The sequence below is a fragment of the Pelobates fuscus genome, chromosome 10 (genome assembly GCF_036172605.1).
Source record: "Pelobates fuscus isolate aPelFus1 chromosome 10, aPelFus1.pri, whole genome shotgun sequence".
NCBI lineage: Eukaryota > Metazoa > Chordata > Amphibia > Anura > Pelobatidae > Pelobates > Pelobates fuscus.
This window is the reverse complement of record NC_086326.1, coordinates 29,110,802-29,173,814: the sequence shown is the minus strand read 5'-3', so window position 1 is coordinate 29,173,814 and position 63,013 is coordinate 29,110,802. Positions and strand designations below refer to the sequence as shown.

The 63,013-nt window shown below is 36.8% G+C and overlaps 1 protein-coding gene across 3 annotated transcripts; it reads right to left on the bottom strand.

Annotated features, from left to right (window-relative positions):
- Nucleotides 1-5,090: 5,090 nt before the first annotated feature.
- COL17A1 (collagen type XVII alpha 1 chain) lies at nt 5,091-52,277 on the bottom strand. 3 transcript variants are annotated; one of them, XM_063434942.1, is made up of 57 exons: nt 52,123-52,277; nt 42,867-42,926; nt 42,350-42,400; nt 40,525-40,626; nt 39,885-40,028; nt 38,941-38,988; nt 38,633-38,668; nt 37,898-37,945; nt 36,879-37,019; nt 36,595-36,744; nt 36,300-36,371; nt 35,485-35,595; nt 35,114-35,191; nt 34,399-34,563; nt 33,902-33,982; nt 33,766-33,804; nt 32,899-33,087; nt 31,624-31,848; nt 31,139-31,177; nt 30,726-30,752; nt 30,064-30,090; nt 28,543-28,605; nt 27,810-27,914; nt 27,501-27,563; nt 26,799-26,834; nt 26,149-26,202; nt 25,833-25,868; nt 25,684-25,719; nt 25,202-25,264; nt 22,720-22,755; nt 22,431-22,502; nt 21,506-21,532; nt 19,614-19,649; nt 18,991-19,026; nt 18,023-18,100; nt 17,665-17,700; nt 17,505-17,564; nt 17,118-17,198; nt 15,963-16,067; nt 15,746-15,844; nt 15,607-15,666; nt 15,449-15,484; nt 14,869-14,922; nt 14,680-14,775; nt 14,086-14,133; nt 13,239-13,388; nt 12,851-12,946; nt 12,522-12,638; nt 12,012-12,098; nt 11,493-11,591; nt 10,865-11,038; nt 10,105-10,248; nt 9,572-9,805; nt 8,599-8,733; nt 8,082-8,153; nt 7,812-7,874; nt 5,091-6,992 (listed from the first exon to the last, which is right to left on the bottom strand). In XM_063434942.1, exons 2-57 carry the CDS (start codon nt 42,913-42,915, stop codon nt 6,943-6,945), a joined length of 4,659 nt encoding a protein of 1,552 aa, XP_063291012.1. In that variant the 5' UTR covers nt 42,916-42,926; nt 52,123-52,277; the 3' UTR covers nt 5,091-6,942. The 3 variants fall into 3 exon arrangements, with proteins under 3 accessions (XP_063291012.1, XP_063291013.1, XP_063291014.1); XM_063434943.1 differs by lacking the exon at nt 12,851-12,946 and having other exon boundaries at nt 52,123-52,276; XM_063434944.1 differs by lacking the exons at nt 39,885-40,028; nt 40,525-40,626 and having other exon boundaries at nt 52,123-52,276.
- Between the last annotated feature and the right edge of the window lie 10,736 nt (nt 52,278-63,013).

Below are 63,013 nucleotides of genomic sequence, written 5' to 3'. Positions count from 1 at the left end.
CCAGATGTTGTAGAACTACAACTCCCATGATGCTTTGCATGTCTTTAAAATGACAAAGCATCATGGAAGCTGTAGTTTTAAACCTTTGGGGGAATCTAACTTTTTGGTACCCCTGCTCTAAACATAACATTAGAAAAAATCAATTCCAGGGGGTCACCAGAGGAGATCTGCTCCTCATTTTAGCAGGTGTGTAGAGTATGTGCCATGCATATTTAGAATTGTTAGGAGGTACAGTTTAGTGCCTATCTGGTGGTGCTTTCTGTGTTAGCGTTCAGAGCTACAAGTCATTATGTGTAGAATACTCCCAAACTAACAATGTTACAAATCTTGGTAAATGTGGCTAATATTGGTAACATGCCAATTCATACCCTGTTTAGATAGCATTCATTGTCGTGTGATGGCTCTAAGACAAGTCAACAAATACAGTTTAAATCTAGTATAATGATGCAGAAGTATGAACTTCCATTTTCTCAAAACCAATTCAGGCCAGGTGTTTGGTAGGTGCAGCAAGCCAATAGAAGGCCCAGTGCAAGACTTTTTTTGGACCCATCTGTCAGGTTCCTATCCTGACAAGCAAGACTTTTCCGTTTAATACTGTCCCTTTAAATAGAGTACCTGTTTCTTGCCTCTAGTGGCCTCCCTACGCCAGACAGGAACCCGAAAAAGGGTAACTCACTGGCACAGAGGACAGGGAAACAGTAAGGGAGCAGACACAAACAAGAGGAACAGCCCCAGCGGAAAGGGTAAACCTTCCAGACAGAAAAGGGCATGACAACATTAGATGGCTTAGGGATACAGGGACACAATAAACCCCAGACACACACCCTGAGCACAGGAATGGCGCAAAAATTAGGACACCGATATACACTGCAACAAACAACCCAACATAAACAATGATACACAGCGAGAAGCACATAACGCGGACAGAACAGAAAACACTATATTACACACTTAACCCGCTTATGTGTAAGAAACACATGTAAACAAAAAAAAAGGACACAACACGGAGGGTACAAAGGAAGAGAAATAAACACATCACACCCAGATGAAAATAGACAACATAAACTCGGATTTACAGGGAGATCGATGTTAAAGGAACACTATAGTCACCTAAATTACTTTAGCTAAATAAAGCAGTTTTAGTGTATAGATCATTCCCTTGCAATTTCACTGCTCAATTCACTGTCATTTAGGAGTTAAATCACTTTGTTTCTGTTTATGCAGCCCTAGCCACACCTCCCCTGGCTATGATTGACGGAGCCTGCATGAAAAAAAAAACTGTTTTCACTTTCAAACAGATGTAATTTACCTTAAATAATTGTATATCAATCTCTAAATTGAACTTTAATCACATACAGGAGGCTCTTGTAGGGTCTAGCAAGCTATTAACATAGCAGGGGATAAGAAAATTTTAATTAAACAGAACTTGCAATAAAGAGCCTAAATAGGGTTCTCTTTACAGGAAGTGTTTATGGAAGGCTGTGCAAGTCACATGCAGGGAGGTGTGACTAAGGTTCATAAACAAAGGGATTTAACTCCTAAATGGCAGAGGATTGAGCAGTGAGGCTGCATGGGGCATGTTCTATACACCAAAACTGTTTCATTAAGCTGAAGTTGTTCAGGTGACTATAGTGTCCCTTTAAGATGTCACAAATAGGAGCGAGACACCAACAGACGTGTACCTAGAACATATAGAGCCAGTAACAAACGGACAAAAACGCTAGGAAACACGATAGAACAATTGACAAATAGAGATCAGACACACACGCACGACTACCAATAGGCGACATGAAGGAATTAGGGCAGGTCAACACAGCACCCAGACCCTGAGAATTAGACTCCCCGGACTGTAAAAAGACCTACGGGATAGGACACCAACCCGTGGGACCCGGGATTCCAGCCAGAACACGGGAACCCAGAGATACAATTAAACCACAGAGAGAAAAAGAGGCCTGAGGGCCGACACAATATTCCAATGTTGACGGATGCCTGCACGAATATGCTATTGAAATGTGACCATCGTTCTATGAATATATATCTAAGACCTGCGAGTCTACATGTTAGATACGTTTGGAATGTCGGATTTTTCTTGCAACAACGACAATACAAATCATATTTACAAAAAAAAAAAAACACTGTCAGAAACCGTCTCAGGGAAGCTCATCTGCATGCTTGTTGTCCTAATCGGGGTCTCGACTTGACTGCAGTTCGTCGTAACCCACTTGAGTCACATTTGATGTGGCCCCCCCCCCCACATGCAGAGACACACACACACACACACACACACACACACAGTCTGTGTGATACAGACACACAAAATGTTTGTCACCCTCCTGTTTCCTACCTTTTGCAGGAGGGTGACTTTCTCTGGGGTCCAGTGGGGGCTCAGCCTAATGGGAGTCAGAGTTCCCACTCTGACTCCCTCCTACTTCCTCCCGCGCGGCTCTCTGATAGCTGAGAGAAGTGATCGGGGCAGTCACTTTCTCCCAGCTCTGCCTGATGTCATCACAGGGGGCCCAGTCGTGCTGTTAAAGCGCCCAGTGTGGACTGGGCCCCCTGGAAATCCATACCCATTGGGTGGCCCTAACAGCATGGTGTGGTGACATTCTGTCATCAAACTAATATGGTGACCAGGGGTCATGTGACCAAGCTCATGTATGCCGTTCTCACAGTGGGATAAGCTTTACCTTTGATATGGTAATTGGGTAATTCAATACCTTTACAGGTCAGGAAAGAGAACCACTTCCCCCTATACCCATTCCTTCCTGTTCCTTCTTGGCTGTGCTACTGAGCAGACATGGGCTAATTTTTATCATGGTGAACTGTGAGTGGGATCTGGTGATTTTCTAAGATTTAGTTGTTATTGTGGTATAGTTAGTTAGATTGTGTGTAATTATTTGTATGTTGTTGTTGTTGTTTTGTCTCTGAATAAATATTTGTTAAAGTAGACGGACCAGAGTTTATATGTGTATGCGTACATAATTATTTATAGAGTTTGGTAATACACCACACATGGGCCACCCGATGAACCCCTTCATGTGTGGCCCCAGTCGCAGGGCAGCCGGGCCCCCTGTAGTGACTGGCCTGGTCGCAGCTGCGACCCCTGCGACCGCGGTATGTACGCCAGTGTGTACAGGGCAGATGACAGACAGCGTGTATGGCGTTGTATGGGTGAGCGGTTTGCTGATGTCAACGTTGTGGATAGAGTGGCCCATGGTGGCGGTGGGGTTATGGACAACGAAAACAGGTGCATTTTATTGATGGCATTTTGAATGCATAGAGATACCATGATGAGATCCTGAGGCCCATTGTTGTGCCATTCATCTACAACCATCACCTCATGTTGCAGCATGATAATGCACGGCCCCATGTTGCAAGGATCTGTACACAATTCCTGGAAGCTGAAAACATCCCAGTTCTTGCATGGCCAGCATACTCACCGGACAGGTCACCCATTGAGCATGTTTGGGATGCTATGGATCGGCGGATACGACAGCCAATATCCAGCAACTTTGCACAGCCATTTAAGAGGAGTGGATCAACATTTCACAGGTCACAATCAATAACCTGATCAAGTCTATGCAAAGTAGATGTGTTGCACTGCGTGAGGCAAATGGTGGTCACACCCAGGGCCGGCCTTAGGGGTGTGCGAGCTGTGCGGCCGCACAGGGCGCCATGGACCAGGGGGCGCCATGTGGCCAACACAGCTCACACATGGCTGGGTGACAGGGGTGCAGGGGAGCTAAAACAGGTACCTGGGTGGAGGATTTCATTATTCTCCACCCGGGTCTATTATAATTTTTTTTTAAATCGCTGCAGCGGGGGCGGGGCTTATCGTGAGGCAAAGGCGGAGCCAATACCTACCCGAAGCCCCTGGTAACTTCTGCACAGGAAGAGGGAAGAAGGAAGGAGTCCCTGCTTCCCCAACAACCAACTGCATCCACTCTCCTTTCCAGCCATAATGGAAAGAGGTAAGTGTGTGTGTGTGTGTGTGTGTGTGCCTGCCTGCCTGCCTGCAACTGTTTGCCTGTGTGTGTGTGTATGACTGTCTGTCTCTGTGACTGCTTGCCTGTGTGTCTCTGTGTATGACTGTCTGACTGCCTGCGTGTGTGACTGTCTGCCTGTGTGACTGTCTGTCTGCCTGCGTGTGACTGTTTGCCTCTCTGTGTGTGTGTGTGAGACTGTCTGTGTGCCTGCCTGCCTGCGTGTGTGACTGTCTGCCTGCCTGCGTGTGTGTGTGTGTGTGTGAGAGACTGCCTCCCTGTGTGTGTGACTGTCTGCCTGTGTGTGACTTAACTGTGTGTGACTCCAATTGTGTGTGTCGCTGTAGCTGTGCCGTTGTGTGTGACTATCTGCCTTTAACTGAGTGTGTGTGCCTATCAGCGTGCGTGAGTGTCTGCATGCCTTTAACCAAGTGTATATGACTGTCTGCTTGTAATGGAGTATGTGTGACTGCCTGCTTGTGACTGTGTGTGACTGTATGCCTGTAACTCTGTGTGTGACGGTGTGCCTGTAACTGTTCGTGATTGTCTGCCTTTAACTGTGTGTTTGGCTCTGTGACTGTCTGCCTGTAACTGAGCATATGTGACTGTCAGCCTGTAACTGTGTGTGTGTCTGTATGCCTGTAAATGAGCATGTCTGACTGTCTGCTTGTAACTGTTTGTGTGACTGTCTGCCAGTGCCTGTGTGTGTGACTGGTGGAGGGGGTGGGGGAGGACCTAGGGGGGGCGCCGTGAAGACTTTTCGCACAGGGAGCCTAATGGCCGAAGGCCGGCCCTGGTCACACCAGATACTGAATGGAGGCAAAAACACAGTGTTGCGTTTATAATTTTGTTCAGTGTATATCACCTCTTCAAGGTTACAAAGCAGTAAGAAACACTCAGATTTTTGTTTGATTCAACTGAGTTTATTTCAGAAGCGGTTTGGAGACACCATTCTTTAGGGAGACTGTTTCCACTTGCAGATTTTACTGTGTTTTCCATAGATAAAAAAATATCACATTTCCATTTAAAAATATTTTCTGACATTGGAGTAGGATTTTAGGAGGCAGACATTTTGCTTTTTAATTATTTGTATTATTATTATTATTATTATTTATATATTGTGTCTTATGAGCCTGTGTTTGCATTGCTTGTAACCTGGTTTGAAAATATGAGATTACTGTAATGTAACATCACAACTAAGAACCTCCATTTCAGTTTTTCAGAAAAGCAAAATGGTTGCCTCTGATTACTTATTTTAATGGCGTCTTTGTAAGATCATTGCAAATACACACAAAATGTTGTTTACAAGGACAATACACATGATATAGAAATTGTTCACAGCTCATCCCTTACGGTTTATAGGTTTTTTCGACTTTTATACACATTGAAATAGTGAATTGTCATGAATTGACCAGACAATTGCAAACTTGAGGTTCTGATATCCAAGTTGCAGAATTTGACAGCACTTAGTTATGGCCTTAATTGTGGTATTTTTTTTGTCAAGTATTCGTGTTTCATTGTTCACTAAATAAACCCCTAAGTTGTGTAACGCAGATTCCTTACATCAGTGCTGGCAAACAATCTATGTTCTTTCTATCAGCCATTATGCCTTTATAACTTCTAAAGATTCCAGTGCTATCGGGAGTGAAAACAAATTACAACTTATATCAAGTAAGCAATTCGGCACGAACGACTATAGAATTCAAACACTATTGCTGGAATATTATGTTTAAAAAAAAAACACAAAAAATAAAATAAAAACTAGTACATGGACAACTTTGTTATTTAAAAAATATCTTTACATGTACAAAGTTTATTATAAAAACAATTAGACAAGTGTAACTAATATAAAGAGGAAAATAAAAGCAAAACAATCCCAAAATAATATGTACTTAAGACCAAACACATTACGTGCTATGTGCTTCTGCATTTATCTAGTACAGGGCTGGACAAAAGGTAGACCTCCATTATTTACTTTTTTTAAATTAATTTTTATTTTTTTATTTTTTTAAGAGCTACAGATCCCATGATACTTTGATAGTTTTAAAGCAAACATCATAAGAACTATAATTCTACAAAAGGTGGATGTCTACCTTTTGGCCAGCCCTCTCTATTATTTTCCTGTAGGTCAGGATTTCTCAAACCAGTACTCGATGACCACAAACTGTCCACATTTTGTTTATTGAGATGGCAGTTCAAATAGGATACTGGAATACTGCTTTATACTGCTTTATTGATGGCCCACGATGGTTCATTTTATAACCATCGAGCCCAAGTCAAGAATATATCCTCCTGTTTTCTAAGTGATGTGCAATTCTGAAGACCAGAAGTATCCAGTACTGGGCCCCTAATGCTGTACACATTCCTGGATTCATGGATATCCCTGCTTAAACACAGGTCAGTTAATCAATTTTGGTATTTTTATTCTGGACCAGTTTGATCCACCTGTACTTAAACAGGTATATGTGGTTTCCAGGCCTGTGTGGCCAAATAAGAGCAGGTCACGTTGTTCTACAGTCTAAGATCAACTCGATCAAGTCAACTCCATTCACAGCGTAACATTATTTTAAAATAATCTTTCAACAGTGTAACTTCAGATATTTGATTGGCAAGTCTTTTCAGTTGTAATATATTGATCTACACAATCCAATTTTTTACTAATATTGAAATTCACTTCAATTTCTGATGCTATGGAGTGACACTGAGGGACAAGCAATAGAGCTCATGCGGGCAATCATTGGTCACACAGTGCTCATTTAACAGTACACAGAAGCTCAAAATATGTGATCTGAACAATAACGTCCCAATTACTGACAAATATAAATAATCCCACATCGCTTTGAACTGTATGCTTTTTCTGTATTTACAAGTAGTTTGGTGTGGGGTTGAAAGAGGGACAATCTCTGCCCATGATAATTATTCACGTATCATGCAACGTAATTTTAGGGATCACTGGTCATCAAACACCAATGCTTCTTCTTTTTCTTTTTCCAACAAATGTGTGTTCACCTGTGAATAAGATATAAAAGAATGAAGTATGCTTTTTTTTTTTTTAATGAGAACATATGTGATTTTCTATAGAATACCTATAGAAAACCTCTGTATACAAAGTAACATCTTACTTGTCCATTGTGCTAAGCAGATCATTGCACACTTTGGTAATAGAGCTAACTGTCTACAAATGCTGGGGCACTATAGTCACCAGAACAACTACAGCTACCTTCAGGCTTTTTCTTTTCAGAGAAAATGCTGTGTTTACATTACAGCCTAGTGATATCTTCACTGGTCATTCCTTAGATGGCTGTTAGAGATCCTTCCTGGGTCATGGCTGCCTAAAATGCATCCAAACTTTCAGTGTCTCCTCCCTCTGCATGCAGACACTGAACTTTCCTCATAGAGATTCATTGATTCAATTCATCTCTATGAGGAGATGCTGATTGGCCAGGGCTGTGTTTGAATCATGCTGGCTCTGCCCCTGATCTGCCTCCTTGTCAGTCTCAGCCAATCCTATGGGGAAGCACTGTGATTGGATCAGGCTACCACTTCTGATGATGTCAGCAGACTGCTTTTTTTTAGTCTAACAGTATGCGGATCTACAGCTTCAGGCTTGAATACAGTAAGATTTTTACTATATTTATGGAGGCATGAGGGGCCCCGGGGCTAGATGGTGGTTTTAACACTACAGGGTCAGGAATACATGTTTGTGTTCCTGACCCTATAGTGATCCTTTAAGAATCAGAACAACTGCTTGAGCTTCCATATTGAAGGAAGCAGTCTTTACGTAAATACCTATTTTAAGTTATTTAATTGATAGTGAGTTGAACATACCTTTCTCTCCTTTTTGACCTCTCGGTCCAGGTTGTCCAGTAAAACCTTGTATTCCACGTTCACCTGTAAAAATGACATAAGGTCGCGTTCAATGTCTTTGAAATTACACGGTAGAAGAACTGGAGTAACTTTTGTTTGGTTTTGGTTTTTATATATAAAGTGTATTCCAAGAAAAAGTTCCAGATAGTTTAACACATGACAGTCACTCACAGAAAGGTACAGATTGACCGTTAATGCACTGGGCTTATTAGGACCACTTTTGGTACATACCTTTTGGACCTGTGAATCCTCTTTCCCCTTTCTGTCCTGGGTGCCCTGGTGGACCCTGTATGGTACCATACGCTGTATAGAGAGAAACAGTAATTAGCCATATCTCTTATTTTATCCCAAGCTTTATTGCTTAATTATTGTACATTAAATAAGATGGCGTTAAACTAACACAGGCTGTAGCTTTATAAAACAGGAACTGCTCACTTGTTTGTGAACTACATCGCCCACAATCCAAGGCAAAGATAAACCTTAGTGTAGCTCAAAAACAGCTAATGTTTGCAACTGCTTAGGTGAGTCTCTGGCTTTTTTAAACTCGGGCTGAGCCTTTTAAGACGTTCATTCCATTATACCAGCTGGAGTATATCCAAGAGTATGGGATTGTTTATTTATTTAAAATTAATATAGAATAATAAAACTATATAAACATGGATATACAGACATTGAATTTCTAAAATAATGACATAATAATGACATAGAATCTATCTATCACAGAATTTTACTTCCCCCACAAACTTACTTCTGAAAACTTCCATTAGATCAGTAGTTATGTTGGCATGAGTTGCATACACTTGGCAGATTCCTGGGGGCCCTGGTGGTCCTGGAGGGCCTGATCTCTGGCCATTGAAAGCGAAATCTCCCAATAAGCCTTGACCTAAACAAAAAGAAGGAATTACTGTTACAAGGGTCCTATATCTTCTTATCTACAGGAAATAAGTTATATTTATTTACTGCTCTAGAACCGATTGCATTTATGGCTGTTTGTGGCTATTAGCAAAAATAAAATGATGCACCAAAGTCTCTTTAGATAACGTTTAACAAGTACAATTTTGTCTCTTGTCCTTTAAGGCACTATCGAGTTTTAGATGGGGTTCAGGAGAAAATTATCCCTTCAGCAACTTAAGGATGGAAGGAAGCAGTGATATGATAGGACACCCATCATGTTTACTGGATCCTAGGCAGCTTCCTAGTAGTAGTCAAACTTCAATCGCCTTGACATATAGTTGCAAATGGGTCCCTCTTATGTCTCAGCAGCTCGGTCTCCATATTGTCTTTACCTTGTGGTATATATAAGTGCAGTGGACCCTAGCCTTTTTTGTAAATAAAATTTTGCAAGGCACGTCAACTTTTTTCCCTTTACATTTGCAACTTATAAAAGTGACATTTTGTTGCAATTTTATCAACTTCTAACTAAACAGTCTCACTACTTTGCCAGATGGTAATTGACGTTTTAATGCAGGCACTTATTGAGAAAAATCACATACGTAAGGACTTCAGTCAGCCTATTACAGATCACATCAATGTGATAGTGGCACACATTGAGGTAACTTGAGGCAGATGATTGAAAACCATTGGTCAAAGGGGAAAAATCACTGCACATGTACCTCACCCTACCTGGCAAGTATATGATGACGTGGGGAAGGATTTCCCCTTACATATATATTTACACCATTGACTGATCATGATTATAAAATAACCATCCAAGCACTTACTCTGAATTTGTTCTGTTACACGAGATGCCACTTCATTATAGTCTATTGAATATGAAGAAGCTGATGATGATGATGATCCAGAAGAGAATGATGATCCAGAAGACAATGATGATCCAGAAGATAATGATGATGAAGAAATTTCCCCACTATCTCCCTTTGCTCCTCTCAGACCTGGAGGTCCAGGTGGGCCAGGTGGTCCTGCTGGTCCAGTGATATACCTCCGAATGTTGTCACCTGAGCAGAGTAAAAACATTAATATTTAATCGCAGTCCTCAAAAATTACTTCTTCCCTTTTTTTTTATTTTTTACACGCTAATACAAAATTACAATTGAGAAAAAAATTAGTTAGATTTTCCTTACTTAGCATGTAACATGTAAAAATGTATTTTCTATACATTAGAGGGGATAAAAATATTAAGACATTTTAGCTTTTCTATTTAAACCTTCAGCATTTCATATGAGGTAAATATCTAGTCTATATTTGATAAAGCTTTATGTGAACACATAATGTATCAAAGTGAAAGTGTGTTTACTTGTTAGATATTCCATGAGTTCAGTCCGGAATCGATCACTATGGACGTTCTCGACATAAGAGACCAGACTGCTTCCACCACCAGCGGGTCCCTGTGGTCCAGGAGGCCCTGGTGGTCCTGGAGCTCCTCTAACATATCCCACATCTGAAACAACAAAAAATAGTAATACACTTTAATGAAACCATCCAAAAGTTGTATTTCCTATAAAAGTGCATAACAAGTTTGTGTTCTAAAAATAAAATATTCTAGAGCTCACTGTAAGTTGAAACTGCACTTTCTGTAAGATAATCTGTGTTCTAGATTTTTCCTTAATGTGTTCATGTTCTAGAGCACACACCAAGATGTACATTTCCTATAAAATCACACATGATGTTCATTATCTAGATCACACTGTAAGAGGAACATGTATGTTGTGCAAGATAACCATCTTTTTGACTGCTGCATAATACTTGGCAAATGGAAAATACATTTTAAGTCATGAAATAAACTTCATCATGAACTTATCTCCTATCAAATTAATCATGTCCATGTTTGTGTTCCTAGCCTATTCACATTCTTTATTAAAGCCCACCTTCATGATATATGTTGTACCAGGACTGTCATGATATCACAGAGTATAACAAATCCAATTCTCCACACTACCCCATTTAATAACCCTGATGAGGCTGTATCAATATACATCACAGTAAAAATTCCCACTGACACTATACGTATGACCTAGTGTGGGGGTAGCCATAATAATTTAAATTAAATTTCTTACTTTGTAAATAGGCCGTAATATCCTCGGTATCAAAACTGGTCCTGGTTGTGCCTGGATTTCCAGCTGGTCCCATAGGTCCTTGAGGGCCAGGGGAGCCATGGCGCCCTGGTGTTCCTGGACGGCCTGGTTGTCCTGGTGGTCCTGGGGGTCCAACAACTCCTCTGAACTCAGATGCTGATTTAAGGTAGAGATGTGAAAATTAGTGAGGATAATTTGGATATTAATGTAATGGGACCCATTATCTGGGGGCATTTGCAAATAAAATAAGAACATTGTTTATTACAACTCATTCACCAGATCTTAGGTGGGCTTCTTAGTTTATGTCAAAGAACCCAGTGTATTTGAAGTGTTCTATATTTGATTTTTTTTTTTTTTTCATTTAAAAATGTATATGTCATGTTAAGAGATTTCAATATAGAACAAGTTCCGGCACCAACTGACTCTTCATTCTTTTAATGTAATCTATAAGCCATGATGCAGATGTTACAATAACGTACATTTTACTACTCAACCCTGACACCCAACCAACCTCAACAAATAGTTATTATGTGCACTCAAAACTTTTGTGTGATTCTATAACTTCATATTTACTAAATCTTGGTCAGAGTATCTGAAATGTTATTCTTACCTTGAAGCAAAGCTGTAATATCTCCATAGCCAGACCCAGGCAGTCCTGGAGGCCCTGGTGGGCCTGGAGGTCCCTGAAGGCCAAGTTGCATTCCAGAACCTAGAACAGATAGACATGGACATTGAGTAAGTAAACTCCAAGTGAAATAACAGCATTTGTAGAACCATTCTTGAACTTTTTTTTTAAGAAGCAACGTAATATCTTTTTTGATAAGTGGATGTGTTTTGCTAGTTTTGAGGTTAAAAATTGAATCATTAAATAAATGTGTCTTATTTTTTCTTTGAAAAAAATGTGGCTTCATTTTTAATGGTTGAGGCTAGCCCAAAACTTAGGTTTTATCCAATTTTCTTCAAAGAATAATGTAACTGAAACCTTGATTTTAGATGTTCCTTGAGAAATAGGCAGAAAACCTTTCAGGTAGTCAACTGTAAGAGTGTCCTAACAGAATGGAAAATATAACACACTGACTAATGCCTAATTGTAGTGATGACATGCTTGTTTTCAGTAGCAAAAACTTACTTTTCAACATGGACAGAATTTCATCGTAGGAGACTGCTGGGCCTACAAATCCTGCCTGCCCAAACTCTGCAGAAGTAAATCCAGAACCTACAAAATAGAAATGTTCAATAAATTACTTCATGCTGCCATATTGTGGCAATGTTTGTAAAAACAATAATCACTTAAAGGAACATAAAAAAAATATATATTGTAAAAAATTAAATCTGCAGGATAAATAAATAAAGTTTTGAGTGGCAGTATGACATGAAGATCAGATCCCTAAACGTAGCCTTTTAACCCCTTAAGGACACATGACATGTCTGACACGTCATGATTCCCTTTTATTCCAGAAGCTTGGTCCTTAAGGGGTTAATATAGTTTAAAGGATTGTTTAGCTCCATATGTAATTTAAATCGATATGAATTCTCAGTCTTGTCCGATACCTTTTCAAGTGATCTAATAGTAGTTCAATTTCTTTTTTTGGTTGGCAATAAAAAATAAAAATAAAATAAAAAAAGATTAGCACCATACCTCTTAAGTAGCTCATGACACGACTTGCCAACTCTGCATAATCCAATTCCTGTCCGCTGTCTCCCTTTGGTCCAGGAGGTCCTTGAGGTCCAACCAAATAATTTCTGACATTTTCACCTTAACAACAGATGAAGAAGGTGCGTTAATTAGAGAATACTACTTATGTTACTGATATGAAGCCGTGGCACCCACCATGTTAGTAAGATAGGTCAAAAAGATTGAATCGTTTGGACGGTGTGAAGAATCTATATGTTAAAGACCTCCCATTCTTTCTGGTTAAAGCAGTGGTGTTCCCAGTACTGGGATTACTTCTGTTAATGAGATATTACCCTCATTAGCTGCTCTCGATGCGGAGTAGCTACTCTCATCCCTCGGACTCCAGTGCTTCGTTATGTCTGCATTTTGTGACAGGCCAATAGCAGAGTCTGATCAAAGGGAGATGGGACTATAATAAGCAGCTGTGAAGGGCAACACCTTTTTTAAAGGTGGTACACCCACCATTCATATTCAGAAAGGTAAGTTCTTTAACATATAAACATTTCAGAACGTTCCATTTAGAAAAAGTGTCTGCTAAGAAAACCATGATCTAGTACCAACATACATCAATGAAAAATTTTGTTGTTTAACTAAACCTAAATGCAGTGCTCTGCTGCTTAACCACACTTTAAATATGAGAAACCCAATGTTGAAATAATGTAATACTGATAATGCACTTACTCTGGAGATATTGGGTAATGTACTGTTGGACTTCTTCTGCACCACGTCCAGAGTTTCCAGGTGGTCCAGGAGGCCCGGGAGGTCCTTGTGGTCCAGGAGGTCCAGGTGGACCAGGGCTACCTTGTCCAGGTCTTCCACCTCCTGCTGGGCCTACAGGACAAAAACAATATATTTAGAACCATGTAATTGACTGTATCTGTGCTTGAAATTGTTACACATGCACATGCTGGCACACAAAATATTCAAAGCACGATTGCAAGATAATAATAATAATCATAATATTTAACCAATAAGGTACGTTTATCTTTCACAACGTTGAGAGTATGGTCTGGGTTCTAGGTTATATTACCAATTTAATGATACTCATTTTATTTATTTCCTCAAAGAAAAGACATGAATCTTGCAGTATTATTGGTGTAGAAACATTTGTAAACCTTATTACGAGCATTAGTCTTTGGCACATTAGCCTGGTTAAATAATGTGCATTGTAGGCCAAGATGATAATAACATTAATATGTTATCAAACTATTTAATCATGATGTGTACATTTATTTTCCACTAGTTTTCAAGTACGTCTTCAGGTTTCACTGCTAATATTACGCAGCTTAATATACTCCTTGTATTGACCTTGGAACATTGAAAGTATGGGTTGAGCGAGCCGGGGAACAAACCTGCATCTCTCCAGATACGGAGGTATCTCACTAGCAATTTGTAAGGTGATAGAACTGTATTCTTAACATAAAATGTATACCACAAAACATTACCAAATTGCATTACCAAAGCAAGAACTTTGTTCTGACTTAAGCATTAATATTTTATTAATAAATAAAACGAATGTTCGCCTTACCTCGTGAGCTTCCTGGGATTCCAGGAGCACCTGGGATGCCAGCTTCACCTGCAAGTATCATAATGAAAATTACTGACCATATAAGCCATTATTTCCTTATTGTAAATTATGAAAGAAGGCAAGAAAAAGATCAATGGACCACTCTCCTCCAGTGTACAGTCTAAGAGCACATAGAAAGTGAAAGCCATAGCATATTTTGACATATTTGAGTGTGGAAGCTCAATCAGGGGGGCCAAACTAAATTAGTAGTATTTTTAAACAGTATGAGAGAGATAACACAGGATAAATGATTGACGCTTTCATATTTTATAGTAGATATTTAGCTAGGTATCATTTCCTGTGTCTTTGCTGTATATGAACATAAAAACATATTTTAAATGATATGTTTCGGATTATAGACTGAAGAGTTGGGATTTTTAACTGTAAATTTTCATAACCTGTATTTAGGACCCACCGGTTATCTAGGATTTATGGATTAGCAAATTCTGTTAACTTAGATAGTTTTTTGTCTCTGAAGACAAAAAGCCATGATTTATGAGCCCAGCTTCAACGCTTATCTTTGCCAATTCTTTTCCACATATTACAGTTCCTTACCTCTCTCTCCTGGTGATCCTGGTGATCCTGGTTGTCCTGGTGACCCAGGTGACCCTGGTGAGCCTGGTGAACCTGGAGGTCCAACGGATGCAGGTCCTTTAGGGAAAAGTTAGAAAAAAGTTTTAAAGCCTCTGTTATTTGAGATGTAAGATTTGTGCAGTAAAGGGAATATTTTCTGTTGAAACTGACCATCACGTCCTGGTCCTCCTGGAAGTCCTGGTTGGCCGGGATCACCTGGTTGACCTGTATTAGAAAAACAATATTGGTTACGTTAAAACTGTCCAATCCAAATCTCGAGTCCAAATCCAGATTTCTACCTTGATTTGTTTATACTGGTTGCCTAAATCACATTACGTTAGTAGCTCAAATATGTAATTAGTGTTTTTAATTTGGTAAAAGGACGTCATAAGTAGTGTCATAAAAATAAAGCGTTTTCTAAAACAAAAACTATACTCAAGGTGGGAGTATAATGGTCCTGCACATTCTAGAGAACTTTCAAACTTTAAAGGTAATTTCACTGTCCATAGACATTCAGCTTAATAGGGTAATGTGTAGAACATTGATGAATTTAGAGTTGAGACACTCCATCTACTCTAGATACGCAATGTGTTGTATAGCTATACAGTGAAATTTAATTTAATTTGTTATTATGTCATGCTTCATGTATTTATACTCATATGCCCAGGAAAAATTAATGTACTGGCAAATTGCAGTAAGTTAATAAATGTAAACTGTGTCAAGGATTCTCATGAAATAATTCTGTATTTACCTGGTTGTCCTGGCTGGCCTCTTTGACCTGGATCACCTATTGGAAAATTACAAATATCAATAAGTATTCTGCACAACAGCATACCGAACAGATCTATAGATGATGAGTCTTTCATTTTAGCTTTTTGTTACAGACATTTGTTCGTCAGGATATTTTACCTGGATCTCCTTTAGTTCCTGGGACACCTGGAGGACCTGGTGGTCCAGAAACGATGGTTTCTGTAAAAATGAAACAATATTAAATGGATTGATTTTGGTTGCTATGGGATACTCAGGCTATCAGAAAATTAATATTTACCTGATGCGGCAAGAGAAGATCCTGGTGGACCTGCAGGGCCTGGTGGCCCGGGGGGACCTGCTGTGCCAGGAGTTCCATTGATGCCTGGTTTGGACTCTCCTGATCAACAAAAAGACAAGGGAGATTTTAGCATCTTGTTTTATATGTCTTAATCAGCTTTAATTCTGACCATGCTGATCAGAAAGGAACGTTATTACAACCATCATTTATGCCCCACCTGGTGGGCCTTGTGGACCAGCTGGGCCTGCAGGGCCTGCAGGGCCTGCAGGACCTTGTGGGCCTTGTGGACCGGCTTGTCCTGTTGGTCCTTGAATTGAGTTTCCTGAAAAAAAATAAAAAAAATAGAGAGATGCTAAAGAGAGATACGAGATGCTAAAATGTAAAAACATACACAGTTTGCATACCTTCAGCATTTTCCTTTTCCTTTTAAAATATACACTACAAGATCCTAAACTACCAAAGAATTTCCACGAGGTAAATGTGTGGATGAAGAATGGATGGGTGACGGGAAATTGAGGAATATTGTCACAATGAAATGATTGATGAAACATTGACGGTTCTTGACTAAAGTGTAAATTGCAGTGACTTGAAAACCGAACTGCAAAAACGTAGGCCACAATAACGGATTTGGACAAAAAAAAAAAAAATATCTACTATAGTCACAGCTTGTCTATGTTAACCCAAAGTTGGCAATTCTCAACTTTTTTTGGTTTACTGAATAAACTCCATTGGAAGAAGGCATAGTATCATAAGTTTATTTTAAACAGATTGTTTTACCAATGCTAGTTGATTTTCTTTCCTTTACGTCACTTGCGTAGGATTGTAGGAATATTATTATTGCTCTAGATACAGTGAGAATGGAGAACCAAACTCTACATATTAATTACGTATCCTTGTACAGCAGCTGAAAGACCTGATGCAAAGCATTCAGATGGTACACTTAGGACATCGAGGTATGAAAGCCTTTGGGTTCTATGGGGTGAGACCGGCATTCTTTGGCCATTTAGAGAGTTGAATGCACAAAGCTAAAGTTCTACTAATCTAGAATGGTATGTGGGTTCTTATTTGCCTCTCAATATGGTTTACAGCCTCAGCTCACCTTCTTCAAATTCTCAGGCCAGAAAATTAACATGACACTCAGCAAAAAAGAAGATTTATAACTCAAAATAATAATGACTACGTCAAGATTTAAAAAAATGTGGTCTTTACAAAGTTCTTCTTGGGCTCCATGTCCATCTTTGGAAACCAATTTCCCTATTTACTCTCCATGTGCTCTCTCCTTTGCCTATTGTTTTTAACAAGGTTGGGACATTCATATCAGTTGTGCAACAGTGGTACTTGGTACTTGGATTTTGTGGGTTTTATCACTTACCTGCCACTCCTTGGGGACCTGGTGGTCCAGGTTGTCCAGGTGGGCCAGGGGGTCCAGGTATACTTTGTGCTGCGAAGGTATCTGAAAGGAATGAAAACACATTAATATACACATATACATATACAATAAGTGCATATCATTGCAATTCTGATGAATGTAAAGATTATGAAATGTACTGATTGATAATAAAATTAGTTATTAAAAAGATAAAATAAATTCAATTGATGAAATAGGATGATGAAGTAGTGTACGATGTAAGGAGAGTTTATCATGATCTCAAAATAAAATTACCTAATGAGGTGAGAAAACACACGTGTCTTAAAGCTTTTGAGCATTTAAAATAAATGTTTATTATTGCAAAACCATGTGTGTTAATCAAGGACTTACTTTCTGGTCTGGAATAAGTGATGCCTGGTTCACCAGGATCTCCGCGTGCTCCTTTTGTGCCTAAAAAATCGAAAGCATGAAGTAAGAGATGAGATCATCGAACAAATATTTATCACTATGAAAATTTAGGTTAATTCTTCGTTAAAAAATCATGACTTACCTGGCTGTCCTGGAATTCCAGATGGTCCAACTGGACCTGGATTTAAAACATAATTGATCCAAATGAAACAAAATATTCTCATAAACTATATATCAGAATCCTGAATTGTTAGACAAAGTCAAACGCTTATCAGTTTTACTTTTAAATGTGAATATTCCAATTACTAAATTAATGTTTTAGTTTACAGTCACTGAACCCCAGTGTGAAGAGTTTGAAATCATTTTTGGAGACAGAGATATTTTTTTTGCAGAGAAAATTATCTGTGATGTGACTCGGTGATTGTTTGCCATGAGATGCTTCTCATTTTACCCTATACATTATATAATGCACTGAGATACACACAGACATGTCTACATACCTGGAACACCTGGTGATCCTGATGGGCCAACGGGTCCTGGAGGTCCAGGAGGTCCAGGAAGAGCATAACTACCACCGTCTAAAATAACAAAAAGGAAAATTATCACAACTGCACTGGTTTTATGTAACTACATTAAAGAAAAGTACTATGACTGTGTAGAAATGATAGATGACTGTCCACCTTATATCATAAGCTTAAGTGGCGTAACTGGCACATGGATAAAAAAAAAAAAAAAAGGAAAAGATAACTATTGGGAGAAGACTATAATTAGCAGCAAGATCGAATAACCAGCTTGTAATATGGAGAATTGTGGTTACATTATGCTCTCTTCAATAAGAAGAAGAAGAACACCTAACATTAAAAGATATTTCTATTCCATTTCCCACTTCTGGACTTCAGCTATGTGCTATATCCGTGGCTTCCAAAAACAAATTACACTGTTTGCAGATAGTGAAAAAAATCCAAACTAACTAGGTTTATTTAAAAAGAGACTCAAGACTCATCTCGATGTTAAAGCTTTAGGATAACAGCCAACAGGGCATTTATCAGCTTTAATTTGAACTACTGCTATGAAGAGTATTAAAGTCCACTAGAGGATTGTAGCTAGGGCTGAGTAAGTAGACAGCATCTTGACCAGATATTGACCAATACAAACTGTAAACATGGGTTCAAGAATGCTGTGTTTTCTTTCTATTATCGGTAAAATATAAATAATAAAATAACACTATGCATGGTGACATTAATATTATAAGCCGAACATTGAGAATCCATTTCCGTGTGTTATTTTATTTATACACTTTATTCTTTTACTCTGTAGATATTCCATACCAGACTATTATACAATTATATCTGCATTCGGTTTCACTGTCACCTTTTTGGTGTTGAATGGTGAAAATTTATGGAAGGTATTGTATAGGACAACAAGATCTATGTTTTAACACAACTTACTAAACGAATTTGCTACACACCTTGATTAATGACTCGTCCGGGTTCTCCAGCGTCACCTATAGGAGAGAATCCTTTTATCAATACTTGAGCATCAATGGCCAAAAAAAATATTTTTAAGTATTTGAGAGGGAACTAAAATTATCCAAAACTATAGAAGCACAGGTGGTAATTAAAGCCTCAATAACCTAACTGCATTAGATACATCGGATTCACGTTGACACAATTGTGTTGATACAGAAGCCACCGGGCTTTCTAAACAATGTCAACACCTTTTTATAACAAATAATGGTTTTATGATTGCGATTATGCCTCAGCATCGGTACCTTATAAAATGTGAGTTATATTCCAAATCTTAGAAAAGATCAGAAGAGCCCTATAATATAAGTATCAGTTGAGGGAATTGTGGTTTTATACGTTTTCAAGATAAGCTTAGTCGGTCGTTTTAATAATATATTACGGACTCTAATCGCAAATCAAGAATTGCATACAAACGACTGCATACAAAGTAATGATCTACATTACTGAAAAAACAATATCTTACATGGCGAGCCAACTACATTGATGCTTTACTCTACCAGGTCACAGTTTATATAATAAATAAATATAAAAGCTGTATATTTTATAGCATCCTTTTTAAATGTACCTTTTGTTCCTCCTCTGCCAGGGGTACCAGGTGGTCCTAAAACAACAAATATTGATATCAGTTTTTAGTAACATCTGTGACTGGTGCAAATATGAATTAGAAATATGGCGTAAATTGTATTTAATTACTGATGATTCATTTCCAATTGCCAAGCTATAGGTGAATGGAAACCTGTCTATGCAAGAAGGACAAGACGGCTACAGTATAAGGACCACAATCTAGATTTTCCCAATGGATAAAATGATTTACTGTTGAGTACATTTGTTATTGGCTTATTACAAGTCTTTTTGTATGGTAAATGTATCAGGGCATGCTATCGCATTCACACAGTTATTCCCTTCAAATATCCTGATACTACCTATGCTCAGTGTATTTTCTTTTCTTTTCTTTTAACACATTCGACAAGATTGTTTGACAAACTTAAATACAAGGAATACTACTAATATAATAGTGGATGTCGTTTTTGTATTATTGTTGAGCTCTGGATAACAATATGTTACTCTCATCTGGCATTGGTGTATGCTATGCTAATATATGTAATATATTTAAATCTCAGTTAATTTATGAAAAAAAATAACCTATTTTTTTCATTTGCGTTACTCTGTTCACGAAGTGGAGATAGAAGGCACCAGTTTGAATGAGTACAGACACAACCTATAATATAGGACATATTTATTGCTATTTTGAAGCTTTTTACAAACAATTAAAGGACCACTCTAGGCACCCAGACCACTTCAGCTTAATGAAGTGGTCTGGGTGCCAGGTCCAGCTAGGGTTAACCCATTTTTTTTTTATAAACATAGCAGTTTCAGAGAAACTGCTATGTTTATTAATGGGTTAAGCCTTCCCCCAAATCCTCTAGTGGCTGTCTCATTGACAGCCGCTAGAGGCGCTTGCGTGATTCTCACTGTGAAAATCACAGTGAGAGCACGCAAGCGTCCATAGGAAAGCATTGTAAATGCTTTCCTATGCGACCGGCTGAATGCGCGCGCAGCTCTTGCCGTGCGTGCGCATTCAGCCGACGGGGCAGAACGGAGGAGGATCGGAGGCAGAGATCTCCCTGCCCAGCGCTGAAAAAAGGTACGTTTTACACCTTTTCCCCTTTCCAGAGCCGGGCGGGAGGGGGACACTGAGGGTGGGGGCACCCTCAGGGCACTATAGTGCCAGGAAAACGAGTATGTTTTCCTGGCACTAGAGTGGTCTTTTAACATATGGAATGTGAATGCCTTATTAGTTGTTTGCTCGTTTTTTACACTGAGTATGGAGCATTTACCGTGGTATAACATTGCCAACCCAGCATTTGTTCCTGAGAGTCTGATCTCTTATTAACAAGCTGATTTTACATTGCTGTCAACATTCAGAAGGAAACGTTTTCTTTGCAGTCCTTAGAGAATATGTTTCTACATGTTTTACACTGTACTAGGTGGGGTTAAAGTACTGTGGCCTCCTGCTGAGTTTAACTGCTTAGTGTAGGACGATTTGTCAAAGTTAAATATGGAACAGTAACAGCTAACCTTTGGCATGAAAACGGCATTGAACAACTGGGGGGTTGTTATTAAAGATTTCTTTAAAAAAAAAAATTGATTTCAATTGGTTTTCTATGGTGATTGCCCTAATCTGAGTACTTTAGAGCATTTTTTAGAACAGAACCTGTTGATAAATTTCCCCTTATGTGTCTCATGATGCTCAGCAAGTCATTTCGCTACTTGAGAATCACAGGAAACATGTTGTGGTGACATCTCTGCCTTGGGAAATACCCAATTAGATAATTGATTTTAATCTCAGATTTTCTGGATCTCTTAAATCATTCTGAATAATTACTGTATCTCCTTCCAGGTTCTGTATATATACTTGACATAATGTAAAAACTATAGGCCGACTGGATCTTTTACCTGGTGGTCCTTGAGCTCCAGCAAGGCCTGTAAAAACAGACAAAATAAGTCATTTTTGTAAATTTATGTTGTGGCATAGCAAGGTAAACACCGTGCTAAACAAATGCAGCTTAAACCAAACCATGCAGTGGATCCCCTTTCATAGTATGAATTATTAAACAACTAAACAGAAAGCATTATGTGGAATTGGATACAACGTTCTTTGTGAGATAAAGAAGTAAAATTAATAATGTATACGGTAAACTTTCACCAACTTAATGCGTTTCACATTCTCAACTTTGGACAGACATGGCTTCCTTCAGACAAGTGATGTTAGTGGCAGACTAATATTGATGACAATAACGACTAATATCATAAAATCCATGCTTCAAAAGGAGCCTTTAACTCTGTTTAAACCATTATCACTTAGCAAAGCAATTCTTCGATTTAAACAGTTTGGTAGGAAACGATGCAGAACATTCTAAGATAAATATCACTGTCATCGAGACCAGATCAAAATTCAGTTAAAAGAGCTGAATTCAAATAAATTTGTAATTCTTGTACTCAACGCCGATCTGGCTGAAACTTGATTATTTCAAATGAAAGGGCACAGCTCACTCAGTACCATCTGATGTATCCTTCAAAATCAGTCATTCACGCGTGTGAATCTGATATGAATTATAGAATCAACATGTTTCGTCAGACAACGAATTTCAACCCAATTCACTCTGAACAAATCCGGTAGAAGGCAAATTCACAAAATAAATTTCCCTGCATTGAGCACTGAAGTCTGTAATTGTGGTAATTGCTTAAAATAGATGAGATGAGATTAAAAACAAATCTCAAATACAGATTTTTCTTCTCCAAATTTTGGCCTATATTTTGCAAATCTTTTTATTTTACTAATGGACCCCAAATTCTATATTGGCATAATAAGTCTACATACCTGGGAGGCCAGGATCTCCAGATGATCCTGGTGGCCCTCTTGGTCCTGGCAGTCCCAGAGGTCCTTGCTCACCTTAAATAAAAAGAAAGAAAATAAACAAAAACATTATACACAAATATTTCCAGACAATTTAGATTGTTGATCTTCACTGAACCCCTTAAAAGGGCACCTGATAATTCCAGATTGCATGGTATGTACACATTTTTCAGAAGCAGGTCAATAGCTCATTGTACTCTAAGCACTAAGAAATATTTGGCAACTCTAGGTTTGAACAAATTTGATAACTTACCTCTTGGTCCTTGGTGACCATCTGGGCCAGGAGGACCTAAAATGAAAATAGATAATTAGTCACCAAATATATGAACATAATATGAATATATGCACTGTCCTTAGATACAGAATGGACAACCATATGGGCCTTCACAGCATGTAATGATACAACAGTATAATAGTCAAATACAATGTATCAATCCATCTGATAGGTCCTTAGTGTCATGTTGTTTTAATGTAATAAGAATATCAATTTAATAGAAGAGCATCTTGTTGGTAGTTTTGTAGTATGTTCTAGTGCAGGGTTAGACAACCTTAAGCACTCCAGATGCTATGGACTACATCTCCCCTAATGCTTTGCCAGCATTATGGCTGTAAGACCATTATGGAAGATGCAGTCTACAACATCTGGATTGCCGAAGATTGCCTAACCCTGCAGTAGGGTCTAGATGTTATTCCCAAACTTAATTGTGTTATTTTAATTTATTTGGATGTATGAAATGCTGAATAGACGAGACTCTGATGTAACTACAGCTGGAGCTCTGATCTCTGCACGAATCTCAGTGGCAACATAACGATGGTTATAAAATAAAGGCACTTACGGGAAAAATGATAACAAATAAACCGATGAAATCCAGACCTTAAAAAACTGTCCTCGATCTATTTAATGTTGCTTTATTTTAATTTTATTTTTTTTGCAAGACATTTAAGGAATCATGGAGTCAGAGGGTGTATTTTTGTATTCAAAACAATCCCATGCATTGCCAAGGGCACTATATTTTACGGGCAAAGTCAGAATGTTTGCCTAACTTTGTTTGGCCTCCATACTAATGGAATGTTTGGGGTTCCCATTTAGGTGGAAGTCACAGAATACAGATATTGATTTATACTTCGCGGCTCAGTTTTTGTTGTTGTATTTGTTAAAGTGATTTGTGAATGGAAAAATGTATCCGGTTATTGTTCTGTAAGTCTGGTACAACCGTAAACCGGGTGGACGTCCTTTGCTCAAATACCCAAGGTATCGAGATTAGAGTGAGACTACGACTTTGCGCTTTACAATTCCACCGTGGCTCATTGCTACATTGTACAGAATAGTTCCAACAGGTAGTAAGGCTGCTCAGACAATGGCTTTGTATTGATATCAATTGAAATTGATCAGTGCTCAAATGCACAATTTCTTGCAGCGATGTTTTAGAAAAAATAAAGGTCATATAAAATAAAAGTAATCACGATAAAAATGCATGCAGTACAGTGCGTGAATATTGTATGCGGTTTTCCTATGAACCTCCTCTGTAAATATAGCCTTTCAAGAAATTACAAGATTTAATTGGAAAAATCCATTGTCTCTTTTTTTATGCTTAGTCAACAGAGTACTTTCATTAACAGCACCATCTGCTGGGGATATAAATTATTGCAGGGTACAGAAGGAACTTGCAAGGAGCCTCTAGACATGGACTATTCTTGGACTGCTAGCAACACAATGTGATTTTACTCTTTTTTTTTGTGATTACGCGTAAAATATAATATATTATTTCAGTTTTGAAACTTAAACTGGTCTAGAGCTCCAAGAAAGGTCTTCAAATATCTGTCAGGGATTTCCTTTTCCAGCACCTCGACTCACAGGGTGGTTTTTCCCTGCTTTTGAATCCCTTAGGTTGTATATTCCTTTTATACAGGTCCAGGAGTCTATTTCTATACTGATATCGGTCACTTTGTTCTTTACTTGTTTCTTTGTTGTTTTTGCTTTTTTTATGTTTAAAATAATGGTTTAAAATTAAGGACTTTTTATTTTGACAGGTTTCCCAAGTTTGTGATTAGCTTCCCATGTGTAGTAACAGGTCAGCCTACAGCAACGTTAGCTGTGAGAAAAATTGTAACAAAACAAGCTTAATCATGGGGGGGTGACAAAAATGAACACTTGGAAAGCCTTCTGAAGAAAATTACTTATAATGATGTTGGTTATAATTTTCGCTTGCACAAACTTTAACACAGGACATATTAAAAAAAACATGTAACCTTAGTGTTTTAACACATTTACTCATTACCTACTGTCCAATTATTAGCCCTAATTTAAATAAAAAATGTCCATTTGTTGAGATTTCTGCATAGAATTCTAGAATCATATATCAACTATTTAAAGGGACACTCTCACCCTTAAATCACTTCTGCTTCCTGGAGTGCTTTATGTGTGTAGTGTGTGTCCTTTTTTTTCCCATTTAGATTTCAAGTGAAATTGGCACAGGGGATTCTGTGTTTGCACAGCCACAGAAAGTCTGGGTGCGGTTAGAAGGGTGGGGTTTGCAAAGGAGGCTGCAGACAAGAGATCTACAGCTTTTACAACTAGTTTTTAGATGTACCCCCAATGAAAACAATGCATAATTAAATATATGCATGTTTTCATTGGTGGTATATCTACCTATATAGCTTTATAATTTATTGTTTGTATTTGGGCAGTGGTGTGCCGTTAATTGCACAGATCTGAAGATTTGGGGGTCTCATACCTGCAGATCCTTTGGCACCAGCCTCTCCAGAAGGACCTGGCAATCCTCGTGGACCGAGTTCTCCTGTAAATAAATATTTAAAAAAACATCAATTTAAAGAGAGAGGCAAATTACTATATTATCATTACTATAGCTGAAGCTTAAATTAGTCAATGAGTCCTCAGAACCAGGTTTAAAGGGAGCCTTTAAAAGAACAGTTTCTGGACTTTCTGACTCACGGGGCTCTAAGTCTCAAGCGGTCTGTTCAAAGTTCACGTTTCACCATGTTTCCCCTATTTGGCTTCCCAAGCTGCATATTTTCCCCATTTTATGCCTATTTAATTAGTAAGGGCAGAGGCATCTCCTGATGAACCCATCCTTTACTCTATAGGGCACCGAATGAAGGCCATGTATATATAATTAAGCTCTCAACCCTATAAATCAAGCCCCCCAAAACATTACATCCTCCATAATTCACCCTAACCTTTATTTTATTTACTGACCTGTAAGACCTCTGGATCCCTTTTCACCTTGGTCACCTAAAAGAAATTCAATATTTTTTTTAATTATTATTATGATAACCACATTTGCATGCATCTAGTTCCCTTTGCCATATTAAACAAAAATGAATACAATGGGAGATAAAATATACCTTTAACACCTGGTGGTCCAACAGATCCTTTATCACCTGATATAAAAAAAGGGAAATATTTGTTGTGATTTTACATTACGTTTTATCAGGTCAAATATTAAAAATATTAAAATAAAATATTAAAATATTTCATACTATGATATTATTAAAGAGGTGGTAGAAAGGTGGTGCTCCCATTATTTCCTGTAGGAGAGTTGTAGATATCTCAAACCATTGCACGTGCAATCTCACATACACTTTAACGCATTCTAAGGGAAATATCTGTGCTGTCAAATACTGTAAGCTATCACATGGACCACCTAGCTGTACACCTTACCTTTTGGACCTGGCTGTCCTGCTTCCCCTCTGTATCCCTGAATTCCTGGAATACCTGAAAAAAATACAAATGTAGATTTCATTAGAAATATCACTCACATATTAAAGTAGGTCTACCTTATTACTACATAAATGATAAACTAATAATCTACATACAGTGGTAAATAATTAAGTTGAATTGGCCAAAGTCTTACTCGCAGTGATAAAATAACGTTATTAATAATGGCTCTTATAAAATGATATGTAATATATTATTGCACACAGCTTAGTTACTTCGCTAAACCAAGTTATACATTATAAGGTTATCATTTTTCAGTGTAGGGTAATAGCTTCTTGATCCAAGGATAAATCTGACTACCAATCTGGGGTCAAGAGGGAATTTTTTTCCTAGTTTGTTGCAAAATTGGAAGCGCTTCAGATTAGGTTTATTGCCTTCTTTTGGATCAACAGCAAAAAACAAATGTGAGGAAGGCTGAACTTGATGGACGCAAGTCTCTTTTCAGCTATGTAACTATGTAACTATGTAATATTTGCATACAGACAGTGAATCTACAATACTCAATTGTTGCCTATAGGTATATACTAAAATCAGAATATCTTAAATACCTAGGTACAGTCAATATTTGAATTCCCACATTTTTAATTACATACCTGCAACACCTTGAGGACCTTGTAGACCCATAGTACCTATAGGTATTATAAAAAGAGCATTAGTTGAGAGTGTGGATTAATGGTGAAGTTGATACAGTTGCCTTTTTACAATATGGTTCGTAGAGCTTCCTAGTATCGGATTATTTTTGATCCTTAGACTTAGTGAAACCTAATACACATTAACTACAACACAAATGTACTAATGGATGAGCAAATAGTTGTTTTTTTTTGCCAATTTCCACTGTTATTGGTTCAGTATTACCCCACGTTCCTTCCTGAGTTTTGAATTATTAGTCAATTAATGTTACTTGGGAAATGCAATGTCTCGGTAACACAGCGATTAGAACAGCGTAACTCTCTCTTCCTATAACATTTTGCTTACTATCATTGGAAATTAAACATTTATTGTTGACAAATGTGACAATCAACGTCTTTCTCTTCATTGACTAAATAAATATTGCATTAGAAAAAAAGAAATTAAAGTGGATAGTTACAAAGTAGCTTGTTAGGTACATTGTTAGAAAGCTTGCTACTCTGTAGAAACGTAGCTCCTGGGTATTATCGCTGTCAATCTGGAACTCGGAACCCTATGCTAAAATCACTTTTAAATTGCACCAAACTTAATCAGTCCATATTTTCTTTGAGCTAGATTAAAGTAATTGTGTAGTCACCTGACACACACACAAAAAACTACTTTATTACCTTTAAGACCCATTGGTCCTGGTTGACCTGCCAATCCTGGTATCCCTGGATCACCGGGTGTACCTATAAAAGAAAACAGTCCACTCATTATGAAGAAACACAAGTAAATACATAATTACCCATCACCTAAACAATGAACAAATGTGGGATAAAGTTCTAATAGTGGATCAATCACCATGGAAACAATAGAATGTTGAAATACCGATTTCTCCACTTCTAGAACGTCCCATAATTGCTCTTCATACAAATCCCCAGTGCATTATTTGCCATCCAAAGTATAGATGTAGATAGAAAGGTACATGTCCATACCTCTGTCTCCCTTCTCTCCAACACCTGCTGGTCCAGGTTCACCACGAGGTCCTGCTGTGCCATCTCTCCCTCTTTGTCCAGGTGGTCCCTCCATACCAGCGTCACCTATAGACACAAGTCATTTAATGGCCAACATCCACAATGTCAGATTAAAACTATTTATCTATTTGTATTCTTCTTAACGTACACTTTACCAAAGTGCATGCCTTTACATTCATATATGTCCTTTGAAATTAAAGTGTTTACTAAAGGGATGTTTTTTTGGTTTTTTTTTACAATACAACACTAGTGAAAAGAAAAAGATGAAATAACTGTCAAAATAAGAGGCATGCAGGCCAGAATACAACATAAAGTAGAATGTATTATAGCCCAAATATCAGCACTCGAAAAGGACATAACAATGTAGGTGCAGCCCAGGGCACAAGGGGATGTTAATCCCCAGGAAAGGAAACAGAAAAAATAAGCAGGAGAAAGGAGCAGAATGCTACCTGCTCCCGTGAACAGCTTCCATACTCTATTCAAACAAAAAAATGGAGTCTTGGGGGACTAAAGAAGGAGTGAGGAGTCTTGAGGAAAAAATGTACATTCGTGTCTATCCTGAATATTGTTTACAGATAATATTCCCATTTTAACAATGGAAAATAATTAGTTCTAGTTGCTCGGCTACAGAGGATTAATAATATTTTGAACTAAGCCAAACCAAAAAGTTTTAAGGAAATCAAGTGGAACTCACCAGCAGAGCCTTTCTGTCCCTTTGGACCTTCTGACCCGGTATGTCCAATAAGTCCTGGAGCTCCTGTTAAAATACAAGTGAAAAGACCATGTAATGACACCATGTATAAAACAAGATAGGGATTCATTTTACTGGCAAGCAAGTTTATAAGACATATGGTATTGGTAAATATAACCCATAATAAAGAAAGATGTGCACAATAGCATGTTAAAACTGCTATGTGTTCAGCATGTGTTTCTATGGATGGGCTCTAGAAACTAAAGTCCAGAATTGTGTGGCTGTATAGTTACAGCTCTCGCTTTTAAATCCCAGACTGAAGTATGTTTGCAAGTGATGGGCCCATGCATTTTTGTAGTAATACAGTTCTGGCACAGGAAGATATTGTGGGAAGGGTGGTGGGCTATATAGCTGGCTTCAGCAATCAACTGTCTGCAGGCATTAGAAGGCCTAGCCCCAGCAGTGGTCAGGCCAGTAATTGCCCATGATAAAATCATAGGGAACTGGCTCACCGAGATGCTAAGTAAGACAAGTGTTGCGTGAATTTATTTTTCAGAATAATTTGGCTTTCTAATTTGGTATCCTTAAATATGGCAATCCCACATAAAAATACCAAATTAGGGAGTTATTCGTTATCCTGAAGAAAGATCAAAATTAGGAAAAGGAATCTTCTTTAAGGAACTCTATATTGTTAAGAATGCAAAACTGTATTCCTAACATAATAGTTTCCCTCTGCATCCACGGTGTCCATCCTGGCGGCAAACAAAGGGTTAACTTTGTTAACTTACCCGATTCCAGCGCTGATATCTCTTGGTGCTGGATTGGGATCCTTCTCCGCTGATGTCACAGCAATTCGGAAACCTATTGCATATGCAAAGCATGCGGACATCCAGCGTCATTGCACAGCGTAAAGCTCGGAGAAACTCCAGTAAGCTCCTCTAGGACGAGTTAACCCTGCAATATAATTATTGCAGTTTCTCAGAAACTGCAACAATTCACATTGCAGGGTTAAGAGGACAGGGGCATTGCACCCAGACCAATTCAATGAGATGAAATGGTCTGGGTGCCTATAGTGTCCCTTTAAGTTTGACCTTTCCCGTTTTTCATGGCATCCGACCCTCATGCGGCAAAAGGTTGCTGACCCCTGCTCTATAGGATATCAAGGGAATAGTGGTAGCTGTGGGGTGGCTTTGTAGCATATCTGGGAATAGACTGACTGTGAGGGGTATTGTGGAAGAAGGACTGAGGCTGTTTGGCAGATGGTGTGGCTGGTATTGTCGACGGTCACCACTCAAGGTTGTGCTACCATTATTGTATTTTAAGGAAAGCCCCCGATGTTTCGGCAATCTTGCAATGCTCTCATATTTCAATGATCTCCTTATCAACCTTTAGAAGAGCTCATTAAGCATCTATACAATGTGCACCGTGTATTATGACTTGTTTTATGTCTTTATTGTAGAAGATATTACCCTGTAAATATAAACATGATATCACATTAGTGGTTCTATTGCAGTTTATTCTTACCCTGAGGTCCTGGAAAGCCTCGTTCACCTGGTGAAGTAAAATGTTGCATATTAGTGATCAAATACTTTGAAATCCCATTAATTTTCCAATTTATTCGTAAAGGTATCTGCATGATGTTTGGCGATTGGCTGGACGTGAACACCGAAAGAGAGGTTGGAATCAAACAGAACCCAGGGCAGACAGCAAGTGAGGTAGAGGTGGACTACATTTCCCAGAATGCTCACACAGCCATTAGGTCCGGACCTTAAGTGGACGAAGCATCAAGGGAAATATATTTGGACAATAGTTGGAGATCTAGCTTTTGGCCGTGGTTGCCTGAGGTTACACACTGCCAATGCTAACATTTGCTGTGTTAAACTTCTCTACACAGTTAATCAATTGTTAAGGTGTTTAATGTTTTGTGAATCTTGCGAATGTCTCTTAGAATTTAATATTTCCCACTATGCAAAAAAAAATAGAGAATAGGAGAGGAGGATGTGATGTGTTCCAAAAAAGTCCCAAATAATGATGCAATAATGGCATGGTAGCTTGAAATCTGTTTTAAAAAATGTATTTAAAAAAAAATGCATTTAACTAAACCAATAGCTAATGGTTTTTACAAAAATCTAATTAGCTTCTTTACCCTTAACCCTGTGTATCCCATTGTAACTCATATCACTAACCTTGGTCTCCTTTAATTCCCATTTCACCTACACAAAGGAAAGAAAATAGCTCACATCAGGAATCATTGCACGATTATTCACAGTTGTGAAATTTTTTGACAGTTTGTAAATAAATGTTATTCATCTCATGGGAAAACAAATATGGACAATAATACAAATATAAATAATTAAACTAAAAAGAGTTACATTGTATTCTGAATTTCATTTGAGCTCAAACAGCGCTTCAGCACCTCCTAGTGGTCTTTATTTGGTACTGCACATTTTAAATTATCTTCTGCAAGGCATATGGGCAGGAATATTAATACATATAATTATCCACTTGTAATTACACCAATTTCCATTTTCTTAAATACTACAGTGAGTCAATGCAGAATATGCTAGCCAAATTCTGTACACGTTTACAGTATTCATACCTTTCTGTCCAGCTGCACCCTTCTCACCAACAAAGCTTCCTGCCAAAATAAATGAACACAATTATACTAAGCACACAATAAAAGTTAAAACAGAAATAACACGTTGTCTACTTATAATAGATTTAAAAAAAAAAAAAAAACAATACAATGATATTAATGTTTATCTGTTGATATTATTTCATAATTAATGTTTTTTTCTTAATTTTAATTCCTTAAACCCCCCCCCCCTGCCAGACATTGGTAAATTGTTATTGTCTACACTACTGTTGTTTCAAAATAATTAAGGTTATTAATCAGTATAATGAAATTCACCCGTTTATTGTCCTTCTTATTAATAAGATGTAATAATGGCTACATATATTTGTTTTTCCTCGCTTCCAGTCTTTATTTTCTTTGTACTTTGCACAAATTCTACTTTACCCAAATATTATCTATCAATACAATATCACATAAATAAACAATGTTGAAGAGTTAGACATTCTCACCTCTTTCGGCCTGTAATCTGTCCTTCACATACTGCCAAATTATTTTAGTTTGGTCGCCGGTATCCTTTTCACTTGTATCTGTACTAACTTGATCGACAGGTAAATTGGAAGAAGATTTTAATGAGGGGAAGTTCTGAGACTGTAAGTATTGAATTGCATCCCTGTTTATTGGGGTACCCCTTTCTAGTGTATCTACACGAGACTGGAGATTCTTCACATCTTGCCCTAAAAAAGGAAAAATATAAAAATCAATATATATTCTGGATTGAATATTTTATATCAATTACTATAAAAATAAATCTATTATTTTTTTTTTTTTTAAACAGTGGTACATGCAAACAGTGACTTGGCAGATCACTCCAGCCAAGGGGAACACAGCAGGCATATCAATACCAATACAATATTACCTAGCGAGCTACTGAGATTATCACCAGTGATAATGTGGTATGTAAATTGACTCTGAACTGGGATGGAATGTTTTGTGTTACTTTTTAATGGTCTAAAGTTGATAGAGGGACCTCAGTTGGACTTCGTGGTCTGGAGTAAACATGTATGCTTTGATTTCTTTATTTAATTATTTGTATAGGTCAGGGATAGGCAACCTTCGGCTCTGCAGATGTTTTGGACTACACCTCCCATGATGCTTTGCCAGCATTATGTGTGTAAGAGCATTATGGGGGATGTAGTCCACAACATCTGGAGAGCCGAAGGTTGCCTATCCCTGGTATAGGTGTACGAGGGGATAGTCACAGCAGATCTCACGTTCCAATTGGGAAAGATTCATAACGTCTATTTAAAATCATTTTTATTCGAACTTGGCCTATGACTAAGCACGTGCTACAGTAGGAAATGCATCAGGTGATTTGACCATGGTTCCTCTAACACATCCTGATAATTTGTTCCAGCAGTATATCTTTATTTTGGCAATGCTGAGTCTTGCCGAGAGGTTTGCTAGAGTGTTCTGGATTATGGCTTGTGAGTCATATAAAAAAGTAAATTATTTTAGCCACAATTTAATGGGTTGGCTTGCACAGTGCGTCTTTCGTTATTGACCATGAATTAGTGGATGATCTATTATATGACCCCAAAGTTATACAGAAAATGTTTAAGCATTAATGGTTGCAAGAGAACCCTAAAGAGTGAGGTCAAGTCTTCTAGGTAGAAATGAGGAGTAGAAGAAACGAGTGGTGAACTGGGATATTTGACAATACCAATGTATATTATGAGTGACCTAGCATAGCACGCTATAAGTGCCCAATAACAGCTGTTTCTTACATAGAGATATGAGCCCAAAAAGTAGACCAAGGAGGGTCAGCAATCCCAAAAGTAAGCCCAGCGACCACATCCACCATTTGCAGCAGGAACCACAAGGTCCACAAATAACATCAGTGTCTGATCCTCCTCTTCCGCCATCATAATAATCCATTCCAGATTTCAGTCCGTGTCCGTCAACCCGATGTATCTCTGCATCAAAGGGAAAAACAATGAGATTTCATGAAAAAAAAAAATATTTTATATGGCCTGCATCCCGTCACCATTTGATACTATGACCAATGTCCAGGATTCGAGATGCCCCGCAGTGTCCATAAATGGGACTGCAAGCCAGAACAAACAAATATTCCAATCAGAGCAGTCTAGGTGAAAAACCGATCTGTCTTTATAATGACCACTGCAGTTAGAAAGTTACAACATGAAGTGTGCTCAAGTAATTAAAAAAAAATACAGTCTCTATAAACAGACTACCACAGGACCTTTCTAAGAAAATATTGCCATACTTTTCGTCAGAAATGTTGAAAGTCAAACATGTAGCAATCAAATAACTATTAATAATTACCCTCGTAAAATCAGATATACTTTATTTCTGAATACTGTCAGTCTCTGTTGTACGTCTGTCCCTCTATCTAACAATTTAATAAAGTTGTAGCAAGATGAAAATTCTCTTATGATTGAAGCAAATGAATGATTGATAGATAGAGACACAGATATCGAATTATTGTATTTGCTCAGCTATAGTGAAATCATCAGACAAAACAGGAAGCTGTCATGTTCTCCTCTGATGCCACATGCACATATTTATTAACATTTCAGTGAATTTCAGAGTGATGCAGAAACCACCGAATGCCAAACATTCTGTTTACTTACCTGCATAGGTGGCTTTATCTTTTGTTACTTTCAACCCTCCTGAATCAGAAAGAAAAAAAAAATGATTGTCAGTTGTATAATGACTATAACTCATGTGGACAATGCTCGGAAGGTGTCCAGCGGCACCGTCTATTACCGTTGGCTTCAGATTTGTACGTAGTGTCGACACGCGTGGTCATTTGTTTTTCTTTCTTCAATGATTCTTCACCAGCAGAACCTGTAGAGACAATACCTTGTCTGAATATGGAATCGTTGACCAGAACTGAATGTCTGCATGTTACATCAATACCATAGAGCCATCCACAGACAGGTGATAATGAGCAATATGTTCTAAATCAGCGGTTCTCAACCCAGTCCTCAAGGACCCCCTACCAGTCCAGGAGTTAGGGATTACCTGGGTGTGTCTGAGGTGTTTTTTTTTCTTTCTTTTTCTAAACACCTTAGACACACCCAGGTAATCCCTAAATCCTGGACTGGTAGGGGGTCCTTGAGGACTGGGTTGAGAACCCCTATTCTAAATAGAGAGTAAATGTACTACCAGAGAGTCCTCTATTATACCCCCCCAAGTAAAAGAATGTTTTTACATCTACAATTCTTCTGACAATCAGAAAGAAAAACGTTTGGGATACACACCTGAACTTCCACCACTTGAGGCTGTGAATATTTTGCCGGTGTCTTTCGACATGATTAGCATATCTTCTTTTTTGGAAGGACTCTTCTCTTTCTCTAAAAGCAGGAACTTGTAATCCTTGCTAAGGATTTCTTGCTGAGCAGCTTCATAGTTCTTCTCGGTGGTAACTGTAAAAAAAAGGATTGTATGCAAGGATTACGTTATATACATTAATACATGCATGTACCTTTCGGAGTATGTACGCAGGCTGAAATCGTAACACAGACTGGTTTTATGCATGCGCCTATGCCTACAAATGCTGCCATTCAGTTGGAATGTTGAGAATCTCCAGAATAATCGCAGATTTTTATGGGCAACCTGACAATACAACCCTCAAGAAGCAACAGAGCGCCTTTTTTCTTTTTCTTTTTTTTTGTTTTGCTCCTTATCGCCTTCTTTTTGTGAACTTGTCAAACATAAAGCCACTACGGGAATCTTGTGTAATATTACATATTATATATGTGAATATCTTGAGCTGTTATTATATAGTGTTTGTTTAGGGTTTTCTGGTCTCATTACTATTGGTTTTGTTTTTCATTTATTTTATTAGGTTATAGTTTGAGAATATTGTAGGGAATGAGTAAAAATGGAAAAAAGGACCATAATCAAATGAAAAGTAATACAATTAAAATGCAATCGCTAGAATTGATTAAAGTGTTGACAGTATTTAACACTCACCAGTTGACGAGGTTATAGGAGCCGTAACAGGAGCGGCGTGGTGAGTGGTCTGTGTGACATTTTTCTGCACTCCATATCCTACAAGAGTAAAAACATTTTATTCAGGGTAATACCTACTTCCATATAGAAGCCAAGCACACTTTCTAATCAGTTACTGGGATTTATTCACAAAATATGAAACTGTGGGGTACAGATAAGGCATAATACTCATTTTAGGCTGATGTGGAGCTGGAATTATGTCTTACTTAGACTTTTTTTTCCAATTTGAAACTTTGGGCAAAAATAAAATGGCAATCTCTTTATCTGTTCTCCGCAATTCCCACTTTAGTGAATATGTCCCACTGTTTATTAGGAATACATGAAAAACTAACCTGAACTGGTTGTCGCAGCCAGGGTACTACTAAGAGCTCCTGGCCCGGGGCCTGGTCCGGGTCCGTGTCCGGGTCCTGAGAGAGGTGCAAGGTTGTTCTGAACACCAAATACTGTCCATAAAAAGGTGAATTATAAGTTTTTTTATTTGGTTGGTGAAACTAGCTTATATTTGACAATAAAATACCGTACATATATAATCTACAAACAGTGTAGGGCAGATGTGTAGCTATGTATCATTGAAGCACTTTTTATTAATATTATTCCGTGCATCAAGAAAACCTTTGAGATTAAGAAATTGTTAACAAAAACACACCTTACAGATTGCATTTGACATCTTTTATTCCTAAGAATGGAATATGTTTGGACAAATAATAGTGTACAGGGCACATGGGTGGTTAAATCTCCATGACAATATAGCCATTTCTTATCTACAAAGAGTTGTGCCGAGTGTTCTATTTTAGAACACTAAAATGTATATAAAGATTATAATGCAGTGAAGGCTCACCTTTGGTACTCTAGCTATCGAGGAATATTTATTTATCATGACTAGCATTGGGCCATGTAGCAGATGTGTAATAGATAAGCCATTACTGCAAAGTGTCTTTTCACTTTAAATTACCCCTTTAACTAACCAACATATTTTTGGTCAGACCACATGAAGTTCAAGGAGGCAAATTCTACACCATTTTACACTTATACACACCTATTTAAATTTACGGGTGATAAATGCTTTTTAGACGCGGATTACATTGCCTGTCTTAGAATAAGATAAAGTTACTCAAGACCAAAATACATAACAGAGAGTGAAACTTACATGCAGAGGATGAAGCATATCCTGAATTTAGAGAAGGAGAACTTGGGGCAAGATTATTTGGAAGTCCGAATACTATAGAAGAAATAAAGAAAACATGGAAATAAGAACGCTAGAGCTAAAATTGTATCATACATTCTAGATCTCACGGTTTAGGCTTAGAAATAGCACTTCTGGTGCAGAATTGGGTAAACCTTAAATCCTGAATCATCTGTGGTGCTTGGAGAGCGAATCTGATTGATTAAAAAAAAAAAAACACGAGCAAAAAAAGTTTATTTGTTATACTAGGATTATTTACCTGATCCCGAAGATTGAGCATTTAACATAGATCCTCCAAAGCCCATGTTGTTATGATAGCCACCCATCGATGATCCTGCTGGAAGTGTGGAGGTCCACATGTATGATGGCATGGCAGCATCCAGGATAGCTGTGTCATAAGCTCCTGAGGCTAAGATAAAAAATTATGAAACTTCTTTAAAGATCAAATCCACAGGTCTAAGCCTAGTAATTCAAGAACTGGGGAATGTCATCACATCTAAAAACACAACGATGATGCCATCAAGTCTTTCAGCAGAACTTTACCTGATTGGGAGCTTTCTGTTACCATCTTTGTTTCCACAGTGGCTTTTTTGGGAATGGGGAGGGTATTTGTTGGGGATCTGCTGGGGCTGACACTGGTGGATCGCCCTTTCAGCAATTTCTTCACATCATCAAGTTCTGTCCCTTAAAAAAAAGGTAAAAAAAGAAGAATGTTCATGATTCAGTATAGATCAGAAATAGATATAGTAATATATTTATAAAGAACATTATTCTCCAAAAGACTAAAGGTGCTAAATCCACATTCCTGGACAATCACACTGGCAGCTAGAAACTCTTGGTATCTGACAACCCAACTCAATGACACCAATGGATTGATTTTATTTTGTTGGACACACTTTTTAAACGATTTAATATTTTTGGATAATCTTTTAAAACGATTTAATATCCGGGAAAATATTTTAAAAATCTCAATAGTTTGAACTTTTTTTATTTATTGTTTCTTTTTTCCATATATGATATATTTTTGATATATTAATATTTTGAAAATAATTTTAAACGTTTATCCAAAACTATAAAACCAGCGGAAAAAACGTAGACAAAAATATTAAAATCGAGGCCTAAATTGGAAGAATGTTGCTATCACACTAAGGCTCTAACTTCACTAAGCATTATTACACAAATTAAGAATGTTGCACTTAAAGATATAAAACAAAACAAAAAACAAAACAACATGTTCATACGATAGAAAGGTCTTCACTTAGACCAAAATATAGCCAGATTTGTGTCAATGCATTTTTTAATTAAGAATTAGATTAAGTTATTTCTTCATATTAGTTTAGCAGGGAATGACAAACTGGAGTGAACATAATATAGTTCCTAGTGAATGAATCGGAGTCTTATTTAATTATCCTTGGATGTTTTGTGGTCTAATGTAGTATGTGTTCATTCCTTCAATTGAAAAACCAAACAATTCCTATGCCATTAATCGATCTGTTAATTAACGTCACTGTTAGCCAGGTACCATATAAGAATTTTACTAGCAGCTTAATTCCATCACTTACATCTTGTAGAGGGGGATGCGCTTTGGAGTCGAGTACGAATTTCAGTCTCTGTATAATGAAAAAAAAAAACACGATGTATCAAACAAAATAAATGTATATAGAAAGCGAGGAGAATGTTGAGAATTATTCAGTGCATGAATATATAAATACTGAAATGGATAGAGAGCATGCACTCGTTATATTTTGTGCGTGTTCTCTGTGATTTTGTTTTCTCTCGATTATTGGTGCTCCATGTAGAGAGTCTGGGGTATTTGAGAAATCTGGCAACTCATTTATTTATATTGCCGTGTGGTATTGCATGTATGTTTCAGCTGCACATATGCGGCATGCACGTCATATTATTATGGAAATACTTGTTGAATTATTTCAAATGATGTTTCATAACCAAAAACCCATTAAACGTTAAAATAAAAAATATTACATCATTTGTAAAATAAACAGAAATTTGTGGAAAACTAAACAGGTATATTCATTTCCTAACAAACAAGTTGAATAAACATTTGTTTTCCACATTTTTTTTTTTTTTTAGATACAGAACAAAAGAGAATGAGCCTATATGTCAGGCTAGAAATTTTTTTTTTTTAAATCTCCAATTGCCTCGAAAAGACAATGAAACACTTTGTAATTGTCTCATTTAGTGTTAATAATATTGTAAAGCACTGCAGAGTAAATTGTCACTATATAACTGTTGATAATAATAATAATGATAATAGATACAAAAGACGACACACTCACCTCTGCTCGGTGTGCGCCCCCTGGTGGATGAAGATGCTATAAAACAAACAAATACAAGTGTAAATGATAGGGATTACAGCATAGACAATAGTTTATGGATATGTGTCCCCAAACTTTCTGGAAACCCTATATTTCATGAAATATAGCATACAATACAAACATTTTTCAACATAAATATTATACGATGATATTTCAGGTTGCTCACACATTAGTAAAATTGTCAGATTTTGTTAGTGCATATCATCCATTCCCCCTGTTAAGAAGTTGGATCATCAATTATTGCTAGTCTGTCTCCGTGGAAAACCTACCCATTTCTTTTCTAGTGTATTCCGGTGAAGAATTTCCACTAGAACTTCCTAGAAGAACAAAAATATTATATGGTAAATCGTCAGGTTTTAACAGCATACAAACATATACATGTTAAATGAAGTAAAGATAAATAATTCTAAAAACATTGCTTTAAAAAAGTAATTATGAATATCATTTTCAAAGCTTTCACTTTGCTTTCTTGTATATTTAAAATCATTTAATTTTCTCCAAAAATGAATAGATCAAATAATTCAATGTACATATCTATACACAATTTACTGGTTTTCATTCCACTAAGTTCTATTTTCCTTCTCTGACCTTTTCTAGATGTTTTGGGTATGAACTGCTTCCATGAGCCAAATTCAATTTAATTCTTACTCATTTTGTATTCTCACTGTCTTTCCAAGTTATCGTATGATCAAAGGAGAAAAGAAATGAAAGAAGCAGAGTAGACCCAAAATGCGTTACTGGCAACGCATTTTGGTGATGCAACATCAACAACACAGACACAGTTTAAAGACATTCAAATTTATAAGAAACTAAGAGATTTATTCACCAAACAGTGAGGAGTGCCCACTGCCCACTAAATTAGCTAAGATGGAAATAAAACAAATTCCACCCAAAAGAGCTGCAGATTTTAGTTTTTCAATTTAACTATCCAGGTTCTAATTCTGCGATCTCATTGTAAACTCACTGCAACTTGAATGGTGAATAAACACAAAGGCAAGGGGGTTAAAATCATTGCAATCCATGGAAAGCAAATGTTGAACATGTCAAGGTAGATATCGATACATTATTAGCTTTTGTTGATCCTAAATAAATTTTACATATTGTTATTGAATATTATGGACTTCTAGAATAGGGGATCGGCATTGCCTATTGTGCAAATATGTGGGAATATTACTCGGTAAACTCAACAATTAGAGCTGTGACCCATTCCTACCTTCATATCCTCCTTGGCGAGAGGTGGAGGCGTAAGTTTTCCTGTCGAAAGTTGAATTTGGGGAAACGGAGAGCGTGGAACCTGAGGACTGAGGGAATCTGGATCCAGATGAACTAATGTTTACTCTTGAACTGCCACCTGTGGCTGAATTGCACCCACAAATGATGTGTTAATACTAAGCATTCGGACCCACAAACGACATCATTGAGAATGATTATATAAGTTTTAGATATACATGGCTGAACATGGGTTATTCAGATTGGGAACTCAACTTTTAGCCTGTGATACAGAAGGCTGTGATTATATGAGGAGTCTAATATCAATGTTTTTTTGTTTTTTTTTAATCCCAACATTTAGTGAAGCTCCTAGACTCAGCACAAACTAAAGATAAAATCAAAAACAAAGCTGAAAATGTATGCTGCATTTGTGTGCCATTAAGACCAACGGTATGGTGGCCCAAATAATAAAACATTTTTAATAAAAGAGGGTTTTAAAATTATTTTCTACTTTAAAATATAAACTACCCATTCACAATTGTTGGTCACAAGGCAATATGCATTTTTTAGAATGATAATGAAGATAAAATATTAAGATTTAAAGTTTGGTCATTTTGGGCCTCCTGTCACTTTAGGACACCTACCTGATGTGACATAACTGCTGGTGCTTTGAATCACGCTCTTTTTTTCCATTCCACCCCCTCCACTCTGGTATGAAAGTTTGGAAGCGCTACTGTTCGCCCCTTCTGTTCAGACACAAAATGAAGAGAGGCGACATTCACTAAACTAGCACAGGTCTTTTATCACCTGTTTCTTCAACCCATGGGTCCCAGGTGGGTAAGATATTAATTGGCCCAGTGGGCTAAAACACACCCCTCTGAACAACTCAGCATTAAAATTATCATTGACATTGTATCATCTCACACATAAAGTAATCATTGAATGATAATGTAAGGTATGATGGTCATTGATAGGTCATTAAAGCAAGATCAACGTGGTTTGTTATCTTTAACTGTTAACATTTGCTTTCCAAAGGACGCAGTAGGTGAGACTGATAAAGGTGTTACTATGAGAAAATTGGTGCAAAGGTCGAAAAGTGGAATAATCACCATGGAAACCAGTGGTAGGCGCTGTTGGTAAAATTCTACAAATTGAACAATCTTGCTAATCCCATTGGTGTCTAGGGTGATGGCCCCACTTTAAGAGTTTTGCACCACATTTCTGTTAATGACACATTTAAACATTCACCATATATTTTCCAATTGTATATACAGTTTGTATAATGTGAATTAATATTTTTTTCATTGACATTTATATTGTTGGATTTTTTTTATGTGAAGAAGCAAACACTTCGTCCTTTATTTGTCTTGATGACGTGACGTATGATCTTACAGCATGATGACACAAAATACAGGCATTTTATCAATGGCTAAATAAAAAACTAGCTTAAAAATACCCTTATTTATCCAATAACTCATGGACCAGTAGACATTGAAAACCAGTGCTATTTAAGTCAGTATTTTGACAACAAGGCACCTTTCGTGAAAGTGTTTATACATTGTCAAACAAGGTAAACAATAAGAATCATTAGATATATATATATGATGTGATATAACATTGCAGCTTTTTATATATCTGATTTATATTTCTGTCACTTAACACACTTTTTTCCTCCTTTGATCATAGTTGTGTCCAAAGTGCTCAATTCAGTTGTGATTTGTTAAATTGGAAAAACTGAAGATCTGTTTTGTGTGAAATGGCTCGTAGTTGTCCATAAACAAATGAGAGCAAGAATATCTATTAGCATATTTTAAAATTGCTAATCCCTTCGATAGACCTTGAAATATTTAAAGGGACACTATAGTCACCAGAACAATTACAGCTTAATGTAGTTGTTCTGGTGGGTATAGTCATTCCCTTCAGGCATTTTCATGCAAACACTATCTTTTCAGAGAAAAGGCAGTGTTTATGTTGCCCCCTAGGGATACTTCCAGTGACCGCTCCTCAGATGGCCACTGGAGGTGCTTCCTGGGGCAGTGCTGCACAGTAGGTAGCACTGCCGTTCAATGTCTCCATGTTCTGCATGGAGAAGCTGAATTTTCCTCATAGAGATACAGTGATTCAATTAATCTCTATAAGGAGATGCTGATTGGACAAAACGGCATTTGGCCCCGCACCCATCCCGCCTCCTTGCTGCTTTCAACCAATCCAATGCTTTCCCGTAGGAATGATGATGTCACCAAGGAGGTGGATCAGGGGTGGGGCCAGCGCCAGCAGGGGAAATAAGGTATGTTTTAAACCCTTCTAAGGGGGGCAAGGAGGGGGGATGCCACCTAAATGGTGTTTTTAACACTATAGGGTGTCTGTATTTCTGACCCTATAGTGTTCCCTTAATACATTGTTATCACTAATCAACAGGGTGGAATTCCACTAATTTTGTGTATTCATAGTTATATCACGTTAACTTACTTGGTGGTAATGACACAAGTCTTGATGAAGATGTTACTGTTTCCGTGAAACCTATAAGAACGAATAGAAAATACTATTTAGAACACACCTGACTTATGTTCGTAAAATTAAAAAATAGATATTGTTTTCAAAAACAGTTGGAAATGTAGAAAATCATTTCCAACAGTTTAAATTCAAATATATTTTAGATCTAATTTCTGCAAATTGTATTCTCAAATTTAATATCTCAACTGCACCATTGGTAACACATTGTCGCACCTAAATCTAGAACTAGAGTGGGTGAATTGGTCCTTAAGGGGTTAAAAATGTTTCTTTTTTTTTTTTCCCCCTTATTTTTTTTGGATCTGATGGCAACAATCCTTAAAAAAACTTCATGATCATAAAAATCAATAACTTAAAACAAATTGAAAAGTTTCATTGCTGCAATATTTCATGTTTATGTCACACATATCACAATACGTTGTATCCCTTTAAAATAATATCCAAACAAAAAATAGAAAATGTCTTTTTCTCTTACTTCTTCCAGAGACTTCCCCACCGTAACTTTTTTTAGTTACACCATCCATTCCATAGTCCCCTGGAAAAAAAAAAAAAAAACATTGTCGTGAATTTCAGAATGAAATGATTCCCAATTGAAAATAAATATTTACCGTACAAACAAAATCTAATTAATTAACCACATGCAAAACATTCCATGGACTCCATCTTTTACTTTTGTTTGGTATTTATTCTTATCCAGATTAATGTGTTTTGTCCTCAAAGCCCACCAACAGGTCAGAATGACTTGTCAAGTCAGGGACATCATGAAATTGTGTCTGTTAGTAGGTCCAAGAACATGAAAAATGGATAGAAATACAATCTGCCAGATGTTACCAGTTATGGAATAAAATAGCACAGTCGTTATCTCTGTTAATACAAAGTTGTATGTGTATATAATACATCATTTATAGCACAATGCATGAGTGCTGGGTAAACTTTGGTTCAAATCACATCAATTAAACAGAATCTATCGTCAAAATTGTACCTGTTTATATTTCATAACATGCCTCCAGTCACATGGTATAATTTAATCATTCATATAGCTCCTATTGGGCATTAGTTTCTTAAAATTACCATTACGGATAACATGGCATCAAGCCATCATGACTCTACTTACAAACATTATCCCCCCTACAATATAATCTCAACTGATCACTAAAGAGGAAAGAACAGTATAGCATGTTTTAATGATAATGACACGAAAGTATTTTATTGAGTGATATAATCCTATAGAATTTGGTACTTTTATGAGAGTGGTCACTAGGTACCTATATAATAATTTGCAAATACAAGTCTCTTTAAGTGTTGCCATTTGCAATGAATACAATTCTATGTGTACAATAGGGAGGTCTAATAAATGATAAAAAGCATTTATTAGTTGAAAACACAATAACAGTTTTATTATATATTATATGTTATGTGATACATTAACTTTGCTTTAAATCAATAAAGGGATTTTGTGGGAAGGTCAAATTTGACTAAAGTCTTATTTCAACGGTATAAATCATGTAAATACGAACAAATATTATATCCTGACAAGTTACTTATGAGTACTTGAAACATTAAAGAATGTATTTCCAAATCTGGTTTGTCATGACCTGCAGTAACATGTATGAGCTGTGAGGGGGCGCCACCTTTTTAACAAGAATTACAAATTAAATATTCAGGTATCTGAATACCTGGCAGGTGAAATTATTGGGATTCTGCAGCTAAGGATTGTTGGTAACATGTAAACGAACGTGTCAGTGCAGTTACTTTTAACACTATAGCCATGATATACTCAGAATTCTTATCTGCACTGCGTACTGAGGAAATCTGTGAACAACAAAAACATGTCCGCAAACATTCACTTAATATATAGCAAAACAATACCACACCAGCTATGAAAGATTTTAAGTAATTTGTACTCACTATAACTGTAATGGTTTATGGTCTATTGTAATTAGTGGCAACATTTTCTCAAAATTGCCATGTGGCAGGATTCTGATATTGCATTGTAAGCGGTTTGTTGTGCTGCACAGTACGGAGCTAACGCTTTAAATTACTAATGGACATTTTGGTCCTTTATCAAACAATAAAAAAAAAAAATATATATATATATATCACAGTAGGAAACTCAGTCCTGGACATATGTTAGGAAAACGTGTTAACTTTGGACTTTTTAAATGAAATCTGGGATGGAGGTCAGATACTGAGCATGACCTCACATTGGTTCTATTAGTGATGGAACTACAATGCATTGATGCAAAGTGGGCTCCAGAGGGTCTAATAAGAAATGCAAGGTTTAAATACTAAGCTATTCCAGGACAAAGACGTTTAAAAAAGGTTAAAAAAAAAAAAGTGACCTTCAGCCAGCTCTTTTGGCAAATTGGGAGATCACAGTATCTTGTGACTGCAGTAAACAGATTTTGAGTTATATAACCCTACCGCATTTCTTTGAGATGAGAACATATTAATCTAACATTGCTAAATACCTCCTTTATCCCAGGGCTTTGCATATTTAGCCAACTTTATTCCTGTACAAACCTGAACTGCATCTATAATATGTGTTTAATGGGCTACAATTTTACTAGCTTGCTAGCAGAAAGGTTGGCTGAGCAAGATATGTGCAGCCACGATTTTCAACACCTGGCTATAGAATTAATTTATTGAGCATTAAGATTCTACTTTTTCAATACTTCCTATATAATAACATGTTAACGGTTCATAGACAACTCTCTCGCTGGTATTATGAATACGTTTCTATATTAGGTCTACTGCAAAGGTTTCTCCAAAATCCCTAATTTTAATCCACACTCAAGATCCTGAATATTGAAATGTGCTGGCTAATGTATACCATTGTTATAGCCCATTAGGGTCATTTAGCGTTACTCATCACGTACTTTACGCCAATCTTTGCCCAAGCAGAAAGATTCTTCAAATAAAGAGATCACTCTTTATTGTAATAAAGCAAATCATACTTTATGACATCAGTGGTTAAAATGAGTAGTTCAGAATTAGGTCTACAAGATTTTATTAAATTCAGTTCCCGAACATACCTCCAACTATCTTGTGGGACAGTTCCAATTTACGAGCAGAGTCCTGCTATCCCTAGTTATTTCTCCAGCCAATCTTTTAAGAATACTGAAGAAAATCAATACAAATGGCCAGACAGGACATTTTAAAACAAATAAATTATTATCGCTGCCAATATAAAAATACTTGTCTGTGAATGAGCGACAGTGAGGCAGTCAGCACATGCATGCTCCTGTGACTGCTTGGTTTTCACGTTTTATGAATCATGTCTCCTGCCTCCTGAATGGTCTCCTTCAGATGTTAGGAGAGATGTTAAAGTATACAATTTTTTTTAAAATTAGAGTCCAGGATTAAATGAGTGATGTGATAATCCTACTTTCAAATAAACCTTAACTAAATCTGATTTTAATATAAATTGTCTTAATCTGATCTTTTATCACAAGCACAGATTCTAAACAGTTTTGTGAGTTTTATAAATTGTATAGGTGAAGACTATGTTGAAATGTTTGCAACATGTGATCATTAGCATGTCTTAGCAGGGCTTAATCTGGCCTTAAACAATTATATTTTGCTGTCTAGACAGTTACATAACATATTAATTTTAGCAAAGGAACACTAAGACATTTTAGCAAGCAGATCAAATCCTTCCCTTGGTTTGCTTCCTCTGTATAGTTGGAAAAAAAATATATTTTCTCCAATTTCAATCCCTTGTTATTTTAAATAAAGAATTGCAAATTTTTGGACAAAATATTTGAATGGGAAGAATTTTTAAACGTGGCAATTTTCCGAAAGTATTGCAGTTCACAGCGTACTAAATAATTTTAAATCAGGAGCCAGATGCGTCAAACAAGACCACGGTTATCTTGACGTATCAGATTTAATATATTTGTGTGAGAAAAAACACCAAGCATTTCAAAATGTATTTTAAGTACATATATAGCTTGCTGTGAACACCCCACAGGCATTATTCTGGAATGTGAAAACATGTTGAACTCTTCTACAGAGGTATAATGGGAGAAGAACGCTAATCTGTTGGAACATAGGCTTTTCTGGAAAATAAGACATCAATTTGTGAGCCAAGTCTTTCTGGCACTGTATTTTTCAGTTTTCACTAGATTTAATAACCTGGATTCGGCACCTGGATTGCTACATTGCAAGCGAGCATCACCTTTAGCTGCTCTATCAGTTTTTTCTAGGTTGTATGGTAAGTTTGTGGTATCTGTGTTAGCAGTATAAAAAAAAAATGTTTAAAGGGTTACTCCAAGCATCATAACCACTTCAACTAGCCAGATGCCAGTCCTACTGGCCTTTCATTGGTGGACCACTTTCAGCCAATGTATGCAACTCTGTGCACAGAAATAGTCAGAATTGACAGTCGCCAGCCCACAAAATGACATGTTACATAGTTACATAGTTACATAGCTGAAAAGAGACTTGCGTCCATCAAGTTCAGCCTTCCTCACATTTGTTTTTTTGCCGTTGATCCAAAAGAAGGCAAAAAAACCCAGTTTGAAGCACAATTTTGCAACAAGCTAGGAAAAAATTTCCTTCTTGACCCCAGAATGGCAGTCAGATTTATCCTTGGATCAAGCAGTTATTACCCTACATTGAAAGATTATATCCTTGAATATTCTGTTTTTGTAAGTATGCATCTAGTAGCTGTTTGAACATCTGTATGGACTCTGATAAAACCACTTCTTCAGGCAGAGAATTCCACATCCTAATTGTTCTTACAGTAAAAAAACCTTTCCTTTGCCTTAGACGAAATCTTCTTTCTTCCAGTCTAAACGCATGACCTCGTGTCCTATGTAAAGTCCGGTTTGTGAATAGATTTCCACACAATGGTTTGTATTGGCCCCGAATATATTTGTATAATGTTATGTTGATAACATATTTGTACAAATGTTGTCGGAGGTAGAGTTACACCTCTGGCATTAAAGAGGTTAAACTCTGTAGGTGGAGTGTTCCATAGTGAAAAAATGTACATACAGACTCCAGACATCATTAAAATCACATCAAGTGGTCATGGTGCTTGGAAACACTTTATAAACAAACATAAAAAAACTAAACAAATTTACTTACAAAACTATTCTTTTTTAATTACTTCTGTTTCACTATTTATCTGTCCATAAGTCAGTGGTATCTGTTTTTTTTCTAAATCTTAACCTCATGTCATGATGAAGGTATTGGCCGAGGTCATATGTAATATATGCAAGTTCATTAAAGGGACACTCTAGTCACCATAACCACTACAGCTTAATGTAGTGCTTCTGGGATAAAGAGTCTGTCCCTGCAGGTTCAGTATTGTAAACACTACCTTTTCTGAGAATAGGCAGTGTCTCTGACAGCCAGTGGAGGCGCTTCCGGGTTGCTGTCCTGCAAAGACTGCAGTAACAACGTTCAGTGTCTCTACACACTGTATGTAGACACCAAACGCTCCCTATAGAGATGCACTGAGTCATGGCATCTCTACGAGGAGATGGTGATTGGAGCAAACGGACAATTGCCATGCATGCACACTGACCCCTAATAATTTTGGTTTAATAAAACAGGTGGACAACTTCCTTATAATAACCTATATTTCTATGTTTTGATTTGAAGATATGAACCAGTCTGTCCATCAAATTTGTTTACTATGGAACCTCAGGGTGATTTTGTGCATTTGTTGTATAGGACAAGTTATGATAATCCAATTATCTCTTACCCCACTGGTAAAGGAACTAGGGAACTGCATAGCTAAAACTCAGTTTGATAGTTCTGTAGTTCACAAACACTGCTCACACCTGGCGGGCGTCCTGTAGCTCACAGTTCTGCATCAAGCAACAGATTAATTTAATAATTGTCATTCGTTCAATAATTGTCATTCGCCAATTGTCATTTAGGGCAACCTAAAGGAACTAAGTAGTTGACAAAGTTGTCAAGATTGTGTAGAAGAACCCAGGTGGCCTGCCATCAATGTCTTCTTGAACTCCGTTGCCCATGGGAGATTTTAAAGGTGACCTCATGAAATTTCACTAATATCTTGTAGTTGGTCTGGATTTTCTCGAGTTTAATTTAGTCAATATCCAAGATTATTAGTCTTCATTGTGACCCAAGACGTTCCTTCATTGGGGCAAACTATGCCTCAATGACCTCAAAGACCTCAATGATTATTCCATAACATAAATTGCTGTAATTCTTATCATTTTGGGATAAAGATTCAACGCAGTGTAACTGTCTTTTACTGTCAGTTTTCAGCTGTGGTTGCCATCTGCATATTACCAATCACATGACCTATATTATGCCCCGATATTTTTTAGATTATACACTTTTTGGAAAGGGACCCTTAGCAGGTAAACATCTGAACCATAAATTGAGCTTCTTTTACTTGCTTGAGAGCAGGCCTGTTGTGGGGCTTTGAACTGAAGAAATCTGGGGCCATAGGGCTCAACGTCTGGGTTTTAGCCCCTAAAACCACCCTTAACAATGACTATGCTCCAGAATGAACTCTAGAAAATTCCACGGGAAAATTGTGAATTGATACCAAGCTGCAAAACAAAACAACAAACACAAACTATCTCAATGCCGCACCCAAGCCGACGCAGGACAAAGCCACATCTGTCCTACTTAAATCCTTAAACTACACAATATATTCTGTACGTCTAATTAAACACAAAGTAATCTGATCTAAAGTTTAGTACATTTGCACCCAGCCCTGCAGCATTGCATAATATATCATTCTGGGTTTGTAGGCTATGCCATTTTTTTGTTTGTTTGAGCACGAGAACTTTTCTTAATCTTATTTAGTGTTGATTTTTTTTAACGGTTATTAAAAAAAAAAGAGAAAAAAAGTTCTCTAATTCAGCAAAGATGGAGAAATGTTATCGTTGCCATTTGAACTGAATTTAAGTCCCTTCTTAATTCACTACAACTTGATGCTTAGTGAATAGACACCATGGGAAACAGAGAGTACTAATGATCTAGAGCTAAATAAATGTAACATATCTAGAACACCTTGGTAGGGGAACTTTGGTATATGCTTCCAAGAATACCAGGATTGCGATCTTATAATGCATGACATTATGTACAATCCAGAAAATTAAACTTCATGTAATAATATTATTTAGTCTATAGATTTTCAACTGCTTAATGAATAGACATGATTTTATTAGGCATTTCGTGGATGAGGAGAAAATGTAATTTGATAATAAATACAATACTATGAAAGATTAAATAAAACTGTTAAATGAAGGGTAAAGAAGAGTACAATAAAAATGTGGTTTGCATAAATCAGCGGGTTAATGCTTCTGGGAATTTGAAACAAAGCACATTATAAAGAGGTAGATTTATTTTAAGAAATGAGAAGTTCAAAGAAGACTATTTCTAAATTTGGAAAACAAACCCCATATCTCCAGCAATTCACCTCTAAATGAATCTACCATTTTAAGCAGGTCTGGCAACGTTTGACACTCCAGATGTTAAGGACTATGTACATCTCCTATAATAATTTTACAGTCACAATGCTGGCAAAGCATCGGGGAAGATGTAGTCCACAGCATCTGGAGTGCTGAAGGTTGCCTACTCCTGATCTATAAAAAGTTTAACATATATATACTAGTTGCAGGGCCGATCTGTTTACCTTTAAATAGGTAATTCTAAATTATATAACAATATATTATAATAACATTATCATATGGCTATTTGGCACATAATCCAATTATAATTCCCACGTAGATTTTACTTCTCATGAAGGTGTATATATATATATATATATATATATATATATATATATATATATATATATATATACTGCAGTTTACAATTAATTAATTATACCTCATAGGTATCCTGTAAATCTGTCTCATTTTTGCCTCGGAGTAAAGCTTGAAGATGGACCTTTGCCAGCTTCTTACTAAAAGGTTGAGCTACATCACAGACAGACACAGGACTACCATTGTATATACAAAATGTCAGCAAAAATAGTAGTTCTAACATTATCTTAGCGTAGTATCAATAAAATACAATCTTGTAATCACCCTTCTAATTTAGAACACTTAACATGTTTGAATGCAAAGCGTTATTACTCTGATAAGTGTATCTCTGGTTTAAACTTTAATGACAAAAATGAAAAACAAACCCAAAACAAAATAAAAAAATAAAATAGTTTGTTTAAATTCCAGAGCTTAGAAAAATATTTTAGTGTACTTATACGCTAGATACTGTTACATTTTACACTCAAGTGATGGCTATGCTTCCTGGCAGAGTAATAATGCTCTTTACATAGTCAATATTTCACACCTTCTATTGCACATATACAGGAATCATGTGGTTGAAAAGTCCACAATGAACAGCTGGGATTTAAAAACCAGACTAATGCATCTACTCTGGGATATACACACTGGGTACCACAGCATGGCTCTCTCTCATATGGCAAGTGGGAAATTTAAATCTGGGGTTTCATTTACAAAAATAAATAAATATGGTAAAAACCAATTAGACAGTGAATGAATAGGGATCCTATGAGCTGATTTACCTACATAAAATTCTATTACAAATGCTAAATATTGATTGATCAATAGAAATTATTTCAATCCAAACTAAAATCTCTCCATTATATTTAGCTTGGCTTATGCACGAACTGCAGACACGAGTCAAACAAATCACTTTCCTCCAGGTAATCAGTAACAGGTGTTTAAACACAATCACATCCATTATCTTGCCACCTGAGCTTGGGATGAATTTAGCAACATATCCGTTACCACGTTAATTCTAGAATATCCATTGTTTGTATGTAAATAATGACATACAGAGACAATAAGGAACCTACTCTGTAAAATTAATAATAACACATTAAAGGTTCATGAAGCTACGGTGTCCACAGTTTATCATCCAGATCCTTAACATATTGATGCAGGAACCCATATTTAATGAGAGGGTGGTATACCTCTTACCAACTAGTTAACTGATCCACTTAGAAAAAAAAAATGTTGTACAGATCTTTCTAAAAATCATTTTAATATTGAGAAGGAAATGAGCTCTCTAAATACACCGAACTTTTGCTTACCCTTTATTTCTGTAAAGTGAATGCCATGTGTTATTAAAGATTAATATCAGAAAATAAACAGACTAGAAGTGCAATAGTCCAGATATCACTGAGTCACTAGGTCCCATGCAAAGGAAACAGAAATCGTAAAAAAAAGAAAAGTCCAAATATTCTAGAATCACTGGGTTCCATGCAAAGTATACAGATATCACAAAAAAACAACACATTTTTCGTTCACAAGCATTAGGCAGGAGGATAGCACCATGCAGGAGAAATCTATGCAATTCAATAACAGAAGGTGGAACAGCCTTCATATGCCAGATAAGGTACACCTTTGACACAAACCATTATTATTATTAGTAGTAGTAGCATTTTACTAATTAAGATTTTTTGTTAACATACACCCAACTTAGGGAAACAAATACATGAAAGCAAATACGCTGGGCTATGGAGGATAGTTCTAAAGGTTCTAAATGTGGAAAAATTAGAAGAATCCGTTCATTGGTTTCCATGGTGATTGGAAGATATAGATATCCATTACTGGGTTAACTGCAATATAGCTAATTAAGAAACCATATGTTGTATCTATAGATTGATCTGCAAAATTTAAACCCAGCCTTTCCAAAATTATTTCATGAAAATCATGCTTCTTTTTCAGCTCTTATCGCATTTAGATGGATCCATGAAAGGGACATACCTGGTTTGTTTCAATGAAAGAAGAACCACCTCTGGAAACAGCTGAGGCCAAATTATGTCTCCCCTTCCAAAACGTTTCCTTTTTTATAAATGTTTGCCCTCCTACACCAATTTACACGTCTTCCGAGGTGTGTTAAAGCTGACTGATTCTCCAAGAATGTTCACTTTTTCTTTTATTTAATCACTGTATCCCAGTTTCCCTGCAGTAAGTTCATCTCCAGACAAGTTCTGACAAAGGTGTGGCATGGTTTTAAGTTTTCGCCCCACCCAATATTTTGAAAGAAAAAAAAAAAATCTGCCTTCAGGTAGTAAACTCTGAACAGAGTTGCACCTGCTTGCTTGACAGATTAAATTTACTTAGCAGGGTTTCAACAGAAGAGAAAAGTTATACATTGAGGGAATTAAGTTTTTGCAATAAACACTCAAGCAGCTTAAATGTTATATTTCAGTAGCTTTATCTCATGCAACTACTAGCATTGTTTTCAATAAACTGACTCTATTTAACATAGACTTGTGTCTTGAAACTCTATTTGTGTATAGACAACTTTTTTGGAACACATGACTATATACAGTTGAGTTAACGCAATGTACTTCTATTATACCAACAAATTAAGCTGAATTCTACAATAGATTTTTTTTTTTTTATCTTCGAAAGATATACTCGGTAATTTTAATGTAAAAAAAAAATAAAATAATTAGTCTAAATTCAAATAGTTGATCCCAGAAGTTGGTTGTCATGATAACATTGCTTTCTCATAAAAAAATATTTAGGGATGGAACTTGCAATATGGGTTGAGCCTGAAGATTGCGGAACAGTAACATCGAGGGTGTTCTGTAGACTCCCTTCTTGGAACAGGTTTTAGCAAATGGAACCTTCATCGTCACTACGTTGATGTAGAACACAGTTGATTAGTTGTTGTGTTGATTCCATAGAGATTCCATGAAAGAGAGGTCACTCGGTTAACGCACAATATTCTAAAAAACAACCCGAATACTATTCAATAATGTAATTAGTTCTCTTTATTCCTAAAATAATATAGGTATTTATTTAATTTGATTAAACTCAATGAAGTCACAATAATAGTTATCAAACCCTATAATTTACAGTTGGGTTTAATCCACTTAAGTGGTACTTTTAACACAGCTAGGCTTTTTTTTTAGCCTTAAAATTCAAATCACTACAATTCGGCGTTTAGCACATAAACCCTAGGGGTTTTGACATTTAACAGAGAGAACAAGTTAGTTGACAAAATAATTGCAAAATGTAGGCCACTGAAGGTGATTTGTACTTAACCAGACACTCAGCTAAGTGATCTAAATATGTACTCCTAACTCTATAGGGTTCCTTTAAATTGCCTGTTACTTTTTTCCTTTTGTATCCATCATGGTCAACAGACCCATTCTGTCTTTTATGTTTTTAAGTCTAGTGTAGACAAGAACACCAGGACGAGTTTTTATTCCTGATGTTACCATGAATCTCTGATCTATATCCTGCTTTCAACCTTCTACCCATAAACATCCTGATTAATTGATTCCCAATTTCCTATACTTGTTCCTTGCACTTGACCCTGCTTTGCCTTCAAGCACATTTGCTTGTTCTCGGACAGACCACATTATTGACCCTGAGTGAACTTTGGTTATGAGCTTGCCTGATTCCTACTGCAAATAATAGGATTTTACCAGTTTCATATGAACTGAAAGTTAACAGGGTTATTTACCTAAGTGAAAATTTAAAGTGAAGTTACAAAGTCAAAATAGCCAAACTCGAAATATTCTCTAAGTCCCCTATGCATTCAGTTCGGCTACTGTGGCCTGAAATGTAAAATTCAATTTGAATTCTCAATTTAGTAAATAACTTTGCTAATGTGACCATCATCATAAGTAGCCTACATGCCATCATAATATTTAAAAACTATTCATACCTTGTTTTGAATATTTTTTCATCAGTTTTTTTTTTTAACTAAACTAAATTATATTTTCCAGCCAACCTAGCAAATGCTGGGCACAAAATATATTCAAAAAGTTAAAAGAACCATTTCTAGTTACCAGCGCACAGGAAACCACTCTTCAAACCAAACAATTTGATTGGTTGCTGGCATCACATGTTATCTGTAGCCTTGATTTCTATCAGTAAATGTTACTGGCGGTTTGTAAATTGTGACGCAATGCCAAAATGGCCGCCTCCACAAAGGATAACTAACAAATATTCAAATCTTAATTCCACTGAAACATCTTATAGCTAGCTTACATGAACAAAATCTTTTGCATTATGTGTTTAGCCTGATTTCTGGAAATACATTTTCAGAGGACAACGCCACTTTAGATAATCAGTAGTATAAAAGTTTAGACCAACTATAGATGCACCAGTAAAAAAAAAATAAAAAAATATATCCTCAAAATTCTAGTTCTGTAGGGTATATGCTAGTGTATATTCACACAGCCTGGTCCCTCAGCAAAGTACGTATTCATTTAATATGCAGCTTCCTTTGAATTTACTATAACAGAGTAATTACTGATGTAGTGCATATCCCTATGGGATGGCATGCTACCCACACGGACTCACACTGTTTTGAACACGTGCAAGCATTCTTTCCATTGCATGAGTGCGCACTGTCATCTGACTGTAAGCTGGGCAAAAGGTAGATGCCCAGATGGAGTGGAACTACAAGTGCCATGATGCTTTGCCAGTCTTTAGAATGTCAAATTATTAAGGAATTTGAAGGTATCTATCATCTGGGGATCTACAATGTGCCCGCTTGATGGTTGATTTAATTTGCATGGAATGATCTAGCTGTGCCAGCATCGCCAAGCGTGCAATGTAAAATATAGAAATAATAGGATTGCAAAAAAACAAACAAAAGAGAATAACCCAAAGCTACCGGTAACCTTTAGATTTTGACTATGGCTAGAAAGTAGTTTTAACTAGCGAGCATATAATGATAATTTTTGATTATTTAGTCTTTCTAAAAGATTAAAAGAGAGCATCCTTCACTTTCTTACTGTGTTGGAAGCCCTTACTAGTTCCACAGCGGGAGTCTAAATTACTGTGTAAATAAATAAAAAAGCCCCCTAACAGGAGAATATCCAAACGGGGGTGGTCAGTACGAGTGGTTACCCTCCAATCTGGGCATGAACCCTACTACTAATGTATAAAGCAAAAATCAGGGAAAATCTCTCTTGAGAAGTCCCTCTTAGGTAAAAAAAGATAATTGGTTGAAAAATTAAACTAACAACACATAACAATAGATGAGGAGGAGGATAACTATATATTCACTAGAAATCACTAGGTATGGGTAATACATTTTGGTAAAATCAATAAAGCCGGTTGGTTTACCCATCACAAACCTATCTATTACCAATTTCTAGTGAATATATAGTTATACTCCTCCTCGTCTATGGTTATATGTTGTTAGTTTAACAGATGTTTTCTGTTGTATACACATACATGATGATAGCATTTGTTGACTTGATAATATGAAAAACAGATCATAGTAAATCTTACTTTATCTGACTTACTTTATCCCTGGAATAGTTTACAGGATGATAAAGAAGCCAGGGTATCAAAATATATAATCAATACATTTAATACATCTCTTATTTGTCTTATTTATTACATAACGTATTGTACTTTTCTGGGGACAAACACCGGAAATGGATTTACTTGCTGCAACCCCCAGGATATTTGAATCATTCCTTAAAGAAAAAAAAAAAAAAAGATTCATTTGACGTAGAAAGAAAGGCAGACCTCAGAAAATTGCCGTAAGATAGCATAAACCATATATGGTAACAGGAAAGTAATAAAATAATAAATCTGCTCACAGAGCAGCAGGATTACATTGAACAAGTTTATTCAAGTGAAATATACAAACTATTTACAAATTTGTATAATATATATTCAAAAAATTATTATATATCTTGTTGATATTTACAGATAACATGAAGTGTGCTCTGAAGTTCGAAAAATCAGATCTTATGAATAAAAGATGTCCATTTATTTCAGTAAGTGTATTTAAATTGATGGTACGCTGGTCGTTTGGACGAATTCTAAAAAAAAATAAAAAATATTGGGAAATATTTAGCAAAACTGGAAACATCGAATTATAACCGTATGATACACCAATACCAATTTTCCATGTTAAACAGGCAATATGTTCTTTTGGTGCCAATATCTTAGGACAAGAAAATTAACTTTGAAAATTATCCCAGCCATCCAAAATTGCACATGTGTTAAAGGTACAGGAATGAGGTGATCACAGCTACCCCTTGGTCATTAGTGAGTTCAGGAGTTGCGGATTTTCATTTATCTGTTTTTATGCATCTACACTGTATGCACTACACGTCTAAATTGAATGAGTTGCAACTATCAGGCTATAGAATTTAGTTTAAAAAGTTTAATAGTCAATAAATTAAAACCCTTGAATTTACTTCGCTTTTAATCATCCCAGACAAATAGAAACAAAATGATTAGGCAAATTCATGAACAATACTATCTTTCTTGCGAAACTAGAGGATAAGGGATTTTTTTTTATCCAACTTGCATATGTGTAAACAAATATGTCCATCAGGTTGCAATTCACTAAACTAAGGAGATTTTGTAATTTTAAAACAAAAACAAAAAATCTGGACAAATTCTCCAACTCAGCCATAACCACAATTTGGTCCTTTTCCCTTAGTTTTTACACCTGTATTTAATTTGTGATAATTCAGAGTTTAGGAAAAAAACAAACTGTAATGGGAGTCTCATTGTTTTATTGTGTTAACAACAACCTCAAAACAGATAACATATCAAATGAAATCAATGAAATGAAATACATACAACATACTAGCAAGATCACTATGCATTGAATAACTGTTATACTTACCGTACTTCAAATTTGATCCTAACTTTTTCTTTCAGCATATTCACAATGCCCAGTGGTCCAGATCTACCCATGAAACAATAACAATAGTTTTATTAGCATTTTGGCTTGTATACTGTATATAGTATAAAAAAAAAATGAAAAAGTAAGTGGACTAAAAATAATAATTAGTTCTACTAGAAAATATTCATGGAAACAAATCTTCCCGTGTACGGAACGCCTTCCAGACAAGGTAATAGAGAATAACGCATGGATAGTCATAGAAATTAAATATAGGATGATGTTCCATTTTAATAAGTATCAGTCTCACTAGAATGGAGGCAGCATATTCTCCTTAACCATGGAATAGAATAGCGACAATAGGAAAGAGGATTCAAATTCATGCCGCAATCCCAGTATTCCATAAAATGAGTAAATAGCAAAAATGAATTTCTATATAGTAAACCATTTACTCACTTAAAATTAACTGCAGGTTGTTGGTAATAATGGTCCTTCATCGTATAGTTTAACTCCACCAAATACCGCACTCAAACGACATTCCAGTAACCATACACAAAACGTTTCCTTGATTGTGCTGGTTTATTGAAACATTTTTTTTAGAAACAAGTGTGAGGACCACCCACAGGGCAGTGCAAGGATAGGCAAGAGGGAAACTTGGCATGGAAACCACATACCAAAGGGTGGCCTGAACATCTGCAGCATCAATCTAGGAACATTGCTCTGGACCATAGTCAAACCAATGGACAAGATATTGGAGTTTGCCCCTAGAAAATCTACAGTCAAATTTCTTCTGATGCTCCACTACAAGAAAAGGGGTGAGCAGAGAGCTTAGTAAAATGATTTCCAGGATATGCCGTATCATGCGATCCCTGCAAATGTTGATCCAAAGTGAGGGACAAGCAGCTGGCAACATAGTAGGATGATATCCATATGTACTATAGAAACGACTATACTCAGTGGGGTAGGGCTTTGTATTGTTTCAAGCAAATTCTGCCCATGGAAGCAGATCTGCCCAACTGTCCTGATGGTCATATATGAAACATCTTGGATATTGTTCCAAAGCTTGATTCAACCTTAAAGTTGATAGATGTGTCTGGAAATGATTGGAAAAAAAGAAAACATGAGTTGAATTCTAAGTTGAGAACAAAACTCTCTCCAGAATTTGGAAATAAACTAAGTATCCCTATCTAAGACAATGTCAATAGGAATACCATGAAGACAAAATAACTCTTAAACAAATATTTTTGCTAACTCCTGGGATGTAGGGAGCCTCTTCAATGGAATAAAATCTGACATATTAGAAAACCTATCCACTATCATTACGATACAACCTTTGGATGGAGGCCATACCACCATGAAGTCAATAGGCAAACTGCACCATGGTTATTTAGGAACAGGAATAGGTTGTAATAGGCCACCAGTATTGTTTGGTCATTTGTTTTTTCTTATGCAGGGGTGATGTGTGATCTTACCAATAGGACTAATACTAAGTATATTTATTAATAATGTATTTATTTGTATTTATTTTTTGTGTTGAGCATACACTATATTCTTTAAGCCCTGGCTCAATGTTTCAAGTCCTATTCTACTAGTCAAGCCTAAATATCACTTGCCACTGCAAGCCTCTTCTTGCTGTGCAACCTCTGGGAACACACAGGGCAACAGCAAGTTTGAAAACTCCTAGCCTGTGGGTGCCTGTGGACTCCCTAATATTTGTAATCTTCACACCTATGTTGTAGCACTTCAGGAAGAAAAAATAAATACAATGCAAATAAATTTAGCTGTACAATGGCTAGCATATTGTGCTTAACTGGTGTATATTTTATGTGTTTCTTCTACATGTACGAGAGAGGTCATTGTCAGAGATTGTAAGTGTTTATGGTCTATGGTACTCCTGGCATCATTGTCACTACCGAGGGCTATACGGAGGACTGTAGTGGTAAAGGTGCTTGGAGTAACTCTTTAATTAGTGCTAATAAACTAAATGAGGTATTAGCAAATACAGTGTAATCAAATTTACAAGTCACTTTGTAACAGATGACTGAATTTAGAAAACAGTCTTTTCTGCTAAAGACATGAAGCAGCTTGAAATTCTCTCCATCACACATGAAACGTGTGCTGTCATTTTAGCATCATTTAAATTGCAGATGATGCTCTATGAGACTAGGACACGTGCCTTTTAATAGTACAAGCTCCAACATGATACTGCTTGGGCTATACCAAGTAGTATTTTAAAAAATATATATTTTGGCTAATGTGACACTGGGGTTTTAGGAGACTGAAGCCATCGATCATGATACAATTAAAAAAAAAAAAAAAAACAAACAAACATGTCTTTAGGTTAGAGAACCTCGTCGTTCTCACTTGGTAGAGGGGTCTATGTCCCCCAACATTCCATCGCAGACTGACTAGATATGGACACTTACCTGAAATAGGAAATTATCTGGGGAATTCCTGACAATTCATGGTTTAATGAATATAACTTCTAAAAAGTGTTTATCTTGTAACCAGGGATTAATGAAAAACCGAATTGTAAATTGCAAGACCAGAATAGCAGTAGTGAAAAAACTCTTTATTTCAGTTTTTTTTTTTAAACTTGCTTTATTGGCATAAAATGTTAAATTCTGAATCTGTTTTATTATTTTATATTATATTTTACACACACACACACACACACACTGCAAGAGATGTATATTTGTGTTATGTGCTTTCAACCAAAAGCTGCAAAGTCTTACAGAAAGAAAAAAGGCAAAAAACACTTACGAGAAAAACAAAACAAACAACAAAAAAATACAAATAATAGGAAACAAAGGCTGTTTGTACGGTCTTGTTTTTGTAATTTTTTTGAAATAGTATGTAATTTCTTGTAATCAAATAAACAAGTCTTTCTGAACCGAGACACTGGATACAATAACATCACAGCACAAATAAGAAGGGATAGGTCTTTGATTAAAAGATTCCTGATTCACGAATGTTACAATTTGTCACCGTGCACGACTTAACCCTTTCACTTACGTTATTTATTGCCCTCATTGTCGCCACAAGCAGGTATAATGACACAGCAATGTTCTGTAGCTCATTGTTCAACAAATACAAACTTAGAAAGCACCAGCAGCTCTATATCACACACACGTTTGTACCAGTAAGATATCTCTACAGATGTGCAGGTTTGTCAATGAAAATTAATAATTAAATTAGTCAACAAGTGCAAAAGCACAGATATAAAATCTATGTTTGTTAAAGGACCACTATAGTGCCAGGAAAACATACTTGTTTTCCTGGCACTATAGTGCCCTGAGGGTGCCCCCACCCTCAGGGTCCCCCTCACGCCGGGCTCTGGAAAGGGGAAAAGGGGTAAAACTTGACTTTTTCCACACTGGGCGGGGAGATCTCTGCCTCCTCTCCTCCTCCTCCTCCGTTCCGCCCCGTCGGCTGAATGCGCACGCGCGGCAAGAGCTGCACGCGCATTCAGCCGGTCGCATAGGAAAGCATTTACAATGCTTTCCTATGGACGCTTGCGTGCTCTCACTGTGATTTTCACAGTGAGAATCACGCAAGCGCCTCTAGCGGCTGTCAATGAGACAGCCACTAGAGGATTTGGGGGAAGGCTTAACCCATTCATAAACATAGCAGTTTCTTTGAAACTGCTATGTTTATAAAAAAAATGGGTTAACCCTAGCTGGACCTGGCACCCAGACCACTTCATTAAGCTGAAGTGGTCTGGGTGCCTAGAGTGGTCCTTTAACCCCTTAAGGACACATGACATGTGTGACATGTCATGATTCCCTTTTATTCCAGAAATTTGGTCCTTAAGGGGTTAAGGAGTGTGGATAACAGCTTTGAAGAACACTACTCGTCTTTGCAGAGCTGCCAAAAATACATATGAAGGATAGTCCATATTTGTGTAATTAATTTTAGGTACCCAATTACTATGATAGTAAAGTGAAACTATGGCCCTTAATTGGACACTATAGCCACCAAAACAACTTTTGCTTAATGAAGCAGTTTTGGTGTATAGATCATTCCCCTGAATTCTCACTGCTCAATAATTTGCTACCATTTAGAGTTTACGTCACTTTTGTTTATGTCCATCCAGCCCTATCCACAACTCCCCTGGCTGTAACTCACTCAACCTGCGTTAAAACAATGGTTTAAATTTCAAATCACTTGCTTTAGAAGGTTTTATCTCCTGTTCTGTAAATTGAGCTTTAATCACCTACAGGAGGCTCCTCAAGGTCTAGCAAGCTATTAACAGTGCAGGAGATAATAATTATAAATGAAACATAATTTGCAATAAAGGAAGTATAAACATTAGATCTGACTTCACAGGAAGTGTTTAGGACATTTGTGCACATTACTTGCAGGAAGTGTGACTAGGGCTGCTTAAACAAAGTGATTTAACTCTTAAATGGCAGATAATCGAGCAGTGAGACTGCAGTAACATGGTCTATACACCAACACTGCTTCATCAAGCTAAAGTTGTTTTGCTGACTATAGTGTCCCTTTAACCCCTTAAGGACACATGACATGTGTGACATGTCATGATTCCCTTTTATTCCTGAAGTTTGGTCCTTAAGGGGTTAAGGGTTTAATGTGCACCTGTATTGATAAATATAACTCAGTGTCATTTCATAGGTGATCTGATTTGGTACTTACATTTTACTTGTCTAAGTTCTATATGTATAGTAAAAAAAATGAGTTTTACAGAATGGACAAGTAGCTTGAAAAAACAAACAAAAAAATCAATAAAAAAAAATCAAGAATAAATCCTGTAAGCAGTGAATGAGCAAGCCAGGTGGATGGTCTTATGACTTGTGTCAAAATCTATATTTTTATGCATCAAATGAAAATCCCATGTCTCTGAATCATTTTACTCAACCAGGTGTATAGAACATGTATGATCCAAAGTTATGAATCATGGGCATTTTTAGTAATCAAGTTGAGTTACCTCGGGTTATCCCAGGCTGTACTGAGAGTGTCCAACAGATTTTATGAATCACCTCTGGAGTTATTTAACATATGTAAGAGGAATGCTAGAAGGAAAGCAAAGTTATGAAAAAGACTATTACTAACACTACGGAATTAAAATACAATTGTTGCAACTTGTCATAAAATGTATGGTGCAACCCAACAGTTGGAAACAACTGGTTCAATACCTAGGTGTAATGTAACCAAGAGTCTTGGCATACAGTGTGTCCCCACCACCAAATTATTAGGGATATGAATGCACATAAGAGTTTATTCCCTAGAGTGTGGGGTAGCTCTTAAGCTATTTTAGAGCATCTCCTATGATGTGAAGTGTTTCGGGGTACCCAGGCTTAGTGACTATTTTTGTTATTCACTAAAATGAGAATTCAAACTCAATCCAATTAGAATCCTTTGTGTAGCACAAGCATATTTAGCATCACTGATAAACCAAGACATCATTTTGACAATACACGTTTTGACATATGAGAAAAGTAGGTGAAGAGGACCCTGCCGGGTTTATCAATTTAAAAGTCAAAGAGAATTTCAAGTTTAAGGGCATGCTCATTATCAAGACCAGAGGCATCTGCACATGCATAGGGCTGGTTGCATACTTGTCATCACTGACAGACATGTGCGTCAAACTGGCACAACCCTTTCATGAATCACACAACTGGCATCCTTGAGTTCTGGCTCCCAATGTTGGGAGGTATGTCTTTGGCTTTTTGAAAGGCAAACCCAAATCGTAATATGAGGAGTAACCAGAGGAACATGGCAGGATCCGTTGAGCATGTGCCACATGTACGTATTTAAAAGTCAAATGACTGCAGCTAAGCAGCTGAACCTCAGAGGAACTTCTGTGCCATGCTTTGTTCAATCACAATACCAACGTGTTTATCTAGAGAACTCACCATCCAATACATTTATGTTTCCTTAAAGGGACACTATAGTCACCAGAACCACTACAGCTTAATGTAGTTGTTCTGGTCAGTATAATAGATCCCTTCAGGCATTTTCATGTAAACACTGCCTTTTCAGACTAAAAGGCAGTGTTTACATTGCCCCCAG

Coding starts and splice junctions, on each gene's coding strand:
- COL17A1 (XM_063434942.1), bottom strand. CDS start 42,915: ATGGATGGTGTAACTAAAAAAAGTTACGGTGGGGAAGTCTCTGGAAGA. Junction 12,639..12,850: donor ATCGAGAGCAGCTAATGAGG/GTAATATCTCAT, acceptor TCTGTTGTTAAG/GTGAAAATGTCAGAAATTAT. Junction 12,099..12,521: donor TGTCATGAGCTACTTAAGAG/GTATGGTGCTAA, acceptor TCTATTTTGTAG/GTTCTGGATTTACTTCTGCA.